The following is a 72,089-nucleotide window of genomic DNA, read 5'->3' on the forward strand; positions in this document are numbered from 1 at the left end:
CGGTGTTCCTTTGACGGGGTGAAAGCGGCACTTCGGCAAAAGGGAATCAAATACATGATGTTCTTGTAACGCCCTGAACGTCTCAGGATCGTTTAACAGACACGACAATGAGGACGCAACCACTTGTGAATGGTTAGTTCTTTTAATGAAGGCAAATAAAATACAAAGAACAAACAAAAGTTATAGTCACTGGAATCCTCCAGGCTAAGTACGTTACCAGCCCACAGCACGGATGGTCCTAACCGTCCTCTGCATATACGCCGATCCCGGCGTATGCCAACAGAGGGCAGAAATGAAATGGCCGACAATGCCAATCGGTAGGCTGTGAGGGGCACGAAGAGTGTTGGGGAGAATCGAGGAGTCAGGGAAACACCCAGCCGGGGTCTCTACCTGAAGGGAGCAGCCGCTCAACCTCTTCCTCAGACTGCACCGGGACGCGGAGTCACCTCCTGGTGATGCGTCACCGATACCCCAATAACAAGCAAGAAGACTGAACCGAGAGCAGCCGCTCGATCGATCCTGTGGACTTCCGAGTCTGTAACGCGGCAAACACCTCCTGGTGTGCGTTACAGCTGGCAGTCCCTGTGTCTCTGGTCGGGCTGGGAGTTACGACTCCAACCAGCAAAAGCGCCACTGCGCTTGGACTCAGCCGAGTCAAAAAGCGAAGCTCAATGGTTGACCGGTAGAGCTTCCGGGTCCTTCACAGGTGACGATGGGGCAAGACACGGCCCAGGGAGTAACGACTCGACCTACCTCCGTTCTTGCCTTACTGGAGCACCACTCCGGAACACTGCTCTTCACGAAGCAGGTACGTCGGTGTAAACACAATATCCGACAGCCTTGTACCTCCCGGTTCCTCCCTTTATAGGGCGTGTTTTCCTTGCGTTATGTAACAGCTCTCCTGTTTACATAAGGGCGTGTTTCCCTTGAGTTATGTAACAGCTCTCCTGTTTACATAAGGGCGTGTTTCCCTTGAGTTATGTAACAGCTCTCCTGTTTACATAAGGGCGTGTTTCCCTTGAGTTATGTAACAGCTCTCCTGTTTACATAAGGGCGTGTTTCCCTTGTATGACAGGAATTCTTGACAGTACATCCTCCCTCTCAGCGGCTCCCCACGGGTCCAGCGCTGGCAGGAAAACGCCGATGGAACAAGGAGACCAAGCGCGGAGCATGAACCCCTTCAGCCGGTTCCCATGAATGCTCCTCCGGGCCATAGCCTTTCCACGCAACCAGGTACCACAGCTTCCCCCTGCGCCATTTGGACGCCCGTATGCCCGACACTTCATACTCCACCTCCGACTCCACGCATACCGGCCTAGGTGTCCCAGACGGCTTGGAGGGTGCTGGTTTGAGCAATGATACATGAAAGACAGGGTGTATCCGCAATGACTGGGGCAAGCACACCTTCACGTTCACGGGACCCATACACTTGGTAATTCGATAGGGGCCCATGTACTTGGGATGGAACACACTGTTCTTTCGAAACCTCATGTTTCTTGTGGATATCCAGACGTAGTCTCCAGTGCGGTACAGTGGCCCGGGCCTTCTCTTCCTATCTGCCGCAGCCTTGTATCTTCTCTTGGCCTCTATTAGGACAGCCCTTGAGCGCATCAACGTGTCTTTTATGTGTGCCACCCTGTCCGCTGTGGCGGGAATCCTGTCCTCTCTGAACGGATGTAGAAATGGCAAGAACCTGGGATGTTGGCCATAGTTGCTATAGAACGGAGATGACTGTGTGGAGCTGTGAGTGGCGTTGTTATAGGCTATCTCTGCAACCCATAGCAAGTCGACCCATTCTTCCCTGCCCTGGTCCACAAAACATCGCAGATACTGTTTGAGCGTTTGGTTCAGGCGCTCGGTTTGGCCGTCCGTTTGAGGGTGGTAGCTGGTGGACAGGGCGGTCTTAACATGCAGCGCAGTGCACCAAGTCTTCCAGAATTGCGCAGTAAACTGCGACCCCCGGTCCAACACGATCACCCCAGGTAATCCATGCAGTCGTACCACATTCTTTAGGAGTAGTGACGCCAATTCCCCGGCCGTAGGGACTCTCTTGCAGGGGATGAAGTGCCCCATTTTCGTCAAGTAATCCACCACCACCAGTATTGCCGTCATCCCCTGGTCTACCGGTAGGCCCACCACGAAGTCCAGTGATATGCTATCCCATGGTCTATCCGGGGTCGGAAGTGGATGTAAGAGCCCTTGGGTTCGGCCATGGTCGGCCTTCATGGTAGCACACGTAGGACACTCCTGTCCCCACCTCCTGACATCCACTCTCATGGTTGGCCACCAGAAATGCCGTCCCATGCTAGCCACCGTTTTTTCAAAGCCCAAATGACCTGCGCATGGAGAGTCATGGCACCAGATGAATGCTTGTTTCCTTAGCCTAGGCGTGGGTATCAATAGGCACCTGCCCTTCAGGGGTATCCCGTCCTTCAGGTGCCATTCTCTGTGACTGAGGAGCCACCTCCGCCATGCGAATGACCTGATCCCTCTCTTTATTCCCCTCAGGAAAGTATCCGGTTGGATAACCCCCAATACCATCCTCGGGGAAATGATGGAACGCTCGGTTGCAGGCAATGGTTCCTTAACTGCAGATTGACGGGACAGGGCGTCCGCCTTCCGGTTTTCCGTCCCCGGCCGATATGTGATGCGGAAGTTGAACCCCGCAAAGAAGATCATCCACCGCAGCTGCCTGGGAGAAAGGTGTCTAGTGGCCGTCATGAACTGTAGGTTCCGATGGTCCGTGTACACCGATACCACATGTCTTGCCCCCATCAACCAATGCCTCCATTCGGTGAAGGCGTCCTTGATTGCGAGAAGCTCCTTCTCCGCAATATGGTAGTTGCGTTCGGCGTCGTTGAGTTTGCGGGACATGTACGCAACGGGATGAAGCACCCCTGTGTCGTGGTTGCGTTGGGACAAGATAGCCCCCAGCGCCACATCCGACGCGTCCGCTTCCACCACGTAGGGTAGATCCGGATCGGGGTGAGCCAACACCGGCGCCTTACCAAAGGCGCTTTTCAGGGCCTCAAAGGCTTTGTTCGCTTCAGAGGACCAGACAAACTCCTTGGACTTCCTCAGTAGCTGTGTGATTGGGGCCACCACTCCTGAAAATCCATCTATAAACCGCCTGTAAAAGTTGGCGAAGCCAATGAAACTTTGGACGTCCTTCACGCTTTGGGGCACCGGCCATTCTTTCACCGCCTTGATCTTTCGTTCTGCCATCTCCTGTCCCTCTGGACTCAGCATCACTCCGAGGAATTCCACGGATGTGACGTGGAAGTCACACTTGCTGAGTTTACAAAACAGCATGTTTTCCCTCAGCTTTTGGAGCACAGCTTTGACGTGGTGTACGTGCTCCTCCACACTGGACGAATAGATGAGGATGTCGTCGATATATACGACCACGTAGATATCCAACTCCTCTCTGAATACCTCATTCAAAAAGTACTGAAAGGCTGCCGGGGCGTTGCACAGACCGAACGGCATGACGAGGTACTCAAAAAGGCCGAACCTGGTCTTAAAGGCGGTCTTCCACTCGTCTCCGTCCCTCATGCGCACCAGATGGTATGCCCCTTTCAAATCCAACTTGGTGTAGATACGAGCTTTCTTGACCTGTTCCAGAAGTACACTGATGAGAGGCAAGGGGTACCGATTTTTTATGGTTATCGCATTCAATGCCCTAAAGTCCACACAGGCTCTCAGCTCCCCATTAGCCTTCGGGATGAAGAAGATTGGCGAGGCGGCCGGAGACTTGGACGGGCGGATGAATCCTAGCTTGAGGAGTTTATCCAGGTACCCCCGGAGATGCACGTTTTCAGGCTCCGTCAGGGCATACAGCCTACCGCTGGGAACGCTGGCCCCTGGCACCAGGTCGATCTGGCAGTCAAACTGTCTATGTGGTGGTAGCACTTCCGCCTTCACCTCATCAAATACATCCTCAAAACTGTGATAAGCCTGGGGGAGAGCCACATCTTTTTCTGCCGCTGTAGCCACCGTCTGACTCCCGCTCTCATCTGCGTCAAGGGATTCCGTTCTTATTCCACAATGCAGGATGCAATACGGTGACGTCATTTCGATGCGATGTGTTGGCCAATCCACAAAGGGGTTGTGTTTCTGTAGCCACGGCAATCCCAATATGACGCCATATTGGGGCGCTCGGATGATGTTAAAATCGATTTGTTCCAAATGGTTCCTCCCATATCTCATCGGAAGGACCCCCGTGTGCTGTCCGATGGGCCCCGTCACCAATCGCCTTCCGTCTACCGCATAGACGTCTTCGGGTACTGCTTTGGGAAGAAGCACTAGCCCTAGCCTGCATGCCTCGTTGTGGTCCATAAACATGCCAGTGGCCCCTGAATCCACCATGGCCACAACGGGTATCCACTGGTCATGCACTCCCACGTGCACCGTGATAAACAGGTGTCGTTGTCCCTTAGTGACCGAGTTGGAAAGTGAAGGGATGGATGAGTGACTCCGAGATGCCCCTTCTCTGGTCTTGGAGTCCTCTAGTTTTCCGCCGGTATGTCCACCACGGCTGTTACCGACCGGTTGGCCCGATAACGTGACGTCTTCGGTTTGGCAGGGCATTCACGTACGTAGTGGCCTTTTTTGCCACAATATAGGCACAATCCTTGTTTACGGCGTGACTCTTTCTCCGTGGCTGTGAGGCTCGCTCGTATTGCGCTGATGTCCATGGGTTCTCCCTTGGATGCGGTGGAAGTTTCAGGACTTCCCACCGTCACATAGGATGGAAGGGATTTTCCTTTTCTCCCATGATCCCCCTTTCTTTCACTTAGCCTATGTTCCAGCCGTAATACCAGGTTGATAAGGCCCTCACATGTCTTGGGTTGAGGGTCAATATGAGCCCCGGCGTCCTTGAGCTCATCGCACAGCCCTTGATGGAAGAGCGCCGTCTGTTTAGCAACAGGCCACTTGGTTTCCGCAACCAGCCTTCGGAACGCGTTGAGATACTGCACCAGGTCGTTGGATCCCTGTCTCAACTCAAGCATTTCACGGTCCGCCGTGTACGAGTCAGCCCTTCTGTCGAATACCTTCAGGAATTCCTCGCGAAAAGCACCCCAATCACATAAGAGGGGGTCGTCCCTGCTCACCAGAGGTACGGCCCATTGTGCCGCGTTTCCAGCCAAATAGGATATAAGGAAAGCTACACGAGCCTGACTCGTGGGGAACGCCTTTGGTTTGCACGATAAATGTAGCGCCACTTGTGTGAGGAATACCTGCACTGTGTTAGGATCCCCACTGTACCTCTCTGGTGTTGCCAAGGGGATGGCTACCGGCATTTCCACTACTACCGCAGGGGTCTGGTTCGTGAGGGAGGTGCTGGGCGTGAGCGGGTCCAATTGGATAGCATCCAGTCTGGCTTTTACATCGGCTGTTTCTTGCCTAGAGGCAGCCACTTCAACTTGCATGGCCGCTAAAGCAGCCAGCACATCATCAAGTGTTGCCATGTCTGTTATCGACCGGGAGACAGTTAGTGTTATTAAGGTCGGATATTTTGTAACGCCCTGAACGTCTCAGGATCGTTTAACAGACACGACAATGAGGACGCAACCACTTGTGAAGGGTTAGTTCTTTTAATGAAGGCAAATAAAATACAAAGAACAAACAAAAGTTATAGTCACTGGAATCCTCCAGGCTAAGTACGTTACCAGCCCACAGCACGGATGGTCCTAACCGTCCTCTGCATATACGCCGATCCCGGCGTATGCCAACAGAGGGCAGAAATGAAATGGCCGACAATGCCAATCGGTAGGCTGTGAGGGGCACGAAGAGTGTTGGGGAGAATCGAGGAGTCAGGGAAACACCCAGCCGGGGTCTCTACCTGAAGGGAGCAGCCGCTCAACCTCTTCCTCAGACTGCACCGGGACGCGGAGTCACCTCCTGGTGATGCGTCACCGATACCCCAATCACAAGCAAGAAGACTGAACCGAGAGCAGCCGCTCGATCGATCCTGTGGACTTCCGAGTCTGTAACGCGGCAAACACCTCCTGGTGTGCGTTACAGCTGGCAGTCCCTGTGTCTCTGGTCGGGCTGGGAGTTACGACTCCAACCAGCAAAAGCGCCACTGCGCTTGGACTCAGCCGAGTCAAAAAGCGAAGCTCAATGGTTGACCGGTAGAGCTTCCGGGTCCTTCACAGGTGACGATGGGGCAAGACACGGCCCAGGGAGTAACGACTCGACCTACCTCCGTTCTTGCCTTACTGGAGCACCACTCCGGAACACTGCTCTTCACGAAGCAGGTACGTCGGTGTAAACACAATATCCGACAGCCTTGTACCTCCCGGTTCCTCCCTTTATAGGGCGTGTTTTCCTTGCGTTATGTAACAGCTCTCCTGTTTACATAAGGGCGTGTTTCCCTTGAGTTATGTAACAGCTCTCCTGTTTACATAAGGGCGTGTTTCCCTTGAGTTATGTAACAGCTCTCCTGTTTACATAAGGGCGTGTTTCCCTTGAGTTATGTAACAGCTCTCCTGTTTACATAAGGGCGTGTTTCCCTTGTATGACAGGAATTCTTGACAGTTCTTTCCCGCGAAGCTTAAAATTATGGCAGACGGAAAATCCCTCTTTTTCACTACGCCGTCGAAGGCACAAGACTGGCTAGACAGAGGCACTGCACAGAAATCGGTGACTGCGACAGGTGATGAATGGAGAGACACGCGAGCCAAGTCACTGAGTTCATCAGATGGAAGATCAGACAGCGACAGGCGGAGTCAGCGCTCCTGGCGATCGAGGTCAAGCAGTCCCGGCACAAGGGACTTTAGAGGGCCCATACTGACTGAGGAGAATACATTTGCAGACCTCTACAACTTGTAACATATAAACACTCCTTATGATACCGGGGGCCTGGGGTCCTTGGGGCAGCGCCAACCAGGCGGAAGGTGTGCTCGACACACCTGGACCTGACCAGAATGAGATAATAAGGGCCAGAGCCACTTCCGGACTTCCACAGCCCGAGCTGAACTGGCGGACTGGCCCTGCCGTCCTTAGGGCGTCAGCTACACTACTGAGCAGTGGGCGGGGTGAGGTGAATGGTGCAGAAATGATTTAATCACTAAGCGGGTGCATAAGCCTGACAAGATACTTAATGCATGGGGATGGGCTTCTAGCGGCTGGAGTTGGTACCAGTGCATTTCCCCACCTAACAGTTAACCGGGGGGAGGGGGTTCCTCTCTCTCTCTTGTTTGGGGCGAAAGGCGCTCTGCTAGTTGGGGATGTGGGTCGTTCTAAACCTGCGTGGCAGGGTAGCAGGATGGGTGGAAGGCGGGGGGTCGACAGCTTCAATTTTCTTTACAAAAGGTTTGTAATGCCTGGGGGGAGGGGGGCGGGGGCTTGAGTTGGTCATACAGGAAATGTAATTGTACGCTGGTACGGTGTTGCAAGCTTTGTGGATCGCGTGAAAGAATTGCTTCCAGCGATGGCTACGAGGTGGGATAAAAGTTTAAAGATTCTTAGCTGGAACGTCAACGGGCTAGGGGACAAGCTCAAGCGGGGTATAGTTCTCCAATTTGTTAAACGACACCTCCCAGATGTTGTCTTATTGCAAGAAACGCACCTTATCGGTAATAACTGTCATGCACTTAATAGATGGGGCTACACAATTGCGACACACGCTGGCTTCACTTCGAGGTCCCAAGGGGTGGGCATTCTGTTGCGCCGTAATTTTCCATTTGTCATTGAACATACAGAGACAGACCCATTAGGACGCTTTGCAGTGCTCTCGGGGAGATGGGAGGGACGCACACTCAACTTAGTGACGGTTTATATCCCACCAGGTCTCCAAACCCAATCTTACTTCGATTTGGGCAAACTTCTCCTTTCCCCTTCCTGAGAGGCAGCTTCTCCTGAGCGGGGACTTCAACGCAGTAATATCGGGGGGACTGGATAGGCACCCAACCAGAGACATCGTCACAGGGCACATGTGGCTCTCCAACATCCTGGAGGCATTTGGCCTAGTAGACCTTTGGCGCATGCGCCACCCACACCTCCAACAGTACACATTCTTTTCAGGTCCACACCGCACTCTCTCTAGGATAGATTATATCCTTATGCATCTGCAGCACGACACTAGTATCCAAGAGATCAAGCACCTGGCACGGGGTATATCAGACCATTCCCCCATATGGGCTCACCTCACTATTGGGGAACAGAAGGTAGGCTGTATTGCACCCATAAATCCCTGGTTCTTCCATAGCCCAGAGACCAAAAAGAAGATAACCCGTTTGATTGGCCAGTACTTCCAAGAAAATGAAGGGAGGCATTCAAAACTGTAATAAGGGGTGAAGCCCTCTCCACAATTGCGGGGCAACGCAAGGAAAAGGAGAAGCAAATGCTTATACTTGAGCGCGACCTTCTTGTTCTGGAGGGGGCAGCTCAAGCTGATGGAGATCTGGGGACTCTGCATCAGATGCAGCTTAAGGCTGCCGAGTACAAGACACTGGCCACAGAGCCTAGCGAGAGACAGGGATGGCCGTCTATATGACCAGGGTGACAAAGCGGGCAAATTAATAGCCTGGTTGGACAAGAAACAGAAAGTGCAGAGGGTAGTGGCCGAGCTCAGGGGCGGTTCGGGCGCCCTCCTAACTGAACCTCAGGAGATAATTCGAGAGTTCGCAGCACACTTCAAAAAGGTGTACCGAAGGGGATCAGAACTCCCGGAAGAGGACTCCTCCGCGCTCTTGGCCGACATTAGGCTACCTACCCTCTCCGACGCAGACCGAGAGGCCCTGGAGGGTGCGCTCACTGCAGAAGAGCTGGCCAAGGCGATCACCGAACTCCAGCCTGGGAAAGCCCTAGGACCTAACGGTCTTCCGATTGAACTGTACAAGCTCAGACCCAACAGCCTGGGCCCACACCTTAAGCGTATGTTTGAGGATAGTAAAGTGCTGGAGAAACTGCAGAGAGACCAGCGCATTGCCACATTAGTGGCCATCCCGAAAGAGGGGAAACCCAAAGAGGTGTGCGCCTCTTACTACTTAACGCCGAACCCAAAATCCTCGTAAAACTGCTCGCAAATAGGATCAAGCCGATAATCCCCAAATGTATTCATCCGGATCAATCGGGGTTTATGCCGCATCACAACACCGCACTTAACTTAAGACGACTCCATGGGGTACTGGGGCGCTGTCACACGATCCAGGAGGATGCGGTTGTGGTCTCGTTGGATGCCGCAATGGCATTCGACACACTCGAATGGCCATACATGATGGCGGTCCTCAAAAAGCTGGGCTTCGGCCCTAACTTCATTGGGTGGATATGGCTCCTCTATGCTGAGCCGTTGGCTCAGGTGGTGGTCAATAATAAGATCTCCGAGGTGTTCACCTTGGAGAAGGGGATGCGACAGGGCTGCCCCCTCTCGCCCCTGCTTTTCGTCCTCTCCTTAGAGCTGCTCGCGGCTTGTATACATCAAAACCTCTCACTACGGGGGCTCAGGTGGACTGAGAGGTGTGAGGACTGGATTTCGCTCTCCTCCCCTTCCAAATAAGTTAGAATTGCCTTAGACGTCTTCACTAGCTTCGGTAGAAATTCCGGATATAGTATCAACTGGGGGAAATCGTTGCTCTGCGTTCTGCATGGCGCCCCCCCCCTCAATGCCGCGAGGCTGCCTGATCAAGACAGTCACAGAGGGGTTCACATACCTCGGTATCTTCATCACCGCTGATTTGACGGCCCGGTACAAGAGGAACCTTTTACCACCTCTACAGAGGTTCAAAAGGGACACCGCCACTTGGAAGAAGCTCCCGCTGTCCCTACTGGGACGGGCAACTCTTTTCAAGATGATGGCGCTGCCACGTTTCCTATATGCTCTCCAAAACTACCCCGATCTAGTCCCGCAAAAGTACTTTAAAGAAATTGAAGCTACCCAGAGGGACTTATTATGGGCTGGAACGCCACGTATCTCACTCCATAAACTCACACTTGGGTGGTACGATGGGGGAATAGCACTTCCAGACATTTGGAAATGCTACTGGGCAGCTCACCTCTCGGCTATTAACCAAGGCACGTACTGTGGTGGGGACGATCCCGGCTACGGGATGGATAGGTGGCTCCTCCCGGGTGGGAACTTCGAGGCGGTGCTCTACTCTAAACCTAGCAAATACCCCCTTACAGGGCCCACAAGACATTCAGTCCAACTTTGGCACATTGTGAGCCGAACCCTGGGATGGGCTGATAGACTTACGTTGGCTACCCCACTCTGGGTTTCTGAAAGGCTGGGTACACTGGGTCGCACTAAAGGGTTCAGTATCTGGGACTTGATAGGGATCTCCCGTATAAAAGATCTATGGGGACCCAATGGCATCTTGTTGTTTGCCTCACTGCGGCAGACATATGAACTAGCACAAACAGAATACTTTAGATATGTGCAGGTCAGACACTCACTCCTGGCAAATATTCCACCCGGAACACCCCTCACGGAATCCTCCCCCCTAGAGGACAGACTGCTGGACGGTCACTTGCCGGAAAAGGCCATCTCCCTCACATCCAAAAAACTCATACACCACACCCCTGACCCCCTACTCGAACTCAGAAGAAAATGGGAGAATGACGGTCTTGAGATTGACGATGAAGATGAAAATACTACACCGAATCTACATCTCCGGTAACCGACTTGTATTGATGGGCAGTAGTGAGGAAGGGCTCTGTAGGAGACAGTGCGGGGCGGTGGGGACGTTCATGCATATAATATGGGATTGCCCCCTGATACAAACCTATTGGAAACAGGTGCATAACTGTATGCAAAATGTCTGGGGGGTGGAATTACGGCTTGAAATTAAAAGGTGCCTCTTAAACATCTGGCAGCAAAAGGCAGAATTTGGGCGACGCTCGGTCTGGCTATAGCAAAACGCAACATAGCGCGCCAGTGGGGGGCAGTAACACCTCCAACGCTTGGTGCATGGGAAAAGGACAGTCTATGTGGCCCGGGGCTGCCCCCGGAAATGGATAGCAATCTGGTCAAAGTGGAATGAATACCGTGGCAACCTGTGTGAGCCCCCCCCGATCCCATCCCTTGACGAACCGCTAACTCCTTAATGTGATATATAATATTACCATCCTGTACTCTATTACATTGAAATTTGTGATCTTTGTATGCGCTCCTGACTATATAACACTGTAAAAGTAATGTATTCCTGTGTGTAATGACCATCAAGGTTAATTGTACCAATAAACAGAGTTATAAAAAAAAATAACATGACAGCCCGATCCACATGAAGACTATGTGTCCCCCTCCCTCTTGTGATCAAGGTCCTGTGGGTGAGGCGGCTGGAGTCTGTTGTGCATTGCTCCCACTGAACTCACGTTGTGTTGTCTGCTATACTGCTGCCTGTATCATGTCGGTACCTACCACTACGCCTATTAATGTGAAATGAAAAATTTGACAATGTCAACGCCTTACTTCAAGATTGTGCATGGCGGCACTCCCCTTATGCCTCGCCCCAAAAACTCCACCCCCTCCTTCCGACCTTCCCTCCTTCCTATTTCTCCCCACCCCCCTTTTCCAGATACAGGCATTGTTTTGTATTGTTTATAATTCAATTGCCGAAAAGAGATAAAAAAACTAAACAACTGACACTTTTTGGCAGGGATCTGCAAAGAAGTGTCCTGGAGTTCCAGACTTGCTAGAAACTCCCCTGGCTGAATCAATGGGATAATTCTATGCAGGGAGTTTATTTTGAAATGAAGACTTCACACCAGTGTTGATATACCTCCTGCTGCCTTTTCAACAAGAAAGAGGATGGAATAAATTCTTGAATCTCCTCTAAAGGTAGAGGAATCATAACATTCCTCTGCAGTAATGATGAAATTCTTTCCCTCAATGCTGCCACCTTGATCCTGTAACTGGGGACAAAAGTAACGATCAGTCCCAAATCCAGAGGTATGATGACCAAGTCGATAGCGTAACTTTATGTCACTACTTGCAATACCCACTGGTCTGGAACACAGGAATAGCAGATTGAAGCATAGTCTTGTATACAATTTCTTACGGGTCTTCGGAATCTCAACAGCTCCCATGAAGTTAGGAGTGCTGCTCCTGTTCTACAGGGGGGGCTTTTTGAGCCAGCTTCCTTCTAGATTTCTGCTACTGAAGCTATTTTTTTCAGAATATCATGAGGACTGATGATACTTCTTCCCACAGCTGCAGATATGAAATAAACAAAAAAAGCGATAGATGAAATGCTTGAATTGATCATAAAAACCTACAGCATCAACATTGTCTTCTACGAGCATGACACTGAGCTCATCTCTCCCTCACCGACACGAACACCACCAAGACCAACTTTACTTCCTGCATGTCCAACATGGCAACTGGTTGAGAGAGAACTGCCTCAAACTCAACATGGACAAAACAGAGATCCTGATCTTTGCAACTAAGACCTCCCCCTTGATCTCCTTCCGGTGGACACCCGGACTGGGTCTTACGCTGACCCCCACACACCCACGCCAGAAACCTTTGCATCGTCCTGGATGACAAATTCACGATGAACAAACAGATCAACGCCATGACCGCACCTTGCTACCACATCCTTGGAATGCTTAGCAGGATCTTCAAATGGCTATCCACATACATAAGACGCACCAAAAGAAGCACCACTACCCAGGCCCTCAGAACCAGTAGATTCAACTGCAGCAAGGCACGCTACATTGGCATCTCCAATTGGCTTACACAAAGACTCCACCATCCAAAACACCACGCCAGACTCATCCTAGATATACCCAGAAACGCCTGCATCACTCCCTACATGAATGGACTCCACTGGTTACGGATCCAGAAACACTGCAAGTCCAAGCTTCTCATCCACGCCTACAACACCGTCCACACCACAGGACTTCCTTACCTCAACAACCGAATCCATCTCTATCATCCTACCAGACAACACGCTCCCCTCTCTCTCCCTCGCACGCATCCTACACATCCGTAGAAGGAAGACGGAAGGGCGCACCTTTTCCTCTATCGCCGGCAAAATCTGGGACAAACTTCCTTTACACATTAGAGTTGCTACTCCTCTCCTCAACTTCCACAAGAAGCTGAAGACCTGGCTGTTCAATTAAGACCGCTGCAGGGCCCTTGCACCTGCTTCAGCACCGGGATAGCCTCACGGGTGCAATAGAAATCTACCTAAGATGACAACAGCCATTGGAAATTATTCAGCCTACATCCCAGTCCATCATTATTTTCACCATGCCACCTCAATTTTGACCCAACCATATTCAAAATAGCCTTTAACTTGCTTCAAAAGGAATAATGCAGCTGAAACTGCCAGGCCAGGCCATCCATGAACCAGAACACACGCAACCCAAGACCGGCTTCGCACTTATTAGGTTTCATCTGTTGGGTATAGCTTGGTTCCAGTTTACATGGAACCACAGTCCTGACAGTTGGGTCTGAACTGTTTCCATTGGAGCGGGGTCAAGACTGATTTGTTTATGGCTAGGTCCAAACTAAGGTGACATGGTGGGTGAAAAACAATGGATTGGAATCCAGGCCCAAGCCAGTGGCTGAGATCAATTCAAACATTCCATCCATCATGTATTTTTTGATGCCCTAAGTGTGATGGGTATGCCCAGACGTGGTGCCCGTGCTCACTTTGCCCCTGGAATCAAGTTATACCTGGCTGATGAGCCCATAATAAGGGTGAAATCGGTCATGGGTTGCTTGTGTCCGGTTCAGGGACAATCTGGCCTGGCAGTTTGAGCTGGACTGTTCCCTTTGGAGCAGGGTCAAGACTGATTTGCATATGGCTGGGTCCAAACTGAGGTGGCGTGGTTGGTGACTGGGATGTGGCTGAGTGGAATCACTGACAGAATATCGACTACAAGAATATCGACGTCAAAAATATCGGAGGCGAAATATCGAGATCCAGAATATCGACATCCTATCTACATTATGGTAAGTACAAAAATATCGGGGAAAAAAATATCGAAAAAAATATATCGTTGTTAAAAATATCGTTTGTTATATAAGTTAAAAAAAATAATGTAAAATAAAGTAAATAATACATATATATTTAAAATAAACATAGTTACAATTTTTTTAAATGTTTAAAAATTATAAATAATATATATATATAGGGGCCGATTCCGATCCTGTTTTGTTTTTTTCCCGTACGATTCGTATCCGTATTTTTTCCGTACGAATCGTACAAGTCACGTCCGACCCGTGAAGTACGATTCGTACGGGAAAAAGTACATACGGATCAGCCCTATCCGTACGAATTAGATTGGGAAAAGTTGTACGAGACGTACCCGGACACTTTTCCGTACGAATGGTACAAATGCAGTCCGACCGTTCTAGTACGATCCGGACCTGCTCTCCGATATACGATGTGTACGGAAAACATCCGTCCCGTACACGGGGAATGACTTACATATGCAATGTCTGTGTACGCACCATACAGTAGCAATGTCCGTGTATGCACCGTACATAAGCGATGGCGGTGTACGCACCGTACATAGCGATGGGGTTGTACGCACAGTACATAGCGATGGGGGTGTTCGCACCGTACATAAGCGATGGCGGTGTACGCACCGTACATAGCAATGGCGGTGTACGCACCGTACATAAGCGATGGCGGTGTAGCACCGTTCATATCAATGGGGGTGTACGCACCGTACATAAGCGATGGCGGTGTATGCACCGTGCATAAGCGATGGTGGTGTACGCACCGTACATAGCGATGGCGGTGTACACACCGTACATATCAATGGGGTGTATGCACCGTACATAAGCGATGGCGGTGTACGCACCGTACATAAGCGATGGCGGTGTACGCACCGTACATAGCGATGGCGGTGTACGCACCGTACATAGCAATGGGGGTGTTCGCACCGTACATAGCAATGGCGGTGTACCCAGCGTACATAGCAATGGCGGTGTACGCACCGTCCATACACAATGCATGGGGGTGTGTGTCTGTACAACTCATACCCCTTTACCGTACTGAACCACGGACACTGTAAAACAGCACAAGGAGGGTCTATTTGACTCGCACAACACCACAAAACACATCTACACTGCACAAAAAATGGAAAGGACTGACCTGGACACATCCAAACAGGCAAACAGAGGGGCAAACTCACAACCATCCCTTATGACACACCCACCAAAAATTCTAACTGAGCCACACCCACAAATGGACCAATAAAAAGGGCCCACACACACAAACCATGAGCCTTTGCAACAGACTCACTGCAGCTAGAGAGCACACACCAACAACTGCACCCATCCACCTTAACATATACACCTTCACACAACCTCCTTCACACATACCCCCTCTACACATTCACACCCACACATCCACAACCATCCACACCCTCACCCTACACCATGCCCACAGACAAGAATCCAAAGTTCACAAGGGAGGAGCTGGAGATCCTTGTCAATGAAGTCATCAGAGTCGAGCCACAGCTGTTGATCAGACAGACCAGCATAGCTGAAAAATCACGCCTGTGGCAGAGGGTTGTCGATAGGGTGAATGCTGTTGCACCCATCAGAAGGACCAGGAATGAATGCCAAGCCAGGTGGTACGATCTGCGGAGGGCGGCCAAGCGCAAAATGAATGAGGACTACGCCCAGAGCAACATCACTGGAGGTGGTGCGCCCCGCAGACCAGTACATTACCATCCCTGGGAGGAGAAGGTGATGGCCATGCTTCCACCGGTGGGAGTACATGGACTCCAAGGAGTTGCAGAGCCTGGTGAGTACACAAACAACTTACGTAACATGGGGGTAATGGCATCTACACACCAACTACACCAAATGCACGCAACTACCCCCAAGCCATCACCGGCCATAACCACAGTCAAAAACTACGCTAATGCCAATAACATGTGTATGCCCCATTGAGAAAGCAAGACCATTCTATGTCCCATGCTACATGAAGCACCAACCCAAGAATGGATGTCCGGTATGCTGGGAGGGTGGGTGGCACAAAACACATTTTGAATCATAAATCAGACACAATTGCCCTCATCCCATATGGGCCAGCTACATACCCATGCACCATGCGCAATGCACAGGGATTGGGAAAGTACTGACAAGATAGCTCACACTTGGCCCTGGTGTAGGCAGCACAAGGCCCTCCTGTGACCAGTGCAAACACAAACACCAAGACAACAAGCTAAGATATCTAGGACAGGAACTCACACTCACTGTCATGGCAGCATGCTCCATGGGGGGACAGCTACATCACCTGGAAGACACAGGGCCAAATCACACTACACCCACCAGCAGGCCCTGTCACACACACCCCTTACACAAGCAGACACCACCAGGACAGGCAATGGATTTACCCACTGTCACAATGGACATGCAACACAACAAGACCAATACATAGCCGAAGAAGCATCCAAGCAACAAATCGACATGTCAAAGACTCAGGAGAACATATCAATCTGTCCCCCGCAACATACCCATCCACAAGTGAACATTGAGGAGAATGCTAGGCACATACAACTACCGGGAGGAACAGTGTCAACTTGAATGTGTATGAAACATGCATGTTGCATGAAACAGCATTAACATTTTCTGTCTCCCACACACAGGGCAACGTGATGAATATCCCCCCAACAATGGGGGGGTTGAGAATCACAGTCACAGGCTCGGGAGGAACCTGATCCCACCGGCAGCGACGCCTCTCAACACTCCGCGGATGACCCCGACCGACCTGGACCCTCTGGTGTCCAAGCCCCTGCAGAACCTGGTTCAGGAACATCTGTGCCAACCACCACCCCCATTCCTGCCACATCCCAGGAGACACCGATGAGCCCTGCCCGCAGTGAACAACTGAGCCAGTCTGACCAGGGGGGACAAGGTGCGGCGGGCACCCAGGAGGAGGCAGACAACACCGCCACTGCCATCCCTCAGGGGTCCCGTAGACCCGATGTGCCCACAACGGCAGGCCAGGCTCGTGTGGGCAGGGGTGGTGGGAGTGGAGGACGGCGGAGGCGAGAACCTAACCAGCCAGCTGAAGGGACCGGTATGTCACACATCCGCAACATCATGGAGGCATACCAGCGTTATACCAGGGAGTTCAGCCAGGTAGTGGTGACCCTCACAGAGATCAAGAACCAGCAGGCCGAGCAACACGCCAGTCAACAAGAACACCAAGGACGGATGGAGGCAAGACTGGCTGAGCTCCTGGCGGTGCAAAGGGACATAAGCCATTCACTCCGTCGGATCAACATGGCCAACCCTCCCTGTGCCACCAGGCGAAGACCACCACCAGCCACAGGGAGGGAGGAGGAGGAGGATTCGTCCAACGGAGCGTCCCAAGCATCGTCAAGGCCTGCATCTGAGGGTCCCCTAAGGAAGGTGGGTCGTCCACGGAAAAGACCATGAGAGGCAGCGGCCCATCCACATCTCCCAGGTCACCTGGCCTGGCACCTGGCCTTCATGTGCGACAGCAGCACCTCATTGACTGACATCATCTGCCACATGGACTTGCTGGTCACAGTCTGACCAATGATGCCAAACACTGTGGTCTGGACTCTGATGACTTCAAATGCAAAGGATCCCATCTCCCCCTGTGAACTTTGGATTCTATGGTCCCTGCATAGCACCTTTTTCTGTGCACAAATCACGCCCCAGAGCTATAAAAAAAAAATTAAGACATGAAATTTCATGTTGCAGTCGTTTAGCATGAGTCCACAACATACGTGTGGGGATATGTCGAAGTATGCCTGAGTGTGGAACAAACTCCAGCCATCCATACACTTGGATCTGAGTCCAGTCGAGGACACACATGGGTCACAATGTATCACAAAATACAGACATGGAGCCCAATACTCACCCGTGATGGTCTCAAGCTGCTGAGGGGGTGCTTGCAATACTGCTCAGACAGACCAATGTGGAAGAGTATCATGAAGGTGTAGAGGTCATGGGTCATGTTGATGTGCCCGGGGAGGGAGTCCCAGGTCTGTTTGGCGAGGTGGGAGAACTATCTCCTGCATGCAGTTTTTATGTGGATGTGATGAATGGTGGCCAGAGCAAGGTGGGCTGCATGGAGTTGGGACAGACATCCAAGGTCGGTGTTGGGTCTGGGGTTGTGGACTGCCTCCTGAGTGTGATTGAGGAGTCTGAAGGTGATCCTGCAGCACACAGTGAGCCATTGTACCTATCTCAGGTGGACGGTGATGTGGCTGGGGCGGGGGATGTTGCAGATGAGGTGTGCGGATGCACGCTGGATGTGGACAACTTCTCCTGCAGTTTTGCTGATGTTCTCCGTGGAGGCCGGTGCTGTAGGTGAGCCGGCTGGTGTCGTGGACCAGGGGGACGGTCTGTCTTGCCTTGGAGTGGATCCATCTGTGGGTCATTTGCAGCATGTGGAGGGTGGTGCAGCATGAGGTACAGATGGTGGTGAGTTGCATGGGAATTGTGAGCGATGGGTCCATGATGAACACCAGCTTGCGTGCGTGGCCACTGGGTGCTGGTGCAGTGCACAGGCCAGTGGGACACATGGAGTTGAACCAGCAGTAAGGGGACAATCCTCAGGTGATGACCTCTGTCCTGTTCAAGTCCAGCCTCAGGTGGCTGATGTTCAGCCATTCCTCAACGGATCTCATGCTTTCTTGAAGTTTGGATCTGGCAATGGCTGGCTCTTTGGTGAGTTTGAGGAGCAGCTGGGTGTCAATGGCATCCGAGATGATGATGAGGTCGTGTGCGCATGTGATGGTGGAGAGGGGGGTCATGGAGACATTGAAGATCGTCGCGCTGAGAGAAGAGCCCTGTGTCATGGGCCAGATGACCCAAGTGTACTACATGTTGCAGGGTGGAGGCAGACTCCCTGGGCCTTGCTGGTGAGCAACTTTCTGATTTAACCCTGGGGCCCTCCTCTGGATACCAGTGTTGGAGATGTGTGAGCTGACAGTGTGGTAGCACATGGTGTAGAATGCCATTGAGAGGTCAAGGGTGGTGGCCTCACCATTGTTGAGCATGGCAAAGTTGTCGTTCGTGGTGGCAATGCTGACGGTTGCAGTGGTATGATTACTGTGGAAGATCGTTTGGTGTCGTGGTACACCTCGGGTCTTCTCCTCGGGATGACGCTGATGCAATAGAGGGGTCCCCCTCCCATCCGTCCCCAACCCTGATTCGTATAACAGACCCTCAGGCTCGGGAGACAGGTGGGCGAGGGAAGGAAGGGAGGAGACAGCGGGGAGAGATACCTGAAATGAGAGAACGAGAAGGATTAGGGACGATACTTTCCTCCCTGTGGCCAGAGTACTTTATGCAGTGCTTGCCTAATTCACCTGTCTCTCTCTCTTTCCTAGACGGGGGAATAGGTTTCTGTTTCTTCTTCGCCTGGAAAAGGCTCTGATACCAGACCTCCTCTCGCAGGGGAGTCTCGGAGCGGCTTCTGATGTGGCTTATACCACCGGCTTCAAGCGAGTTTAGCCCAATGCGTTTTTGTAGCTGCGCCTTAGCCAGTGAGGGATTATGCTCCAGGCCCAGGAATCCGTGGGGCCAGAGAGCGTCAAGATGGGAGGAGGTTGGCGAGATCGGAAAAGAGATCAGGGTGTTCCTTGTAACCGCCCACTGCGCTTCTACTCAAAGCCCAGGTATCCGTGGGGCTGAGGAGCGCTGATGAAACGGTTCTCACACGGATGTGGAAGGTGACTCAAGAGAAGAAGGGAAACCCTCCAGAAACCGTTGACCGCGCTTCCACTCGAAGCCCAGGTATCTGTGGGGCTGAGGAGCGCCGCTGTAACGGTTCCGGAGCGGGAGCAGTGAGGAATCAAACCGTTGGTTAGGGAGTTACTTCTCGTAACCCTAGACGGAGCTGAAGACTCTCCGCAACTGCGAGGGATACTATGCTACGCAGCCGGGGAATGCGGGCGGACCCTCCGGAGACCTGAACCCGGCACACCGCGGGCATCTCTGGAAGGGAGGGGGGGCCTGTGGATTCACTCACCCTGTTCGCCGCTTTCAGTGTTTGCCGCGGAGGTGACCTTCTTCGGATTCGGAGCGTTGCTTGCAGGATTCCCGGGCAGTGAGCACGGGCAGATATCACGGGGTGAAGGTCTCTGTGGAGTTCTCAGCGGAGGCACTCGCGGAACGGACGAGGGCCGTTGACTGGAAAACCTGGTAGTTTGCGTAATCATTGGCACCGCCCCTTTGCATATGATCGTCTTTTATGTTGGCAGCTCTTTGCACCTGGTGGGAACAAGGGCGCGGTGCCTTCTGGGCAATGGAGTTCTTTGAACTCGGTTCGCGGCCGGATCGGGTGCGGCTCTTCCCCGCCCATCTGGGTGATCATGACAGCACATCCCCCTTCACCCCGCGTCCCGCGGTGAGAGAAGGACTGGGCTTGTCCGGGCAGTGGCGGTGGAAGGCCGCCACCAGGCGATCCGCATGAACCGCCGACGCTGGTTCCCAGGAGTTCTCCTCCGGGCCATAACCCTTCCATGCAAGAAGGTACCACAGTTTGCCTCGAGACCACTTGGAGTCCAGCACACATCGTACCACGTACTCCTGTTCGTGTTGGACCCAGACTGGGGCCGTCACCTTACGGACCGGACAGAAGGAGGGCTTCAGCAGGGAGACGTGGAACACAGGGTGTATCTTCATAGACTTGGGCAGTTGCAGCTGCACTGCCACCAGGTTCACATGTCGTACCACAGGATACGGTCCGATGAACTTTGGGTTGAACACGCTAGGTCTACGAAACCGGATGTGTTTCGTTGATAACCACACCTTGTCTCCTTTGTGGTACTCTGGCGGGGCTCGTCATCGTTTATCGGCTTGAGCTTTGTAGCGTGTTTTAGCCAGGTTCAGATTGTCTCGGGCCTTTTTGATCGCATCGCGAATATTCTTTATCCTGTTTTGGACTTCGGGAAGCTTACTGTGTGTGTGTGGTAGGAGAAACGGGAGGAATCGGGGGTGATGACCGGTAACAAGAAAGAAGGGTGAGAAGTGCTTGGAGGAGTGGATGGAGTTGTTGTAGGCGATCTCGGCTACCCAGAGCCAGTCCACCCAAGCGTTTGCTGCCTGATCAACATAACAACGGAGGTACTGTTTTAGTGTCTGGTTCAGTCTTTCGGTTTGACCGTCCGTTTGGGGATGGAAGCTGGTGGAGAGGGAGGATTGGATGCCAAGTTCTTCACACCAAACCTTCCAAAAACGGGCTGTGAATTGTGACCCCCTGTCCGATACGATTCCTAGGGGAAGGCCATGGAGCCGCACTATGTGTACCAATAGGAGTTTTGCCAGGGCCCCTGCTGTGGGCACTTGTTTGCATGCGATGAAATGTCCCATTTTTGTTAGGTAATCGATGACAACTATAATCGCAGAGCAGCCCTGGTCCAGAGGCAGACCGACGATGAAATCGACAGAGATTTATTCCCACGGTTGCGTTGGGGTTGGCATCGGCATGAGGAGGCCTTGTTCTTTTTGTCGATCAGCTTTCACTTGGGCGCATACGGGACAGCTTTTCACCCATTGCAGTACATCGGGACGAACCGAAGGCCACCAGCATTGTCTCAACACCAGTTCTAGCGTCTTTGTCCCTCCCATATGCCCTGCGCTTGGTGCATTGTGACACCAGGTGAAGACGAGTTTGCGGAGTCGAAGAGTAGGGAGCAATACTCGAGAACCGCACATGCGAATGCCGCTGTGTATTCGCCATTCTTTGTGTCGCTTCAGCCAAGTCAACCAGGCAAATGTCCGTATCCCTTTTTTCACCTCCTGTAAGAATGACGTGGTCTGTAAGCCACCCACCACTTGACTTGGTGACAGGATGGGCTGGTCGATGGACTCTGATGGGGAGCAATGAAGGTCCTGACGGGATAAGGCATCGGCCTTCTTGTTTTGGGCTCCTGGCCGGTAGGTAACTAGAAAATGGTACTCCGCAAAAAAGAGCATCCATCTCTTTTGACGGGGCGAGAGGTGTCTTGCTGATCGGAGGAACTGGAGATTACGGTGATCGGTGAACACCGTCACCTGGTGTTGCGCGCCCATCAACCAATGCCGCCACTCCAGGAATGCTTCTCTTATGGCGAGCAGCTCTTTTTCTGAGATGGTGTAATTTAGTTCGGCCGGGCACAGCTTCCGGGACATAAAGGCAACAGGATGGAGTTGTCCGGTCTCTGGTTGTTTTTGTGACAAAACGGCCCCGACTGCCACATCGGAGGCGTCTGCTTCCACAATGAAGGGAAGGTCGGGTTTGGCGTGGCGTAGGATGGGCGCGGAGGTAAACGCTTTCTTAAGTTGGTCGAAAGCCGTTTGGGCCTCAGGAGACCAGATGAACGGAACCCCTTTTCTTGTTAGCCTGGTGAGAGGGGTTACCAGTTGGGAGAAGTGGTGGATGAACCTCCTATAAAAGTTCGAAAATCCCAGGAAGCTCTGGACCTCTTTCACGGTTCTGGGTTGAGGCCACTCAACCACGGCTTGTATCTTCCTGTTGGCCATGATTTGCCCGGTGGGTGTTAACAGGACACCAAGGAATTCCACGGTTGTGACATGGAACTCACACTTTGTGAGTTTACAAAACAACTGATGGTCTTGCAGGGCTTGCAGCACGGTTTTTACGTGGTGTATATGGTCGTGTAATGTAGATGAAAAGATTAAAATGTCATCTATATACACCACGACGTACTTGTCTAGGAAGTCCCTCAACACCTCGTTGAGGAAGAACTGAAAAGAGGCCGGGGCGTTACATAGCCCGAAGGGCATGACCAGATACTCGAACAGGCCAAACCTAGTTTTGAAGGCGGTTTTCCATTCGTCCCCTCTTCTTATGCGAACCAAGTGGTATGCCCCTCGGAGATCCAACCTGGTGTAGATGTTGGCTTCCCGTACTTGTTCCAGGAGCACCGGGATCAGTGGAAGCGGGTATTGATTCTTAATGGTCAGTGCATTCAGCGCACGGTAGTCGATGCAGCAACGGAGTTCGCCGTTGGCCTTCGGGTTGAAGAAGAGGGGGGAAGCCGCAGGAGACCTGGAAGGACGAATGAAGCCCAATTTCAGAAATTCATCCAAGTACTCACGAAGATGCTGGGTTTCTGGACCCGTGAGGGCGTATATTCTGCTAGACGGAACTATGGCTCCCGGAATCAAGTCTATACGGCAATCGTACTGCCGGTGCGGTGGTAATTCTTCTGCTCTTCGTTTATCGAAGACTTCTGTGTAAGTGGAGTACCAGTGCGGGAGTGTGACATCCTTCTCGGCTGCAGTGGCCACGTGCTGGTGGAGGATGTCGTCAGGGCCTATTCGCCGTGGTGGTTTATGGCACTGCAGGTGACAGAAGACGGAGTCGAACTTTATCGTGTTATCCGCCCACGTTATGTGCGGTTCGTGCACTCTCAACCAGGGTAACCCCAGTATGAGGTTGCAACGCGGAGCCTGGATGACGTTAAACGTGAGCCACTCGCCATGGTCCTCCCCGATGGTAACCCATAGAGAAGGGGTTTGATAAGTAATGGGACCGGAGTCCAGCTCTTTACCGTCCACCGCATAGACGAGTTCAGGCCGTTCCTTGAGCCTTAGGGGGATTCCAAGCCTTTCGGCCTCATTTTTGTCGATGAAACACCCAGTGGCTCCGGAGTCGATCATGGCGCGAACGGGTCGGGGACACCGGTTTACTACCACAGATACGGAAATAAAGAAGTGTTTGGGTTCCGTGGTGAGGTCGGCTTCGGTCGAAGGGATGGAGTGGTAGCTTGAAGATGTCCCTTCCTGAACCCTCAAGCTCTTGGGTTTCCCGCCGGTTCGTCTTGGATAACCACTGCGGCTTGTCCGCCGTGGTTGCGGCCTGTCTTGGGACGCACAGGACATTCTCGTAGGAAGTGGCCCTTCTTGCCGCAGTACAAGCAGAGACCCTGCTTCCGTCGATGGTCTCGTTCGCTGAGGGTTAGAGACGCTCTGACGGTCCCTATTTCCATAGGGTTGGAGCGGGTTTGCCTGGGCTCCACAGCGCGGGGGAGGTCGTAAGTCCCCGAAGTCTTCTCTTTGCGTTTATGATCTCCTTTGCGTTCCCTCAGACGATACTCTAGACGGGACGCCAATTTGATCATCGCCTCACAGGTGTGGGGTTGGGGGTCTATTTGGGCGATAACGTCTTTGAGTTCTTCCGTTAGCCCTCGATAGAAAATCGCCGCCTGCTTGGATTCTGGCCAGTCCGTTTCGGCCACCAACCGTCGGAAGCTGTTGATGTAGCCGATGAAGTCGTTGGGGTTTTGACGAAGGTCAAGGAGGTCACTGTCGGCTGAGAAGGTGTTCGCACGGCGATCAAAGGTTTTTTCAAACTCCATCCGAAAGGAGTCCCAATCATACAGGAGGGCGTCATCTCTCCTGACGATGGGAACAGCCCATTGCGCGGCTTCTCCAGCCAGGTAGGAGATGAGGAACGCTACCCTGGCTTGGTTGGTAACGAACAGTTTCGGTTTGCAATGGAAGTGCAACAATATTTGCGTCATAAATACCTGCACTTTTTGTATCTCCCCATGATATCTTTCTGGAGGAGCTAAAGGTACGTGGGACGGCATCTCCACTACCACTTGGGGAGAGGTTGTTGGAAATACATTCCCGGCATCAAAGGGGTTTCTCTGGAGGCGGTCCAAGCGGGTATGCAACGCCGCTGTTTCTGCTCTAGACGTGGCCAGCTCTACCTGAACCTGTGCCAGTGCGGCTAACACGTCCTCTAACATGGCCATCCCTATATCAGTGTGATCAGGAGGAGGGTAATTCGTGGGCCAATGATTCTGTCGTGGTACACCTCGGGTCTTCTCCTCGGGATGACGCTGATGCAATAGAGGGGTCCCCCTCCCATCCGTCCCCAACCCAGATTCGTATAACAGACCCTCGGGCTCGGGAGACAGGTGGGCGAGGGAAGGAAGGGAGGAGACAGCGGGGAGAGATACCTGAAATGAGAGAACGAGAAGGATTAGGGACGATACTTCCCTCCCTGTGGCCAGAGTACTTTATGCGGTGCTTGCCTAATTCACCTGTCTCTCTCTCTTCCCTAGACGGGGGAATAGGTTTCTGTTTCTTCTTCGCCTGGAAAAGGCTCTGATACCAGACCTCATCTCGCAGGGGAGTCTTGGAGCGGCTTCTGATGTGGCTTATACCACCGGCTTCAAGCGAGTTTAGCCCAATGCGTTTTTGTAGCTGCGCCTTAGCCAGTGAGGGATTATGCTCCAGGCCCAGGAATCCGTGGGGCCAGGGAGCGTCAAGATGGGAGGAGGTTGGCGAGATCGGAAAAGAGATCAGGGTGTTCCTTGTAACCGCCCACTGCGCTTCTACTCAAAGCCCAGGTATCCGTGGGGCTGAGGAGCGCTGATGAAACGGTTCTCACACGGATGTGGAAGGTGACTCAAGAGAAGAAGGGAAACCCTCCAGAAACCGTTGACCGCGCTTCCACTCGAAGCCCAGGTATCCGTGGGGCTGAGGAGCGCCGCTGTAACGGTTCCGGAGCTGGAGCAGTGAGGAATCAAACCGTTGGTTAGGGAGTTACTTCTCGTAACCCTAGACGGAGCTGAAGACTCTCCGCAACTGCGAGGGATACTATGCTACGCAGCCGGGGAATACGGGCGGACCCTCCGGAGACCTGAACCCGGCACACCGCGGGCGTCTCTGGAAGGGAGGGGGGGCCTGCGGATTCACTCACCCTGTTCGCCGCTTTCAGTGTTTGCTTCGGAGGTGACCTTCTTCGGATGCGTAGCGTTGCTTGCAGGATTCCCGGGCAGTGAGCACGGGCAGATATCACGGGGTGATGGTCTCTGTGGAGTTCTCAGCGGAGGCACTCGCGGAACAGACGAGGGCCGTTGACTGGAAAACCTGGTAGTTTGCGTAATCATTGGCACCACCCTTTTGCATATGATCGTCTTTTATGTTGGCAGCTCTTTGCACCTGGTGGGAACAAGGGCGCGGTGCCTTCTGGGCAATGGAGTTCTTTGAACTCGGTTCGCGGCCGGATCGGGTGCGGCTCTTCCCCGCCCGTCTGGGCGATCATGACATTTGGTGCTGGTTTCCTGGAGATGGTTGCATGGAGGAAAATTGTCATTTGCTTGTTGAGTGTCTTCCTGGTGATATTTGCTGGGTAGGGAAGCAGGGTGATGTACCAGGAGATCCTGCGGTACTGCCGTCCGTTGTTTAAGAAGGGCCTGGGTCTCTGCATGCCTCCTGCACCCATGGAATGTGGCATCCCTTGCAAGGGTGGGGTGTCTTGGATGGAGATCTGCTGTCAGTTCACTCACAATGCTGATGAGCTCCTTGATGTCGTGTTTGGGCTCTTTTTCTGTATTATGGGGTGAAGCTGTTGAAATGTAAAAGGGTATTGTGGGCTGCGGGTTTTATGTACAAATCAACCTCAAGTTGACCGGCTGTATGCCTGATGACTATGTCAAGGAATTCTACTTGGACGTTACTAGAAGTTGATGTAAAGTGCATGTTTAGATCACATAAGTTAAAAATTCTGGTAAAATTTCAGTGAGACCAGTCCATATGAAAAAAATGTCATCAATATAGCGTGACCATCTAGTGACTGATTCTGAAAAGGAAGCCCCTTCTTTATAGGTGAATGAGTGCTCGAATTTAGCAATGGAGATGTTGGCTATGGTTGGTGCACATGATGCTCCCATGCTTGCACCTTGTAGTTGCTTGTATATGTGAGAAGGTGGCCTGATATATGCTGTCCACTAGTTCTAGTGGGCACCTTGTATCAGTCCAAACAACCCCTTATGGTGATAGGTTAAAGACAACCTTTATTGAAAGCTATCCTAGTGGTAGCTTTAGAGAGCAGCTTTCAGGCTAAGTCTTGAAGGAATGTAAAGCAGCTTGTTTTACCAGTCTATAATCTCTTGAAGGATCAAATGAAAAGACAACCACACCAGGTATATATTCAAAATATACGTATTTAAGATAAAACACACCTCTCTAGTCTCTTTATGAGACTGGAGTTAGAAGTACTTAAGTTACAAGATAGCAATCATCAGTAATAGCACAAATACACGTTTGGGCCCTAGGGGCGTACCAAACCATATACCAAAAAAGTGGTATAAAAACCACGACTGGAATAGGCACTAGGCCTATTGCCTCTAGAATCACTGGGACCCCAAGGTACCACCCAGGGTAGTGAAACAGGGGACCCACGGGGACTGTATGCAGTGTGAAAACACTACCGCGGGTTCCTAATATCTTCTATGGGCAATGTCGCGTTTGGAATATTATAGATTAGGGATACTTAGAATCGAGTCAGGACCAAACCCTTTTGAACTTAAGAAGTTCTAGGGCTAGCACCCACGAGAGTACCGGAGTACTCGAGTTACCTCACCCAGGGAAGCCGGGTGCATAGGTATCTTTTGGTGTCGGTCGCGTCGTCGATTTCAATGGAAGCCTGCAAAGAACTGCTGCTGCCGTGAAGAGGAGAAGTGTTCGGAGAGATCCAAGCCTGGATCTGTGATGTAAGGAACCTGAAAGCAGAGGGGACAGAGTCTGGGTCACTTGCCAGTGTCCTAGAGCAGGATGGACCAATGCCCACAGATGTCGGGTGCTTCAGGTGACTGGATGGGTGTCTTGACTCTTCAGCCTCGAGGTCCAGGAGGTGTCGATTAAGTCCACGAGCCGGATTCGAGCTGTCCCACAAAGTCTGTTGAGTGCTGCAGTGTCGGCGACCAGAATGGACCCAACAAGCCTTGGCAACGACAAGTCACTGGAATTCAGAGAAAGGACTGCAGTGCAGACCAGCAAGGTCTGAGGGACTCACCCAGCAAGGGTAAGTGAGGGCACGTCTGGAGCAATCTGGTAAGCCCAAGCAGAAAAGGAATCGCCTTCATGGGGACCTACTAGCCAACGGGTTAGTGATCGCAAAGGAGCCTCAAGCGGTCGCACTTGAAGCTGGCTCACGGGTCACTAATTGTTGGGTGGGTAGGCCAACAATCTTCGGTGCAGGAGGTGCACAAGGCTGCGGCTACTAGGAGCCCAAAGCACAACTTCGAGGAGGACCAGGAAGATAGTGTTGCTGCAAAAGTTCATGGTGTCCAGGGGTCACAGTTCCACGCCACCCACTAAAGCCACAGCTTTGCTGTGGACTCAGGGTATCCTCTGGGAAGTCTGGAAATCCCCTTCTGGGGATGCAGAGATTTCGGCGTCCGGCGGGAGCTTCAGAATTGCAGACCAGTCAGTTGCTTCTTTGGTGCCTGCCAAGCAGGGGAGTCATTCCTTGACCCCAAGGGAGATCTCTTAAGTCTTCTAGTCAGGATAGAATGTCGAAGGTCCAGGATGTACGTTGCAGAGTTTCGTCCAGGGTAATCTAAAGTCCTAGGGACTGTATTCCTATACTTATAGTAAGTTTAGGGGATGGACTAACTCTAAGGCCCCACCTATGGGTGGGCCAGGAAAGAGGGGTGGTTACACCCATTTCCTTTGTCCAGTTTCGCGCCAGAGCAGGGGAAGGTAGCCCCTGCAACTAGTTTGAACTGGAGTATGCACAGGGACACCAAGTGTGCCCTCAGTGAGGACTTTAAAGCTCCCGCCCAGCCCCAATACACAGCAGCCTGTCTGTGGAGGTGGTTACACCTCCCCGCGACAGAAAACCTATTGTGCAGGCCTCCCCTGCCGGAGTTTCGGTCAGCAGCAGGAGGCCAGACCCGTGTCTGTGGCAGAGGCATCCATTTTGCGATACCAGGGCTCAGGAAAGTCCTACCGGGTTTAGTCAGTGTGAACATGTCTCTCCCTCTAGAAGGGTGGAATGCTACCCGCGCGCCAGAATTGGCGGGGGGGGGGGTAGTATTCCAAAGCGTTTGACACCAAACACGACATGTTTTGATGCAGCCATCCCAAAGTTAGCATTTACCGCGAGGTTATAATGCACTTAAGAGTATATGGTATGGCTGTATCACAGAACAGCCATAAGGAAGTATTTCCAAAAGCTGCAGAGGGGCTCAGCTCATGCTTGGGCACCCTCTCACATAAAACCAAGCACTCTGCCTTCAGGATTGTCAAGGCCTGCCATAGGAGTGGCTTATAGGTTTATATGTGTCTGTATAGGGTAGTGATATAGGTAGCCTATTCCGCAGTAAGAGGTTAAAGCACACCCTTACCCAGGCTGCAGTAGCAGACCTGTGGTGTCATTTTGGAGTGCTTCCCAGGGGTGGCATAATATATGCTGCAGCCCCTGGTAGACCTCTGAGGTACCTATTCCCTAGGTACATAGTATACCATATACTAAGGGCTTATAAGGCACTTCAGAATCCAATTAGATATGTACCTAATGTACATGCAAACCATTTTAGAGAGGAAGCAGCTAGGCTGTGGTCCTGATTAGCAGGGCCTCAGCCAGACTAAGGTCGAAAAACAGTGAAACACCAGCAAAACGGGGGGTACCCATGTGAAGCAGATCCTACTCTCCTACACAACCTCCCCCCCCCCCAAACGCAGGGACATTAAACTAACCTTGACCAGTTGAGTCTTCATGTTCTAAGTGGAAATACCTAGAGAGTCCATCTGCATTGACATGGTTACTCCCAGGTCTATGTTCCACTGTAAAGTCCATCACCTGTAGGGAAATGGACCACCTAAGCAGTTTGGGGGTTTCACCCTTCATTTGTTTTAGCCATAAGAGGGGCTTATGGTCTGTCTGAACAAGGAAGTGAGTACCAAACGAGTATGGCATCAACTTCTTCAGAGCCCAAACCACAGCAAAAGTCTCCCTCTCAATGGCTGACCAACATTTCTCTCTAGGGGTCAGCCTTCTGCTTATGAAAGCTACTGGCTGATCCTGACCTTCTTCATTCAATTGTGACAGTACAGCCCCAACCCCCAATTCAGATGCATCAGTTTGAACAATGAACGTCTTGGAGTAGTCTGGACTCTGCAGAATGGGAGCAGTACACATGGCCTGCTTCAGGTCATCAAATGCCTTTTGACAGCTAGCTGTCCACTAAACCTTTTTGGGCATTTTCTTAGAAGTTAAGTCATTCAAGGGTGTCACTATTGATCCGTACCCTTTGACAAATCTCCTATAGTACCCAGTCAGGCCTAAGAAGGCTCTCACCTGAGTCTGGGTAGTTGGAGCAACCCAGTCCATTATGGTCTGGATTTTGCTCTGCAATGGTTGAACCTGGCCTCCATCTACAAGGTGGCCCAGGTACACAACCTGACTCTGCCCTATCTGGCACTTAGTAGCCTTGATAGTTAGGCCTACTTTTTGCAGGGCCTCCAAAACATTCCTTAGGTGGACCAGGTGATCCTCCCAGGTGGAGCTAATGACAGCAATATCATCTAGATATGCTGCACTAAAGGTTTCCAGGCATGTGAGAACTGTATTCACCAACCTTTGGAAAGTGGCAGGTGCATTCTTCAAACCAAAGGGCATTACCACAAATTGATAGTGCCCACTAGGGGTAGAAAATGCTGTCTTTGGCATAATCAGCTAACCTGATCTGCCAGTAGCCAGCTGTTAAGTCAAATGTGCTAAGGTGTTTGGCTGAGGCCAAAGTATCTATACGCTCATCTGCCCTTGGTATTGGATGAGCATCAGTCCTGGTGACTGCATTGAGACCCCTGTAGTTCACACAAAACCTCATTTCTCTTTTTCCACCACTGGTGTGAGGTTTTGGCACAAGGACCACTGGACTAGCCTAAGGGCTATCTGAGGGTTCAATCACACCCAAATCCAACATTTTCTGGACTTCTGTCCTGATACAGTCCCTGACATGGTCAGGTTGCCTTTAAATCTTGTTTTTAATAGGCAGCCTGTCCTCAGTGTCCACTTCATGAGTGCACCAGGTAGTCTGACTTGGAGTCAGTGAGAACATGTGTCTGAACTGATTGAGAACCTGTCTGCAATCAGTTTGCTGCTGGGCAGTGAGGCTGCCTGCCAAGGCTACACCATCAACTGACCCATCATTAGGGTTCTGTGAGAGGAGGTCAGGAAGTTGGTCACTCTCTTCCTCCTGTCCCTCATCAGTTGCCATGAGCAAGCCCATGTCAGCCCTGTCCACATATGGCTTTAGCCTGTTGACATGAAGTACCCTATGGGGACTCCTAGGGGTCCAAGGTCTACCAAGTAGGTAACCTGCCCTTTCTGTTCAACAATAGTGTGGGGTCCACTCCACTTGTCCTGGAGAGCTGCTGGGGCCACAGGCTCCAACACCCACACTTTCTGTCCTGGCTGGTAAACAGTCAGTACAGCCTTTTAGTCATGCCAGGCTTTTTGCAATTCCTGGCTAGCCTCAAGGTTTTTGTTTGCCTTTTTCATGTACTCAGCCATCCTGGAGCGGAGACCAAGTACAAAGTTCACTATGTCTTGCTTTGGGGGCTTGAGAGGTAACTCCCATCCTTCCTTCACCAAACACAATGGACCCCTGACAGGATGACCACACAGAAGTTCAAAAGGGCTGTAGCCAACCCCCTTCTGAGGCACCTCCCTGTATGCAAATAAAAGTCAGGACAAGAGAAGGTCCCACTTTCGCCTAAGCTTCTCTGGGAGTCCTTTGATCATGCCCTTTAAGGTTTTGTTGAATCTCTCAACTAAACCATTGCATTGTGGGTGATAGGGTGTGGTGAACTTGTTGTTCACTCCACACTCCTTCCACATAGCAGTTAAGTAAATTGATATGAAGTTTGCTTCCCTGTCAGATACTACCTCCTTTGGAAAACCTACTCTTGAGAACACACTCAAGAGGGCTCTTGCCACTACAGGTGCTGTAGTGGTCCTTAAGGGAATTGCTTCTGGATACCTGGTGGCATGATCCACTGCCACCAGTATAAATCTGTGTCCAGATGCTGTTTGGGGATCCATGGGACCAACAATGTCCCTACCCTTTCAAAGGGCACCCCACCACAGGTAGTGGTATCAGGGGGGCCTTTGTAGTGCCACCTGCTTTGCCACTGGCTTGGCAGGTTACACAGGAGCGACAAAACTCCTTTGTGTCTTCAGACATGTGTGGCCAGTGAAAGTGAGGAACAATTCTGTCCCAAGTCTTGTTCTGGCCTAGGTGTCCTGCTAGGAGAATATCATGGGCTAGTGTCAATAGGAAACCCCTAAACGTCAGAGGTATAACCAACCTCCTGGATGCACCAGGCTTGGGGTCTCTACTCTCTGAGTAAAGGAGTCCATCATCCCAATAAACTTTATGGATGCCACTAGCATTCCCAGCAGCCTCAGAGGGTTCTGAGGGTTTCAAGAGAGTGGCAGGTTTTCTGCTCCTGGCTCAGATCAGACCTGGAAGGGCCCCCTGTCCCCAAGAACTCAACCTGGTCAGGTTCAAGCTCCTCTGGGACAGTTCCTTCTGCAGGCTCAAGATCATCTCCCTGAGGATACTGATCAGTATCCTGAGACAGGTGGGAAGGCTCTGCCTTAACCCCACTGCTCCTCTTCTCATGAGGCACCTGGTCCATTATTCCAGAATCCAGGGCCTGTCCAGCTTTTGACATTTTTGCCTGTGACCTGGTCACAGCAAAGACATGTGCAGGGATCCCTAACATTTCTGCATGTGTCCTAAGCTCCACTTCAGCCCAAGCTGAAGTTTCCAGATCATTGCCAAGCAAGCACTGTACTGGTAGGTCCGCACTTACCACAACCTTCTTAAGGCCAGTTACCCCCCCCCCCCCACCCAGGAGAAGTTAACAACTGCCAGAAAATGGTCTGTTCTTACATTGCTAGCATTGGTCACTTGGTACATTTCACCAAGTATAATCTGCCCAGGATCCACAATATCTTTTGTCACCATGGTGACACTTGCTCCTGTGTCCCTGAATGCCCAAGCTTCTACTCTATTAATTAAAGGGTGTTGTCTGTATTTGCCCAGGTTACTGGGGCTCACAAAGGGGGACATATCCATGCCCCCATCACTGATAAGCACAGCCTGAGTTGGTACTCTGACTAGGCCAGAGTCCATCTCAGAACCCAGGGTAAACCCTACTACACCCTTATTCTGTGTATTCCCACCACCAATTGTAACTGCACTAGGGAGAGCAGGTGCCTTAGGGGCATTGGTGGGGGCTGGAGTATTTTCTTTGGCCTTGGTGCAGTCACCAGTCCAGTGAGTTTTCTGCTTACAGATTTTGAACCAGGGCTTCTTTTGGCCTTTACCCTTTCCTGACTGCGTATCCCCACCTAAAGAAGATTTTTGGGGCCCTTGAGAAGACTTCTGGTCTTTACCCTTGTCCCCACCGTTATCAGAGTTTTTGGAATCTTGCTTCTTTGGGTCACCACCTTGGTTCTGTACCTTCTGCCTCACCCTGGTTCTGACCCATTTGTCTGCCTTCTTTCCCAATTCCTGGGGAGAGGTCAGATCAGAGTCTACCAGGTACTGGTGCAACAGCTGATTTTGACAGTTATTAAGAATCTGCTCCCTCATTATCAGATTGTACAATCCTTTGAAGTCACACACTTTACTGCCCAATAACCAACCTTCCAGAGCCTTAGCAGCACAGTCAACAAAGTCAACCCAGTCCTGATTTTGTTCTTTTTGTGTGTCTCTGAACTTTTCAGTGGTTAGGCCAAACCCATCTATTAGAGCACTTTTCAAGACTTTGTAGTCATCAGCACCCTCTTCTCTTACAGTGATGAGCTTGTCTCTACCTTTGTTTGCAAAGGAGAGCCATAAGATTGCTGCCCACTGATCTCGAGGGACCTTCTGTACTTTACAGGCCCTCCCCAAGGCAGTTATCCATTTGTGGATGTCATGCCCACTCTGGTAGGGAGGGACAATCTTACTTAGGTTTCTATGGTCATAAGACCTCTCCCTATCTCTAGGGAAATTGCTGCCACCAAGGGACTCTAGTCCCTCCTTTTTACTAGCTCTGTAGAGCTCCAGGGCTTCCATATCTAAGGCCATCTGCTGCTTTCTGAGGTTGAACTTGTCTTGCTCATACTTCAGCAGTCTCTCTCTCCTGTCCTGGGAGGTTTCCCTCCCTCTGTGAGAAGAAACAGAGGTTCCTATAGATAAGTTATACTGGATAGATCCCCTTGACAGAGATCTATCCCTTCTAGCCCTGTTGTCAGGCCTACCAGGAGGAATAAAGGAAGTGGCATTATTGTCAACATCCTCATCCTCATCCTGGTGGTCTGTGCTCACCAGAGTCTGGTCATTGTCACCAGTCTGGTGAGCATTAGAGTTAGGGTCAGGGGAGTTTCCACCTCTGGACCCACCCTCAGGTGCTGCCCCACCCACACTGTCTAAATCCTCAGACCCACTAGGCCCTGTGATATCATCCAATTTCAGTATCTTTATGAGATGCTGGGTGGATGGACTTTTGCCTGTCTTCAGCTTCCTAATGGAACATAAGGCCCTAAGCTAAGGAAAGGAGAGATCCTCATATTTATAGGGAAGGAGCTCACTGGTTCCTGGTAGGGACCCACTGGTTCCTGGCTGGTTAGACATTACTAATGTGGTGTGGTGTATTGCACTGCCTACACTAGTGTGGCCTACTAAACTCTCTTGAGTTGTAGAAAGGGTGTGCTATACCTTAACACACAACTCTAAGTTCGGCAGAACTTACTGTAGCTAAACTTGATATTATATGTACCTCAGGTACCTTTAGTGGGTTTCAGTTGATCAATTCAATTGAGATTATCTGGTAAAACAATAGCACGCTGGAATCCCACACACTGCACACCAATGTGAGAAGGTGGCCTGATATATGCTGTCCATTAGTTCTAGTGGGCACCTTGTATCAGTCCAAACAACCCCTTATGGTGATAGGTTAAAGACAACCTTTATTGAAAGCTATCCTAGTGGTAGCTATGGAGAGTAGCCTTCAGGCTATGTCTTGAAGGAATGTAAAGCAGCTTGTTTTACCAGTCTATAATCTCTTGAATGATCAAATGAAAAGACAACCACACCAGGTATATATTTAAAATATATGTATTTAGGGTAACACACACCCCTCTAGTCTCTTTATGAGACTGGAGTTCAAAGTACTTAAGTTACAAGATAGCAATCATCAGTAATAGCACAAATACACGTTTGGGCCCTAGGGGTGTACCAAACCATATACCAAAAAAGTGGTATAAGAACCACGACTGGAATAGGCACTAGGCCTATTGCCTCTAGAATCGCTGGGACCCCAAGGAACCACCCAAGTTAGTGACACAGGGGACCCACGGGGACTGTATGCAGTGTGAAAACACATCCGCGGGTTCCTTTTATCTTCTATGGGCAATGTCGCGGTTGGAATTTTATAGATTAGGGACACTTAGAATCGAGTCAGGACCAAACCCTTTCGGACTTAAGAAGTTCTAGGGCTAGCACCCACGAGAGCACTGGAGTACTCGAGTTACCTCACCCAGGGAAGCCGGGTGCATAGGTGTCTTTTGGTGTTGGGTCGCGTCGTCGATTTCAATAGAAACCTGCAAAGAACTGCTGCTGCTGTGAAGAGGAGAAGTGTCCGGAGAGATCCAAGTCTGGATCTGTGATGTAAGGAACCTGAAAGCAATGGGGACAGAGTCTGGGTCACTTGCCAGTGGCTTAGGGCAGGATGGACCAATGCCCACAGATGTCGGGTGCTTCAGGTGAGTGGATGGGTGTCTTCACTCTTCAGCCACGAGGTCCAGGAGGTGTCGATGAAGTCCACGAGTCGGATTTGAGGTGTCCCACAAAGTCTGTTGAGTGCTGCGGTGTCGGCGACCAGAATGGACCCAACAAGCCTTGGCAACGGCAAGTCACTGGAATTCAGAGAAAGGACTGCGGTGCAGACCAGCATGGCCTGAGGGACTCACCCAGTGAGGGTAAGTGAGGACACGTCTGGAGCAACCAGGTAAGCCCAAGCAGAAAAGGAGTCGCCTTCGTGGGCACCGGCTAGCCAACGGGCTAGTGATCGCAAAGGAGCCTCAAGTGGTCGCACTTGAAGCTGGCCCACGGGTCACTCATGGAGTGGCGGCCAGCAATCTTCAGTGCAGGATGTGCTCAAGGCTGGACCTACTCGGAGCCCAAAGCACAACTTCAAGGAGGACCAGGAAGATAGTGTAACTGCAAAAGTTCCTGGTGTCCAGGGGTCACGGTTCCACGCCACCCACGATAGCCACGGGCCTCAGCTTTGCCTTGGACCCAGGGTAGCCTTGGAGAAATCTGGAAATCTACCTCTGGGGATGCAGAGACTTCCGACTCCGGCGGGAGCTTCAGAATTGCAGACCAGTCAGTTGCTTCTTTGGTGCCTGCCAAGCAGGGGAGTCACTCCTTGAGCCCAAGGGAGATCTCTTCAGTCTTCTAGTCAGGATAGAACGTCGAAGGTCCAGGATGTACATTGCAGAGTTTCGTCCAGGGTAATCTAAAGTCCTAGGGACTGTATTCCTATACTTATAGTACGTTAAGGGGATGGACTAACTCTAAGGCCCCACCTATGGGTGGGCCAGGAAAGAGGGGTGGTTACACCCATTTCCTTTGTCCAGTTTCGCGCCAGAGCAGGGGCAGGTAGCCCCTGCAACCGGTTTGAACTGGAGTATGCACAGGGACACCAAGTGTGCCCCCAGTGCAGGACTTCAAAGCACCAGAGAGTGCTCCCGCCCAGCCCCAATACACAGCAGCCTGTCTGGGGAGGTGGTTGCACCTCCCCTCAACAGGAAACCTATTGTCCAGGCCTCTCCTGCCAGAGTTTCGGTCAGCAGCAGGAGGCCAGACCCGTGTCTGTGGCAGAGGCAAACATTTTGTGATGCCAGGGCTCAGGAAAGTCCTACCGGGTTTAGCCACTGTGAACATGTCTCTCCCTCTAGAAGGGTGGAATGCTACCCCCGCCGCCAGAATTGGCGGAGGGGTAGTATTCCAAAGCGTTTGACACCAAACACGACATGTTTTGATGCAGCCATCCCAAAGTTGGCATTTACCGCGAGGTTATAATGCACTTAAGAGTATATGGTATGGCTGTATCACAGAACAGCCATAAGGAAGTATTTCCGAAAGCTGCAGAGGGGCTCAGCTCATGCTTGGGCACCCTCTCACATAAAACCAAACACTCTGCCTTTAGTATTGTCAAGGCCTGCCATAGGAGTGGCTTATAGGTTTATATGTGTCTGTATAGGGTAGTGATATAGGTAGCCTATACCACAGTAAGAGGTGCAAGCACACCCTTACCCAGGCTGCAGTAGCAGACCTGTGGGGTCATTTTGGAGTGCTTCCCAGGGGTGGCATAATATATGCTGCAGCCCCTGGTAGGCCTCTGAGGTACCTATGCCCTAGGTACATAGTATACCATATACTAGGGGCTTATAAGGCACTTCAGAATCCAATTAGATATGTACCTAATGTACATGCAAACCATTTTAGAGAGGAAGCAGCTAGGCTGTGGTCCTGATTAGCAGGGCCACAGCCAGACTAAGGTCGAAAAACAGTGAAACACCAGCAAAAAGTGGGGGCACCCATGTGAAGCAAATCCTACTCTCCTACAGTATAGGTTGCCGTTGAATTCAAAAGTATTTTCTTCCAAAGCAGTAGACTACAGATTTTATCCCATGCTTCCTAGTGCTTTACTTTAAATATGTCTTCAATATTTTTGGGTATTATCTCAGATCAGACCCTCTACCTTTGGAAGGCTCTTCTGTGGTATCTACTCTAAAGGTGAGAAATCAGAATAACTAGTTACCTACCTTCAGTAATGCTCTTTCTGGTGGATAATTTATCTATTCAGCAATTCCCCAATGCCTTCCCACCTTCTCATTCTGTGGAGTGTATTCCAGACCATCATAATAAGGATCCAATTTAGATTTTGGCATCTACAATTTGTTTAAGTGCTCTGCGCACAAGGGTATAGGAGGAGAAAGATCTGGAGTGTTCTGCACTATAGGTCACTCTGGAACAGTGACCATTCAGTGTTGTCACTTAGTAGCCAACTCGCCATGGCACCGCCTGGATCCCTCATCTGCTGTACACTTACTCGTAGTTCGCAATCTTTAGCTACTGTTCTCTTTGATGCTGTTGTGTGGGTAATGCGCCATGCACCATTGCATCCCCACTACGCATAAACAATGAGATCCTAAATCATAAAACTAATTGCACGTGCAAATTCAATGTACGTATGCAAATAGTTCAATATAGGAGCGCATTTGTAAATCAATTTACCCCTCTGCACCAATACACACCAATTGTTTAATATTGCACTCAAATCCACTGCAGCATCTAGGAGAAGGCGCTCCAGAGCGTGGAACTCCTCGAAAATGAGAAAACATCCAAAGGTTCAAACTCCAGTGTTGTGGGGATTCACACATTTTTCTGTACCCGTTACCGTACTGGAAATAATTGGAGGTTTACTCCTGACAAGGGTAGGAGAAAATAACTTTCCAGGTGGTAAAGAGAAGAGAACATCTTCAAAACTGATGAAGTATAGGAGAACATATAGCTCCAATAGGAAATATAATTACCACCTGCAGAAACAAAAGCAAATAAAAAGCACTGGCAAAGCCAATAGGTCTTACTTTAATGAGCTAATGCATGCACACACAGGCATGCACAAATGTTACATGTTTGAACTGCATGCACAAATTCTGTTTCACGCTTTAAGGCCTCCCGTATTGGCTTTACCAATGCTATTGAAGGAGCAAACAATTATTGCTATGTATATAGAACGTAAATGGTATTTAAGGAACTGGAAATGACAAACAGTGGGATGATTGTGTGATTTTCAGATATGAACAGTCCTTCGTGTATTCCAATGAAAACACTTCCCAGAACGTCGAATGATCACTGCCATAATCATGATGTGAGAGTAATACTACTGGGTGGAGTAAAAGCCCATTCTATATATTTGGCGACAACAGGTAAACAAGGGCCAGATGTATGAACACATTTTCCCCTAGACACAGAATGGACAAAACTGTTTGATGCATCTGGCCCTAATTGGTAACAATAGATCTTGCAAACACCTGTTGTGTCAAGCCAGACCTAAAATGACATTTCTCCATACACATTTGTGCGTTCAGTTGCATAAATGAACATGCGAATTAGGTTGTAATCACTTTTTTTCAATTCTAAGACTGGCAGATTTGACAGGTGTCCTCGGATCGGCATTTGCCTCCCTTGATTTAAGATTGATCTAAACTGACCGTATTTAGCCACAATCTCAAGAACGGAAGCGGAAGCCATTGGAGCTGACAAAGGTGCCTGCTGGTTTGTTGACGAGCGTATGTCCCTTTAAAAGCCGGAGTGCAAAAGCCGCAGAGGTTTAGCACTAGAATCAGCACTAGGGAAAAAGAATGGATGGAGCTTTGTGGTGAAAGATCCTGCAAGCGTGTGGAGATGTCTGGATGTCTCTGCATCGTAGAAAGAGAGTTGGTCCATCTCATAGTCTAGGTAGACACCCACCGTGCTGCAGGCCACGTGCCCGAAGGTCCAGTAGCCATTCTCAGGGGTGATGATGATCCAGCCATCTCTGCTGGCCGACTCCTCTGCCACGCCCAGTTCCCAGTCTGCTCGGTCTCCTACATCCACCTCCCAGTAGTGGCGTCCTGAGGAGAAGCTCTCAGAGGCAAGCACGCTGGGGCAGAAATCAAAGTGCTCCAGGCTGTCGGGAGAAGGCTGTGAGGCATACGAGTATCTGGCACTGATCCGATCTTCTGAGATGACCCGGTAGGAGTTAGCAGACTGGGGGTCAAGGGACAGCGATTCAGGAACTGTTCGCAAAAACACAATGACTGTTTAATGTATAACAAATGATTTTGCTTTTATCTAGTTTGTCCCACCCTTTTGCTGTCTACCTAAATGAGATCGCTTCCCTTCTGCTGTATGGTCTCTATATCTTGTTCGTTTTGTTTTCTTGGCTGCCTAGTGAGGTTTGTTTGCCACTTCATTCTGCTGTGCATGGGCAAGGGCTGTGCACCGTGGGATCAAGGACATGAATATGTTTAGCAGGATGTGGTTGTTAGCCACGCCCACCATCCAATGTCACTGCACACAGCAGAAGGTTGTTTACAGGGGCGCAGGGGAACAACAACTAAGTAACAAAGGCCACAACTCCAGCTGAGCGCAGTCAAAGGGCATGCTCAGTGGGGTCAGGCCATGGCATCTGGGAAAAGAAGACACAGTTGAGTCTCGAGCACAAGAGATGGCGAGAACATTAACCTGCTCCAAACATGTTAGTTGATTCTGTAGCGCAGTGGGGCGGATTGCGGAGCAAACTTGCAGCCTCTATGGTTCTGGAGCGGTCAAGCAGAAAAGCATGGCGTACACAGCGGTGCCTCTCACCACCTCTAGTTTTCATTACAATTACTTTCGCCCACTTTGGTGAATTTGCACCCTCGAGTAAACAAGCAGGATGAATAGTTAAAAAATGAACTAAAGCAGGTACGACTAAAATGGGATTTCATGACCATGTGAATTACATCTAGGAGTAGAGTTCTTTTTGGACATCACTACCATCGGCATTTTGTTTAGAAAGATAGAGGATTTCGAGTAGACGTCAGCATATTGATTGACAATGGACAAAATTATTCATGACGAATTTTGAATGCATTTAATATTTGTGTAATGAACCCCAGGCTGTTTTATACATTGATGATGTCATTATTTTTCATTACCAGTGAGCCGGGGCCTGTGGAAGCAGTTGGAGGTGGATTGTGGGAAACGTAGTGCTGTGGATTGATAGTGGCACGGACACGTGATGTTTAATGGGTGTAATCCGTTTTTGAATGCAAGGTGAGACGAGCATGAGATAAATCACATGTGAGGTAGGGGGAGGGGTGTTCAACTATGGAGCAGGTTTAAAACAGCGCGTAGAGTTCGTTCGGTATCAGCTAATGAGCAGGAAATGGAAGAACACGCCACTCGCTCCAGTTGTGTGAAAGTACGATCACAGACGGAACTTGGGTCTGTAATGCGATAAATAGCTCTCATGTTACGGTAAGCCATTGCGGTCTATTGAATAAGGGCAAAGAAAAATGATACATGGGTAGTCGGGAGGACGATAAGATGTTGTGGGATGTTTTCATGTGAAGTACTGTGAGCCAGGCGCGCAACACCCATTGGGCTCACGGGGCTTCAGCCCCCCCCACCCAATGTGTGTCAGCCCGGCTGAGACAGCCTCGCGGGCTGGCGTCCGTCTAATTGCAGCCGCACCCGAGTACTTCACAGGTCTTTAAAAGAGCATTTACTCGTTAATAAGGCTTTTGTTGTGTTTTCGCACCTTCTTACAGCCACTCTGCCTATGGCTGGAAGACTTAGCCTCCCCCCAAAAATCTTTTTCAGCCCCCCTCGAAATTTGGCTCTAGTTGCCCGCCTGCCGTGAGCTCACTAAGGATTCGGGTGCGTAACTGGAAACCCTGGGGAACGAGGCAATGACAAACCCAGTGGTCTGGCATGCAGGGGGTACTCCCTGATGAGGTTGTCATATCGGGAGTTAAGTAAAAGTATTTAGGTTGATAATCTTGTATTGTAGATACCCCTGACGAAGGGAAGACGGCTTCCCGAAATGCATTGGGTTTACAAAAAAAACAAAGACGCAACAAGTGGAACTATTTGGTGTCCTTTTCGTTATGAGGAACATGGCATGGTTCTGGAACGAATAAAATGAATTGAAGAAAACATGAAATAAAAGAAATATGGAGAAAAAGAATAAGCAGTAAACATGGAGTAAAAATGCAGATAAAATGGATAATTTAACTGATTTGATTCATTCAGTTTCTAAAAAAAAGGCTGTGCAGTTTCATTGGAACCTCGACGGGCTCCAAACATGTTCGTTGACTCTGTAGCACAGTGGGGCAGATTGCGGAGCAAACTTGCACGCCTCTGTGGTTCTGGAACGGTCAAGCAGAAAAGCATGGAGTACACAGGTGTGCCTCTCACCACCTCTAGTTTTCATAGAATCTTGTTCTGCCAGCGTCCAGTGACTGCTGCAGATGACCAACAGCTGGACATAGAGGTTTTTAGGCATTAAACATGGGAGCAGAGCATGACCACGGGTCACAGCCTATATTTAGGATTGACTGCACAGCCAAAGGTCATACGCTATGCATGCCTGAGTTGGGAGTTGTGTTGCGTATTTATCTTACATTTTTTGACGTTTTGTGTCAAGCATGTTGCATTTCAACAGCTACGTTTTTGGTTACTCATGCCATTATGTATACAAAGCAACCTTAGCTAAAGTTAACCCAAAGAACATCTCTATAAATGGTATATACATAATATGTATATACACAAACATGCAAGCACATGTATGAAAGTACGTTTTTCTCCTAATCAGTAGGTTCATTTTGAGATAAAACATAAGGTTAAAAAGTACCTAGAGTGGAGTAAAAGCAGAACGGTCAACTGTACTAGATTGCTCATTACTAGTGAGTGAATTATCTGCTTGACATGAATAGTTGTCTTAAAGAAATGTTTGTGCTGATTGACACTCCATTTTGCCTAATAGAGGAGATGGTCTGGCCCAACCTACCGCGGGTTGCCAACACCCCCTTCATGCACGACGACTGGGGGGGTGCAGGTAAGGGCTGGGGTCAGGCGCTGCAGCCAACCCCTAACGGGCGGCCAATCCCCTGCCGTGTATGGACAAAGTCGGCCCAACCCACCCACAGGTGGCCAATCTCACACGGTGGCACAACTCCCCACAAACACCCACCCACCATTTGGAAAAAATGGCGTTTTATTTGCTCATGCGGGGCCACAGGATTGGGAATCGCTGAGTCCCATGGGAATCCTGTAGGGTTTAGCAGGAAGCCTTGAAGGGTCCCGCTGGAGTACTGTGGGACCGGCAGTCTAAACAATGCATACTTTGGCTGCGGATTGGGGGTCCTTGGGAGCCTGTCTTTACAAGGGCCAAAGATCAGGTACCCCTACCCATCCTCCTTGTACCAATTATCTGATATTGATAATTTTCTAACCTTAATTTCTCAAACTGTTGAATGTATTTACACCAAATCCGAAAGAAGAATGGTTTCTAAGTAAAGATCTAGCTTTTTGCAAAATTTGGTGTAATACCATTCAGCTGTGTTCTTCTGTACTGCTGTCTAAAGTTTCCTATGTGAACCCCCTGCCTGACAGGTCACCTGAAACTTACCAGGAAGGAGCTGAGGTGGATGAACTTTTCTTTTTTGTCAAAGGCACAAAAGTTATTAGCAAAGCAAAAAACGCTCTTCCTATGGAAAGTCTGACTTAACTACGACTGTACAGTGGAGTTACATATTCACTGAAAAAAAACAAAGGTTACAAGGACATTATAGTTGGCAAATAGATTTTTTTTTTAAACTTAGAAATCCACTAAAAAAAACAAAGGTTACAGGGATGTTATAGTTGGGGTCAGATTTTTCTCCTACAAAACCAGAGAAATTCAGCCGTTATAGTTACATGAGTTAACTATAACTCGCGCCCCCCGCAATGCACTGCTTAGGACCACACATATTATATCACTCGTGACATGGTCAGTGACATCATTGATGACATCTGAAATGCAAAATGCACTCCTCCTGCCATCCCATAGCAAACTGCAATGTCCCGGCGGTGAGCAACCCTTGTCATTGCTGGAGCTGGCCCTGGGGGGTGGCTGTCACGAGGGCCATCTAAGGCTCCTGTAGGGGGGCCACACTGCCCCCCTCCAAACTTTGAAATAGCCCATGGGAAGTGGTGGTCCCTAGGGCTGAGTGTCGGGGCATGAGCCCCCCATGCATCTTATTTGCATATAGCCTCGAGGAGGTAGCAATCCCCGGGGCTGTGGGGGACCGAGTGGCCCCCAGCTTGTCAGTGATTCAGCCCCTGGTAGGTGGTTGTCCCCAGGGCTGCAGGGGCCTGCGCGGGAACCTCCATCATTATCATTTGTTGCCCCTGGGACCTTGCCCACCCGGGGGCTTAATGAAATAAAGCACGGCAACCCACGTTTTGGTTTAAAAAAAAAAAACAACAACAACAACAACAACAAAAAAACCTTTTTAGCCGGGTTCGCGGATCTACTGCGACTCCCACTGAAAATTTAAATCTGATCTCAAGCACAATATTGGGAGGGTTCGTTGATCCACCGCGGCCATAGTGGTATATCTGAGTTATCTTTACATTTCTTAGGAACTACTGAATGGATTTAAACCACTTAACAAAAAGAGTGCTTTCTGAACCAAGAGCTACCTTTTTGCCAAATTTGGTGTAATTCAGTTCAGCAGTTCAGGCTGTAGCCATGTCTAACGTTTCCTATGGAAATTAATATTTAACTTTTTTTCAGCCACCGCTTGAACGGATCACCCCGAGTTTCAAGACAGGAGCTGAGGTAAGTGTACAATACGCTCAGAAAATTTTGTGAATATTCGTCAAACGACAATGATGATATTGCAAATCAAAAACAGCTTTTTAATAGAAATCAGCGCCTTTATTATTTATTTATGTATTTGCAAGGTTTTATATAGCGCTGGCTAGACCCGGAGGTATCGGAGCGCTTTACATGAGGATCAGCGAGTTACAGGTTTACGAAAATTATATCAGTTACAGTTGCAAGTATAGGCTTAGGAGAAAAAACATGAGATTACATAATAATATAAGAATAAGCGTGTAGCATAACCAAGAACACGCGTCTTATGGGTAATGGACGGTGGGGGTGAAGGTAAACAGGGGAGGGTAAAGCCGTTAGTCAGGCAGACCGGAAGGGGGAAAGTCCTTCATGGGGAACAAGGCATTTAAAGCAGTCAGAGTGAAAAACAGATAAAACCGAGAAGAACCGTGGAAAAACAATGTCCTATGTCTGGCTGGGTAGGTGGCGGCCGAGGGGTGAACCAGAGCCAGACGCCTCAATAGCTGCATAGGACAGCTCCACCGGGCAATGGCTAAGGGAATTCGGGCTCCAATGTTAGTACAAACAGTTTCGATTTCCGCCCATGGGGCATTGTCAAAGTTCCACCGATGGCAACAGTCTCGGTGTTACCAGGAAGCACCGTCCACCTCATCCTCCAGCTTGCCCCATGAGAGGAGAGGTGGTAGAGACGGCTCCGAAGTATGCAGATCTGCCCCAATCCCAGAAGCAGTATTGAATGTTGGGCTATTGTCCAGGAACACAATAGTATGGGGGCCTTGGGCACCTCAGGGTGGAAAAGTGATGCTAGGGGAGTGGTAGGACGCTGAGTAGAGCCTTCTAGCCTCGACCAGGCAATCGGGGTCTCCGAGCTCCCAAGGGTCATAGGGAGAGATCGCTAGCATCGGTAAAGGAAAAAGGTTCCCTGGCAGTGGAAGTTAATGAATCAGCTCACTCACAGGGTATTGCGTGTAGAGTGACGGTGCGCAGCCAATGACTCCAAACCTGCAGGCTCCGACCCCGATAGAGGTCCGATCTCTGGGGACGCTGCAGGTCCGGCTCGAGTGCCCCTTCTCCACCAGCCGCAATCATACCTCAGAAGCAGTGCGGGTAAACGAAATTGCACAATGAGGCGTAATCTCCCCAGGAGGTTCAGCAGGCAATTTGAGATGACGGGTGGGGGCGTTGTTTTCTGGAAAGACCAGTGGTCGGCGGCATCACTGTGCACTTCATTCAGCACTGGGCGTATTCTCACAGCTCCCCACATCACGTCTGATATCTCAGCGATGCTTGATCGGAGTAGGGCAAAATTGATCTCCAGGTGGTCTTCAGGATTCTGGTTGCGGAATCGTTGTTTTAGGAGGGAAAACAGTCCCGCGAAACGCAGATCAGGAAGCTGGATAGAGGGTTCACCACGGAGCATCAGTTCAAGTGGCCATGATGGGGGGGGGCTGGCTCCTCCTGCTTTTCCTAACTATAACTACCTACTAGTGACAGCCAGTAGATTTTTTTTTTATATATATATCATATTCACCGAAGGATGGCTTGCAACCATCTGATTACGTCCACCAAAATGGGGCCGGTGCAAGTTATGAGTGTAAGAACCTGTCCAAAATTGAAGAAGGCTGTGTCCCTAGATCCTGACACAAAGCACTCGCAATCCAGGATTGTGCTGTGCATGGCATGGGTTGGCACCCTTTGGGTGGGTTGGCCCTGTGGTCCACTACCACCTGCGCACAGCCAAAGGCCGTGTGCACCATAGGCTTAGCTGCCTGCGAGGGGTTGGCCACTGGGACTGCGTTCATAGTTGCAGTATGGCGTTGGCTGCCTGTGGGGTTTGGAAGCAGGGCCTGGCCATACCTGACAGGGGAATGGCTTTGTTTGGGAACTTTAGGTTAAAAAACCTGGAAATTGACTGAAAAAACAAAGGTTTAAAAAACAATATAGTTAGGGGTCATGAATATAGTGCTGTCATGAATGATGTCATCAATGATGTCATAGAACATGTCGAGTGATGTAATATGTGAGGTCACAAGCAGTGCATGGCGGGGATGCAAGTTATAGTTTGCTCTGCTATAACTATAACTGGTGAATTTTTTTTTTTTTTTTTTTTTTTTTTTTAGTTCAAAACATCAATGTTGTAACTGACATATTGTCTACACGCGTCTCAGGGAAAGACGTCCTCACGTTAGCACTCCAATGCGGAAGATCCGTTGTTTGAAAATAGTACAAACAATGTAACTTGATTCTTTACTTGTTTTAATTCATATTTACTTCATATGACTGTTCCAATAGTATGATGCTGCTCATACTGACAAAAGTGGGTTCAGACCACGTAACGGTTCACTGAATTTATATCCATTGTTTTAACAAGCCATTTTTCAAATGTCCCCGATGCATTTCGGGACTTGCCCTTCGTCAGGGGGAATTCTACAAAAGAAATAAAGGAGGACATAAGGCTGAGGTCCAGGATGTATACAAACATAAGTAGGTAATAGTAGACGCTTCAATTGCCGTAGTGTCTATGCTGTATATAGATAGTGAGCCAATTATCAACATGCTAAGCAGAGAACACGAACTGTACTACGGTAGTGAGCTAGTGACAACAGAAAAATAACGCTGAATCCGTGCCGATTAAAGAACTGGTGCTGGTTGCGTACAAAACGTATAAGTGAAGGGAACTTAGTGTTGGCACTCGCGAGGTGAATAAAGTTTAAAAAAACTAAAGACAATACATTCCAAATTCCCAATAGCGGAAACTTTAAGACCAGTGGTATTAAAAATAGCGTGATACTCGGAGTGTAGTAAAAGATTTCCAGTATAAAAGAATGACGGAAATAACCGATTTAAAATACCTGAATGGCGCCGTGGATGTAGGTATGCTAGAACCTCGTCCGAATGGGTGAAAACATGCAACATCAACCCCGGAACTAAATATCGTGTACCCGGAAGTAGTGAACCAAGTAAAGTTCGTGAACGAGTCATGTGGCTAAATGAAGCTGGAAGAAAGACTGGCGTGCCTTTGTGAATAACCAAAAGTATGAACTAAAAAACATGGAGTAACAAGAATACGATAAAACAATGAAAAGGGATAAACATGGAAAGTAAAAAGAGAGAAAAGAAAAACAATTTAAACGAATAGATAAATAAAGTTGGAAACGTGAAGTAGGAAAAATGAATATCATAGGGGAATAGAACTACGTGTTTAAACAAAAGATGCAGACAAATATACATAAGGGGATAATTACAGAAAACAGCTAAATTCAAGGCGTTCATTAAGACCATGCGGGCAAACAGAATTCAGTCTATTTATCCAAAAGAGTTCACGCTGTAACAGGAAGGCTCCGTTATCTTTCCCTCTTTGGATCTTGACTTGTTCTAGGATCAAAAATTTCAATTGACTGCAATTGTGGTTATTTTCCATGAAATGTCTTGCAACAGTAAATTTCATGTTCTTTGTTCGAATATTACTTTTGTGCTCTGAGTCTGGTTTTCATTTTTCTTTCCGTTTTACCCACGTACGGGAGTCCGCATGGGCATTTAAGCAGATACACAATATTGCTGCTGTCACAAGTGGTCGTAACCCTGAGTTTGATAGGTGTTCCTTTAGAGGGATGCACGAGTGTCGTACCCTTAATGATGTTGTTGCAGCCACCACAATTCAGGCAAGGGATGGTTCCTTTGTATGTTTTCTCGGAGTCCGGAGGGCTCTTGTTCAGTAGTTGCTGTAAATTTTGTGTTCTTTGGTAAGCAAAAATTGGCAATTCATCAAAAATACCTTTTGAAATCAGGTTCCGATTGTAGTAGCGGCCAGAATTTTCGGATAGTTGTTTTAATTTTTTTGGCTTTGTTTTGAAAATTTAGACACAAACTGATCGTGAATCATTCGTAGTTTTGGGAATTTGTGTTTGTAATAGATCTGTACGATTTTTTGTTTCCACTCTATTGACAGCTTCTTGCAAAATGGGATCAGGGTAAGCTCTCTTCTTAAATTTGTCGATCAGTAGACGACTCTGTTCCTGAAAGATCTCTTCCGTTGATGAAATCCGTTTAATCCTCAAAAGTTGAGAATATGGAAGATGTTATGTAACTGACATATTCACATATTCAGCTAAATAGAACATTACTTTAACCTTTTGGTTTCTTCAGTACATTTTTCCCCATGCCACTTCCCATAGAGATTTTAGACACAAGTGCAGCTCGAACAGCTGAATGAAATTACACCAAATTTGTTAGAAAGCCTGATCTTGGTCCAGAAAGGGTGCTTTTTGTAATTTATATATATCTATATTACTTACTGGCCGTCGCCAGTAGGTAGTTATAGTTAGGACTTAGTTTCCATAGGAGAAGCGTTTTTGTTTTCCCAATAACTTTGGCGTCGATTGACGAATCTTCGCGAAACTCCGGTCAGCTCCTGTCTTGAGAGTTTCGGGGTGATTCATCAAGCGGGAGCCGAGAAAAAAGGGGGGGGTTCCAAAACGCATTTTCCCCATGTAATTTTCCAAAGGAAACTTAAGACAAAGCTACAGCCCGAACTGCTGAACGTAATTACGCCAGATTTGGCAAAAAGGTAGCCCTTGGTTTAGAAAGAGCCCTTTTTGTTACATAGTGTAAATCCGTTCAGTAGTTCCTGAGAAATTTAGAAAAAGAAAAAATATCTATCTAGGGCAGCGGTGGGTACACAAACCCTACCGAGCACGAGCTACATTCTAATTGGCTGTCAACACTCCAAATCAGGAAGTGTTGGCAGCCATCTTGTGACTCTGTAGAACCGAGTCACAAGAAAACAGTACAATAAAGTTTGAAAAACAAGAAAAGGGGGCAGGGTAGAAACACCCTGACCCCCTAGGTCTGCTCAGGGGATCCCACAAGGACACCCAGGGCCAAAAAATGCATTTTTTAAAAACACATCTGCTGAATTCGCGCTGGGGTAGCAAATCCGGCTGAGGGGGGGGGGGGGAAACCCAAGCGCCGGCTCCCGCGCTTCGTTGTATCTAAGCCCCCGGGGCTTCATTAATGAGTTGTGGGTGGCACGAGCCCCCCTCACGCCCCGGGGACCACTACCTCCCCGGGGCACTGTATATTTAAATATGGGGGTCCATTACGGACCCCCAAGCCCTGGGGACCACCATCTCCCCAGGGCTTTGAAAATTAAGGGAGGGGGGCCGTGCAGCCCCCCTCTAGGAGCCCTTGATGGCCCTGGGGACCGCCACCCCCCAGTGCTAGCTCCTGCAGTGTCCCGGGGCGCCCACCCCGGGACACTGCTGTTTGTTATGGCAAGGCGGGAGCCGTACAGCTCCCACCCTGTCATAGAAAACTCTGGTTTGGATTTTGTAAGCGAGAGCAGGTTTCCTGCTCTCGCTTACAAAATCCAAACCACATTGTTTTTCCACAAGGTGAGCTATATGTTAGCAACTCCCCATGTGGAAAAGCAATGCCGGCTCCCGTGGGAGGCGGGGAGCTGACGGGACCGTGGGGGCATTCGGGCTTCCCCCACGGTCCCCAACTGAAAGGGCCAGCCCCGGGGGATGGGGTCCCTGGGGCCAGAAGTGGACCAGGAGGGGGGCCACCCGGCCCCCCTCCCTCAAGAATTAAAAAAAAAAAAAAAATGAAGCACAGCCCCAGGGTCCCCGGGGCCACTAGAGGCCTAAGGAGGGGGGCCACAAAGCCCCCCTCCTTTAGAAATCATAAAATGAAAAATGTGGCCATGCCCCGGGGGATGGGTTTCCCAGGGCCCCAATTAATGTAAAAGAAGGGAGGCCACACAGCCCCCTTTGTAAAATAAAAAAAAGAAAGCCGGCATTGCTGCAGAGGCCCCGCCCCCTAACTGCAGCGCTCAGCAAATGCACCCCCTGGCACGTTGTAAGTTGGGGAATTAATTTCCCTTGAATACTGAGGGTGCCTGGGGGCCAACTAGCCCACCAGGTACCTCCTGTATGCGCCAGGGAGCTGCGTTGCAGAGTGGTGTTCAGAGGCCATGCCCCTTTTTACACCTCATTGCAATGCAGCTCTGTGGCACTTACTGGAGGTGCCTGGTGGGCTAGTTAGCCCTCAGGGACCGTCCGGACTCAAAGGGAATTAGTCCCTCAATTTACAACACAGCAGGGGGCGCGTTTGCACAGTGGTGCAAAGAGGGGGCGGGCCTGACATAGCAAGTGTGCAAACGCACCCCCTGGCACATTGTAAATTGGGTAATTAAGTCCCCTTCAATCCTGAGGGTCCCTGGGGGTGAACTAGCCCACCAGCTACCTCCAGTAAGTACCACAGAGCTGCGTTGCAGAGAGGTGGTCTGAGGCCACGCCTCTTTAACACCTCTCTGCAATACAGCTCTGTGGCGCTTACTGGAGGTGCCTGGTGGGCTAGTTGGACCCCAGGGACCCTCAGGATTCAAGGGGACTTAATCCCCCAACTTAAAATGTGCCACGGGCGCGTTTGCACACTTGTCATATCAGGCCCTGCCCTCTCCCTGCACCACTGTGCAAATGCGCCCCGTGGCGCGTTTGAAGTTGGAGGAATAATTCCCCTTCAATTCTGAGGGTCCCGGGGAGGGCCAACTAGCCCACCAGTAAGCGCCACAGGGCTGAGTTGCAGACAGGTGGTCCGAGGTCATGTCCCTTTTTACACCAATCTGCAGTGCAACCTAAAGAATTATAGCCTAGGCTTCATGTGTTTCCTCAAGAATTATAGGCTTCATGTGTTTCCTTAGGTCGAGTGTTGTGGCTTATAGGCTTCATGTGTTTCCTTAGGTCGAGTGTTGTGGCTTATAGGCTTCATGTGTTTCCTTAGGTCGAGTGTTGTGGCATTAATTTTTTTTTTTTAAGTTTAAACACTTTTATTGGTGCTGTTATTCAATTACATCCACATACATTCACAGTATCCACATCTCTACATATCAATCCTCCCCAGTCTCTGTTTGTGTCATTCATTTTTTTTTTTTTTTTTTTTTTTCTTTTTTTCAAAAATGTTTATTGAGACAATAGATCAGTTACAAGCATGGGCCTACAACCACCAGGGCCGGCCGCTAGATTCAGAAAGGATCGTGCATTAGTTAAGGCAGTAGGCGACACCTGGGGCCCAGCCCCGTAGATGGCTCAGGATAGCTCGAAAGAAGCAGGAGACATACATTTAACATAAATAACAACAAAAAACAAAAGGCGAGGCATAAGGGCAAAAAGCGTGAGTCAGGCTACATCCGGGGGACTTACTCCAAACCTTCAATTAGCTATCAACAGGAGGGAGTACTGAAAGATCGGGGGGGGGTAACGGGAAAGGAACATCTATATTCGATTATTACAATCAGTTGCAAGGAACCATCAAGGGTCAGGGGGACAAGGCAATATCGGTGTCCACTAGGGGGGGCGTACAGATACCCCCACGATACACGTTCCATTGCCCCCAAATTCTACCCCATGCCCCGGGTTTACCGCGGGCCACATATACAGTCTTCTCCCTGAACATACACCAGTCCATGTTCTCCTTCCATACTGACACGGTGGGTGGCCGCTGGGAGCCCCAAAGCTGCGCTATATCCCTCTTGGCAATCATGTAGCCCAGGGCCGCCCACCGAGTCTGCGCCGCGTTATAATCATTGGGCTCCCACACATTCAAGACACAGCGACGCACCTCCGGCAGCAGCGCCACCCCGGTGACTTGTCCCATGACCCCATGAACCCGACGCCAGTATTCCGCCACCTCCCGGCACTCCCAAAGGATGTGGAGAAAGGTGGCACTGAGCCCACACCCCCGCTTGCAGAGCCCATCTTCCGAGAATCCCATCGAGACCAGACGGGGGCCCGTCACATACACCCGGTGGAGAATCTTTAGCTGGACCAGGCGGAGACGGGCTGGAATGGCAACTTCCTTGGGGGACGATAGTGCGGACTGCCAGTCCTCGTCGTCTAATTCCACCCCGTCCCCCGTCCACACCTCCCGAAGGCGCACCAATAGGTCAGCCCGATTATTAATGAGTTTTTTATAGATTAAGGAGATAGTACTGTCGGGGACATGACCATCAAGTATGCGGTCCTCGAGGGGCGAAGAGGCAGGGATCTTGGTCCCCTCCCCAAAGACAGAGCAGGGCGTGCCGAACCTGGGCGTATCGGAAGAACTCCTTTTCCGTGAGTTCGTATTCGCTCTGGAGCGCCGCGAAGGTCTTAACCGCGCCCTTCATCCATAAGTCTCCCACTCTACTGATGCCAATCGTGTCCCAACGGTCAAACCCCTTCGTTGTCCAGAGGCTTCCCAGTCGGTCGGAGGCAAATAAAGGAGTAGCGCATGTTAGTCGCTCACTCCAGCCCATGGCTACATTGGCCGCCTTCCAAATCCGTACCGCGATCTTAGTGGGGCCCGTCAGGGTCCGTCCAGCCGAGCGGGAGTAAAGCGCCCTGTTATAGTTACCGCCGGGAAGCAGGAATTTATCCATCTCATACGCCGGGTTCAAGCCAGGCGCATACGTGGCATGGTTAATGGCTGATAGCTGTGAGGCCCAATAGTACCTGCGAATGTCGGGAAGCGCGATGCCCCCGTCGTACCAGGGGAGAGTGAGTTTGGCCAGGGCGATACGTGCCCGTCCGTCCCACACCAGTCTCCTCTGCAGGCTCTCTACTTCCCGAAAGTAGGCCACTGGAATGATGTCGAAGGAGTTCTGAAGTGCATAGAGGAACCTGGGAAGGGACATCATTTTGAACAATGCGGCCCGACCCAGTGGGGACAGGGGCAGCCTACACCACCGAGCCGTGTCTTCCCTCAAACGCCGAAGCGGAAGCAGGAGATTGTGCTCATAGCGAGCCACCGGGTCCAACGAGATGTGTATCCCCAGGTATTTAAAGCCGGACAGAGATATTTGGATCGGAAGCCGAGGCGGCAGGAGAGGGGGGCCACCGGAGATAGGATAGACACAGGATTTAGACCAGTTAATCGTGAGACCCGAATTTCTCCCGTAGGAAGTCAGAACATCGAAGAGAACGTTAAGCGACTGCCGCGGCGAGGTAAGATACAGGAGGATATCGTCAGCATATAACGAGACCCGATCCTCAAAGCCCGGGGCCCACCGGATCCCCCTGATCGAGGGCTCCCAGCGGAGCCAAGCGGCGAGTGGCTCCAGGGCGAGAGCAAAGAGCAGAGGGGACAACGGGCACCCCTGCCTCGTACCCCTACCGAGAGCGAAGGGCCGAGAGACCCGCCCATTAACCACCACCTGAGCCATGGGTCCCGTGTAGAGAAGCTTCACCCAGCCAAGAAATCCCTCCCCAAAGCCGAATTTGGTCAAGACAGCCCAGAGGAATGGCCACTCGATGGTGTCAAAGGCCATCGTGGCATCTAAAGAAACCAGCACGGCCGGTTCGGAGAGGTACTCTGCCCTGGCGAGGGCGCCATGGAGACGCCGCAAGTTGAGGGCGGTGTTGCGATGTGGGATGAAGCCGCATTGATCAGGATGAATCAGATCGCAGATGACGCTCAACAAACGATTGGCAAGGACTTTAGCCAGGATTTTAGGCTCTGCATTTAGCAGTGAGATAGGCCTGTAAGAGGCACAGCGGTCCCGTGGCTTACCTTCCTTGGGGATCACGACTATCGTGGCCAGTCGCTGGTCGACCGGAAGGGAACCGGCCTCAAGGGACTCCTGAAACATACGACGGAGGAAGGGCGCTAGTTTATCCGGGCGCAACTTATATAATTCGATAGGTAGACCGTTGGGACCCATGGCCTTGCCCGAGCGAAGGGACCGAATCGCAGTCGCGATTTCATCTACCGACAAGGGAGCGTCCAGCTGCTCACGGTCCTCGGCAGAAAGGCCAGGCAAAGCAATGTCCCTCAGTAGAAGGCGAGAATCTTCCTCATCCCTATCAGTCACCGGGGAGTACACGGTCCGGAGGTGGTCGGCAAAACATTCCACAATCTCACCAGGCTCAGTCACATACACTCCATCCGAGACACGCAACTCCGGGACCACACGATTCACTCTCTCCTTCTTGTCCAGCCACGCAATCAGCTTTCCCGCCTTGTCCCCGGCATCATACAACCGACCCTGCTGCTCCCTATACATAGTTTTGGCAGCGTCAGTGACAAGAGATCTGTATTCAAACTGTTTCAGGCTGAGGGCATGGAGCCCGTCCGGAGTGACACCCGCCTCCAAGGCCGACTCCAGCCCCGAGATGTCAGTCTCCAGCTTCACCACCGCCTCACTCCTGAGCTTCTTAGCCACCACTATCTGGGAGAGGGCGTGTCCGCGGATTACGGTTTTAAAGGCTTCCCACAGGGACATTGCAGACTACACCGACCCCTCGTTTTCAAGAAAGTATTGGTCCATAGCCTTAACCAGACTCTCGCGAGTCGTAGGGTCTCGCAGGTACCACGGGTTAATGGGAGCGATCCGCCCTGCAGACCGCGACTCGGTGTCAAAGAGAAGCCACAGCGGGGAATGATCGGAGATACCCCTCGCCAGGTGCCTGACCTCTCGAATTCGACCCGTCTGCGCCGCGGGCATAAGGAAATAATCTAACCTAGAAAGACTCCCATGTGCCCCAGAGTGAAAGGTGTATTGACATTGGGTCGGATGCATTAATCGCCAACTATCCACCAGGCCGAAGGTCTCCAACAGACCACCTAGCCAAGCCTGGGCAGCGGGGAGGGCCCTGGGTGGGTGACGATCCAGGTCACCCGAAACCACCGAATTAAAATCCCCGCCCATAAGCAAAAGGCCATCCGGAAGTTCAAGCAGCATTCGACCCAAGTCCGCAAAGGTGGAGTTCTGGAGGCCCGGGGGGACGTAAATTGAGACCAGGGCAAGGGGATGCCCCTCCCACCTCCCAGTCAGACAAACATAACGCCCTCTGTCATCTGAGACTACCCTCGTGATCTCCAACGGAAGTGAGGATCGCAGGAGAATGCCCACCCCCCTGGAGCCAGTTGTGAAACCAGAGTGAGCCACGAGGCGGTATCCCCCCCTGTTCATTGCATGGCAGACATTACCAACCAGATGCGTCTCCTGGATAAACACCACATCAGGAGTCAGACGACGCAAATACTGCAGAACTACACCCCGTTTGATACGGTCCCCCAACCCATTGACGTTCCATGACATCAGCTTCAACCCGTCCCCCCCCCCATCCCCTCCAATAGATCAAAGGTCCCCCCGCAAGTAGCACAAGTCCCAAAGGTGGAAGAAAATCAATACCTCGCCCTGCAAACAAAAACCACACTACAAAACAACCCCTCCTTCCCCCCCCACCCCCCCCCAACACCCAACTCCCCCCACCCTGCACCCCTGCGGGCCAAAAAACCCCCCCAAATTGCAGTGTGCCTGCCGCCCAACTAACCCCAGTCTACAAAAAGACCCCGGAGGAGGAAAGGGACCCGTCCCCGCCCGCCCCCCATACAGGTCCTAGCAAAACACACTGAACCAAAGAAGTACAACCCAGCTGAGCAGTGCAAATTGGCAAAATCAAGGACCAAGAGTCACTCCAAAGGGGACCCGTCTCCGTTGGCACCTGCAGAGGGCCCGGGACGGCCACCTCTGTCCGGCAGCGAGTCCAACCAGTCACTCACGGCCACAGGAGAGTCAAAGAAGGCAGTCCGATCCTCATGTTCCACTCGGAGTTTGGCAGGGTAGAGCATAGAGTACTTTAGGCCCAGCTCACGAAGACGACGTTTCACCCCCTGGAATCCCATCCGCTGTTTCTGGACAAGTTGAGTAAAGTCCGGATAAAAGTTAATGGATGAGTTCTCATGTCGAACCGGGCCATGGACCCGTGAGGCCTGCAGAATCGCATCCCGGTCTCTGTAGTAAAACAGTTTGGCCACGATAGGCCTCGGGGGGGCCCCCGGCCGTGGCCGCCCGCCCGGAACTCGATGAGCCCGTTCAACGGCAAAAAATTTACTCAAGCCCGCAGGGGTCAGCTGTTGGAGGATGAGTTCCTCGACCAGGAGGTCAACCGTGCGGTCGTCGGAGGACTCCGGTACGCCGATGACACGGATGTTGTTGCGTCGGGCCCGTCCCTCGAAGTCCTCCAGCCGCCGGGCCATCTGATCATTGACCACCTTGATGTCGCCAAGCGCGGCCTGCAGGTCCGACACATCCGCACCCAGGGTGGAGGTCCGCGCATCGAGAGTTTGAACCCTCTCGTTTGTTTTGGAGAGGTCCGCCCGTATTAAGGTGACATCAATCGCCACCGTATCGATCTTGCGGGCCAGGGCCTCGTATTGCGTGGCGATGGTCTCCCTGATGCCATCAATGGCGCCCATGATGTCCTGTAGGGAAAGTTCCGAAGAGACAGATGTGCCACCACCGGCGGCGTCTGAGGGGGGACCGGCAGTTCCAGGAGAGCCTCTGCCCTGAGTGTAGCGGTCCATGTTGTTGGTCTGGACCGATCCTCCACGGAGGGAGGCCTTAGTCTTACGCCCCTCGGGGCCCCCCTTGCCCCCCATGCGGCCACGGACTCCGAGGGGGACCGCCGATCAAAAGTAGCTGGGATACCGGCCCTGGAAACCAGCGCCTCACCCGAGGCCACAATATGGCGGTGCGGGGGGACCCAAGGCGATAGGCACTCTAGTGGCAGGTGGAGACAAAGCTTTGTGCAGAGGTCAAGGAAACACCCCGCCACCTCAATCGCTCCACCGGCCAGCCCCCTGAGGTCTGAAAGTGAAACCGAAAGTGGCCGAGCGGCCCCTGGCACCGCGCCGCAGCCGTTGTTGTTCAACTGCGACACGGCCCCACGGCTCACCTTCGCCCCGGGCACCTCCGTCGGGTGGGTCCCAAAAGTTCAAACAACGATAACTCAGGATTCCCGGGTCCGATTAAATTTCTGAAAAGAGATACGTGCTCAGCCGGTCGTCATCTCCCAGATTCCATAAACCAAATCAGGATATTGTCAGGATAAATTCCGAGGAGCAGCGAGGGTCCGGGGAGCCCTGTGCTCACGCGACCATCTTGGATGCGCGCTAGGCTCCTCCCTGTGTTGTGGCATTAATTAATCTGTTTTTCTAACTTGAATGTATTGTATTGAGTTTAGTACGTACTTCTTTCCTATACTTTTGTACAGATGAATTCTCATATTTTTACAAATGAATTCTCATATTGAATGCTCCTGAACTTTGAAGAGAATTTGATGAATTCCTTGATTTTGAGTTGGAAATTTGTTGTGCTGTGCCTATCCCCAAGATGAATTTAACAGGATCCGTTATGTGGCAACGGTGTTGCATCCCATGAGGCTTTGTGGGTTTGATTGCAATTGTGATTGCCCATTTAGGGCGTGATTAGAGCATTATATCTTGGTTTTTGTCATTTGACTATAAGCTGTATGAGCATACATTAGCCCATTCAGGGCATGATTAGTGAATGGGGGATAATACTGGCAAACTCTGTATTGACAGATTTACGGTCGATGTAACGGTGTCCGTATATACTATGACTTTGTGTGAGAAACTTCTCACTATGAATCATTGTGAAAACTGTTGCTTATCCTCTTAAAGTTATTGTTCATTTGCCTTTTTATTTTGACACAGTGAAGTGATTTGTTTTATACAGCCCGTGGTATGCATTCTAGAATGGCCCTGATATTAGCGGTGGATGAAGATACACTTGATAATGGATTAGTCCTTTTTTAGGTCTCGTGAGCCAAAGGCTCTAAGAGACATTTTATATCTGGGCTTTTCAAAGTGCTGCCGTGGCCTAAAGCTACAGTGCACGTGAACGTGCACGCGCGCAGCGCCATGTGTCTTTCCTCCGTAGGGATCGTAATCACGATCACTTTCACTTTCGCGGGCTCCTCTGTTGCTGGCATTCCCCCCTCCATTCTCGCCCAGCCCTTCTTGTTTCTTCTTCTCATTTTCACGGACGCATGGGAAGGCTCTCCTTACAGCACAGCTGCTCTCCCTGCTTTTCCATGTTGAGTGTGAGTGGAAACAGGGCTGTAAATTTTGCCACAGTGCCCACTGTCATGATTTATTAATTGCGCTTATTATTTTTGTACGTTCAATGTTTTTTGGGCTGTTATCAAAGACGGAACGAAACAACAACTAATCGCGGCCAGCTAGACCTCGATAGCGTTTATCGGCGATGTTTCTCTGGGCAGGCGCCGGGCTGTGAGGGCAGCTGTCCACGGCCCCGCGCCTTTTAACATGCAAAAGGGGTCTCGTAGCAATGTCTTTTAAGCAGTGCCTTTTAAAGGACTCGGTTACGATGCTGGTGCGGTGCTGTGAGGCCCAGTCGCTGCATTTGCAGGGGCATTGCTTCAGGGGGTGTTACACGTCCCTAATAAATGCATTTTCTAGCAAATAGTTGGGTACAGTTGCTTTCTGTCGGATATGTTGAGGGGTCCGTCAGATTTCACCTAGGATTTTTACATGCACACACAGATACAATACAAAAACACACACTCTCTCAATCGCTCCTCTGTTTTTAAGTTGTAAAGACTGTTTATTTACAACATATTGTCTTTGAAATAATCCTAACAATCCACACTGCTATCCCTTTCCACTGCCCCTTAGTCCCCTCATTTATTTTTTATTTATTTATTTATAAAGTTTTTTATAGCGCTAGCTAGACCCGTTGGTATCCGAGCGCTTTACATATACAAAGGAAAAGAAAAAAACCATGCCGTGCTCTGCTTCCTAAACAATGTATTTTACCATGATATGCCCAGAGTGATTGTTGGGAATTTTGTGAGACACATCCTCTAATCTTACTGACCAAGCTACGCCCCTGTGCATTTGCACGAAAACAGCGATTAGATGGGTATTTCAAGTGCTCTTAGGTGTGAAGTGAGCCCTGCCCATTCATGAATGAAAAGCAGGGTATCCTGCAGGGCTCACAATAAAAGACAGAACACGTTGCATCACAATGAACATATTTTATCTTACGATTGGCAGCTTTCCACAAGAGAAATATCAGCCATTTGTTGTTTTTTAAGAGTTTGCAAAGGCCCAGATGTTATTCTAAATAGGACTTTAAAAAAATAGTATGTATTCATTTGTACCATGACTTTTCTGCCTTTCTTTACTTTAACATTAGTCTGGCATCGTAATGCATATCTAGAACACATTTAAAAGTTATTTCTGTTTATGCCTGCGGTTTAAAGTATATACGTGTAAGGGTTAAAAATTGTGCGTATTGCTGTCCAGTATGTTAAAATACTGGTGGTGCTGGTAGAGAGCTGGCCAAGTGGCAACCCTATTCACCTAGGGTGAAGGAAAGGGTGAAGCACAGAGACTGGAGGTGCGGTGCATATAAAGGGGGTACGACAAAGGAAAACAAGCATTTGCAATGCAAATTGGTCTCTCATTTGTAAAAGTTAGAGCTACTGGCGTTGTAAAATCAATAAAAGTATGTGCATTGAGGTACACAGGCTGTTTAAATACCTCAAGACTAATGTTATGGGATGCAACAAGAAGGCAGCTGGGTGAAAGGTCTCTTTTGGAAATGTGCACTTCATAATTTGAAGGAACATATAGAATCTGTGGTGCCTTTGTTTTTTAACGTTTTAGTAAAGTTAAACGCATCGATTGTGGTTTTATTTCTGTAAGAGGGATACTTTGGCTGATGAGGCAAATCTTGGTTTAGTCTGTGGTAAATGTTAAATCTCACCAGGTTTGCCTCTGTCGTTAATGCTTCTGAAGATGATACAAGTGCAATCGAGATGGGGAAATGCAGCTTAACAGCTCTAAAACGGCAAAATCGGTTGCAGTGAGATGTTAGGGTCATTGCCTATACAAAAACAATACTTCACACAGAAAACACGTTTGGGAGACACAGTTTACACACCTGACAATGACAGGGGTTAGGTTGGAAGGTTCTACCCTCTCCCTTTACAAAAGACCTCTGTGAAGGAAATACATTGTGGACAATCTTGGGTTACAACTGTAGGATGATATCTGCACAAATAGCCAAAAGGCTAAGGAATTAGTGTATACTATACTACAGATACATTGTACATAACGTGGCTAGAAGCTGTACAGTGGCGAATAGCCAGACTATTTCAATAAGAATTTGTGACTTTAAGAAGAAGTGACCAGTTAAACATATTTACGATATGAAAGGGACAATTCTATGGGGAGAATAATAATGCACCCAAGAAGAGAGAAGGTCGCGCCGTACCAACAGTTCTTGTCTTGAATGCCTGCTCAGTGTAGAGATGCCAAACCCTTTGTTTTAGCCAAACCTACATATACTGTGTATTCCATCAAAGGTGGTACAATATCAGCATTTGCGAAGGGCCTGCCTTTGTCAGAACATCAGCAGATCACACTGCCTTCTTTATTGTATGGAGTAATTTGTACAGGAACTGGTGAGAAGTCAGGCAGCAGTTTTGAGGCAGCTAAACTCCTTTAAGTTAGTAGCTGTTTGGAGAAGGAAGGAGTCCTACAGTTATGTGGCGATGCTGACAGAGTGATGAGGCAGAGGATCGAAAAGGGCCAATAGTGAACGATAAACCAGTTCAGCTATTGAAATAACATGCCATTTCCTTCCACAGAAAGTAGTTTTAACTTTTGATACCAAATTGGATCATGTTTACAAGCGTTTCTCTTTGTACAAAAGAATACAGTGGTTCTCATCGGTTTCACACATTTCTGATAATTGGTGAAATCACTATACGTAATTAATGCTTATGATTATTCATGTGACGCTTACTCATCTTAATTGTTTGTGGGTCATTTTTATAACATTAGACAATTACTATTTTCACATTCGCTCATATTAATTCAGAGGCAATGTTTGGAGGCCATAACATTTGTCAGTTTCTCCGTTCATCCCCGCGTGACACCCGATCCAGCGCGCTCTGGTTTCTCTCTGATCTCGAGTCAGAGCTTCTTAAAAGCTTTTTTGTGAACACACCTGAGCTCTTGGTAAACTGCATTAAACAAACAAACATTGGCAATGCATTAGGTCTCGCATTTACGCGAGTTTGAGCTATTGACATTGTAAATAACAATGCCTATTGGCATTGTCATTTACAATGCCAATAGCTTTAACTTGTGTAACTGCAAGACCTATTGCATTGCAAATGCTTGTTAGTGCTGCCACACGGAAATATGAAGTTTAAAAATGGTGGTAGTAGGTGTTTCGCGGCAAACATCGATAAAGGCTGTTGCCGAAACAGGTCTGTGCCTGAGGTTCCGAAATAAAGCTTTTGAACCTGCCCCCGTGAGTGCTGTTGTGCTTGGGAGAGACTTTCCCGGAGGAGGGTGTAGCAGAAAATATATATTATCTACTGGCGGTCACCAGTAGATAGTTATAGTTGGGGCCTATTTTCCATAGGAAATTCGCAACATTCCATTTCCAATAAATTTGGCGCCGGTTGACGAATTTTCGCGAAATTTTCAAAACTCGTGGGGCCCTTCGATCCGCTCCTATCTTGAAAGGTTCGGGGTGATTCGGCAAGCGGGGGCTGAGAAAAAAGGGGGTCCCAAAAAGTCTTCCCCATGCAGTTTCCCATAGGAAACTTTAGCCGGGGCTATAGCCCGAACTGCTGAACGGAATTACACCAAATTTGGCAAAAAGGCAGTTCTTGGTTCAGAAAGAACCCTTTTTTTAAATGGTGTAAATCCGTTCAGTAGTTGCTGAGAAATTCAAAAGTAAAAACACATATATATCTAGGGCCGCGGATGCTCCCGAGCATGAGCTTTATGCTAATTAGCTGTCAACACTCCAAACCAGGAAGTGTTGGCAGCCATCTTGTGCTTTGGTAGAACCGAGGCACAAGAAAAGAGGAAAAAAAATGCGAAAAACAAGAAAAGGGGGCAGGGTAGAAACACCCTGACCCCCTAGGCCTGCTCAGGGGGTTCCACAAGGACCCCCCCAGGGCCCAAAAAAGCATTTAGAAACTTATTCTTTAGCCCCCGGCTGGGCCTGGTCCCGGGGGCAGTGAAAGTGTGGGGGAGCCCCAATCCCCCCCCCCCCCCCACACTGCCCCGGGGACCAACACCTCCCCGGGGCACTAAATATTTAAATTAGGGGGTCCGTGATGGACCACCACCCCCAGGGCTTTGTAGATGTTGGGAGGGAGGCTGCATGGCCCTTCCTCCTGGAGCCTTTGATGGCCCTGAGGACCGCCCCCCCCCCCCCCCCAAGGGCCGGCTCCTGCGGGGCCCGGGGTGCCCACCCCCGGGACACTGCTGTTTGCTATAGCAGAGCGCGAGCCTCACGGGACTTTATCCCCCAAATTGTGTTTGCACACGTCAGCTTAGCCCCCCTCCCTTCACCAGTGTGCAATCGCACCCTGTGGCGCATTTTAAGAGGTAGTTTTAATCCCCCTGCCCTATTCTGTACAAGGGGCTTACAGAAGAGGTCACTCTTATCACAGGGGTACCCCAACGCATAGTCTTCCCTAGTGTATGTAGATATTTTAACTGTATTCTAAATGTTTAGCATCGCACTGGCTCTAGGACTCACTCCCCTTGAACTCCTCTAGTGACCCATTCAGCACCATGTACTAATCCATTCACTGCGCTAAAACCCAACCACTTATAAATTCACCCAGACACTCTCCTTGTTGTACTCTAATCATTCAGTCAGTACCCAAGTACTCATGCAGTGAGCCAGGCCTTAGCACATGGACTGCTTCAAACCCCTATCCACTATGCATGCAGTCCCCTAACTAACCCACACACTTATACATTCACCATACACTACTAATGCATTCTTTCAGTCAATTAAGCTATACACATACATTCAAACAAACGTTCACACATTAACATACTAATATAGTTCTTTCTTTAACCAGAGAAGTTAGTTCTGAGACTTTTTTTGTTTTCTTTTTTTTTTATTTTTTGTATTTTTATGAACGATTTTTGTGGCGTTTTTTCAAAAGAAAAAAGAACGGTAAAAACAGGGAACTTCAGGAATTAACAGCCATTCCCAACAAAAAAAAAGCAAACTAGTGTAACGCCGATGATTTTGTTGCGCCGCACACACTGCTCCAACAGACTGCTCTCCATAGGATATTAGTTTGTTGCACATTACGTAGTGCTGCTTCAGTAGAGCAAATTCAGGACGTATGTCTGGTGGTGATGTAGAACTGCCAGAGGTACCAGGCACTGCAGGTGGAGGGTTCTGTTGTGCTCTCCTGCACTCCTCCCGAGCCGGATTCACTGGATTCAAAGTCTTCAGGTGCTTGTACATCGAGGCAGTACCGCAAGAGTATTTTTTCTCAGCACTACCTCGGGACAAGACACACTCACAGATCTTGCAGGTTAGTTTGGTGGTGTTTACTTTCTTCTGTCCCTCTGGAAAGGTGAGAAACTTCCACACCACCGATACTGGCCTTTGGGGGCGTTAAAAATTCTTCCTCTGACGAATGTTCCTCCTGGTCCTGTGGCTGTTGTCCTGAAGCCATGATGTTGGTTTTATTCTCAAACACCCCAAAAAAAGTAATGGGAATAGGTTCTTCCAAGCTCAGAGATCACTCCTCAAAGAAGCTCAAAGAAGAATGATGGAAATGGGTGGGGTCTTTCAATAGTTAGAAGGGGAAATTTTATGAACCGATCAAATCTTTATATTTTTTTCCAGGTCACATGGGGTCCGCGCTGCCTGCGCATAGGCAGCACACACCCAACGCGACTTCGCAAAATTGCATTTAAAAGTAATATAAGTTTATTACAAGTAAGAAATATTATTTTTATGAATAGCTTAGATAATGTCTTGCCCTAATATGTATATTAAAGACATATATAATTTTAGACATAAAAAAAATTGCGGGAGTTGCGCACCCACCACGCCGAACAAGTATGACATCACGCTGAAGTGCACGAGCGTCGCGTACAGTAATGCGCATGTGTCGCGAATGCACGGGAGCTGGAGTCGCATAGTGATCGCGCACATCTCAGAAAATACGCACCCGTCGCACACCCTACTCGGATCCTTCACAACATTTCTAAAATGGCGGCTAGGTTCCGTGTAGTTATCGAGAAAGGTACGCTTTGGGTGCACGACTCTAAAAAATTTGAAGAAAAAAAAAAACCAAAGAAAATAATATAAATATATAAAAAAAATCAATATTTCAGTTTCAATATTTTAAAAAACATTATTTCCATTTATATTAAAAATATATTATGTAATTTAAAAAATAAAATATGTAAAAATAAAGTTAAACTGTAGAAAATCAGTATCAATAAAATGCATATTAATATTATTACATTTAAAAATTATAATTTAAAAAACCTTAGAAATACACTGAAACCATAGGTTTCAGGGCAGTTCTAGTTAGCAGGACATTTCACTCATACAAAACCATTGAAATTCCTCCGTTATAGTTAGTTGTACTCACTATAACTCACGTGCACCATTACACTGCTATGTCCTGTCCAGCACTACTACAAAAGCTACATCTCAGAGGCCCAAATATATCCATATGCACCACAATATCCAACACATGTCCCACAGATGTAACATTTACTTCATCTGAATCACCCCAAAGGTAGCCACCATTTACAGGGTTGAATGTGTCCAGGTAACCAGCACTACAACTCCCAACAGGCCCCCTGTCCCACACCTGAGCAGGATGTAGCACCCACCCACCCTGAAGCATGTGCCACCATTGTATGGTACTCACTCACCTAACCGATAGGTAGCCATCTTCCCTGGGAGGGCTGTTAGGGGGTGGGAGGCCTGCACAACAACTCCCACTATGCCCCCTGTCACACACCTGAACCAGATGGAGCACTCCCCCACCCCCCCAAAGCAGTTGGAAGCCATTGTATCACTACAAACTAACCGGTAGGTAGCCATCCTCGCAGGTTGGGGTGTTTGGGGGTGGTAGGCCTGCACAACAACTCACACCAGGCCCCCTGTCACACACCTGAGCAGGATGGAGTACTCAATCCCACCCCCCCCCCCCGAGGCATGTGGCAGAGATTGCATTACTCACATCAAACTAACAGGTAGGCAGCCATTTACCAAGGTTGATCTGTTTGGGGGTGGGAGGCCTGCACTACTATTCCCACCATGCACCCCTGACCAGGATGGAGCACTCCACACCCACCCAGAAGCATGTGCCAGAAAGTCCACCACAATGTGACAACAGGACTGGTAAGAAGCCAGTGCATGCACCCCAGCATTCCTCAAGAAAAACATGGAGACCTATGACAACACAAGGCATCACAGCACACGAAAAATTGACACCGATACAATCTTAATTTACAGTGTGCAGACTGAAGTGTGACTCACCAAATCCAAGGTTGAAGCAAATTAGGGCACAAACATGCACAGCAATGAATGCTCCCTGTAACTACCATGGGGACTGATCATGAAGGACCATAGGAAAAGTAAACAAGCATGGTCTGTTGAACAAAGAAATCAAAGCACAGGACAAAGGTATGCATGAGATGACAATGGCTAGTTCATGCGCAGGTGTGATGGCTGCCAGGCAGAGTAATCAGCAAATATGCTTCACATCAGGTTATATAGCCGCCAGTTGGCAGATGACAACCTTTCATCGTAATCCTAGATTATTCACGAGGGGCCTTGTACCCACGAGGGGCCTTGTATCCATTAACATGTCACAACATGGAAAAATTATGTATGCACCCCCACATGTCATGATATACATCACTGTGCAGACAATGTGTGAAATAGTTAAATGTGTGTTGCATAACCTGTAAATAAGTTACATTGAACATCAAGCTTGAGGTGTGCAGGTCAATGACCATCTCCCCTCTGTCCCACAGGTGACCAACAACTGACTGCAGAGGACGACAACATCAACCTGCAGAGCCAGTCTCCTCCCCCGGAACATGGACTCTGATACAGACTCCCTGGATTCTGAGGATTTGGAGCTCGAAGCGGGCCCATCTGGTATGCCAGGGCGCAACGTTATGTAAAGAACTACAGCCTACATGCGTCTTTGAGAGGCTATTCACGTCTTAAGCATCAGCCAATGGGAACCAGGAGGCTGTCAACCAATCTGACCATACGCTCGCCTCAGCAGCAACCAATGGAAACAGGCATGTTGCCAGCAAATCCGAGTCTGTGCTGAGCTCTAAAGGAAGAGCAACGAAACTTAGTTTAACTTTTTCATTTCTGAATCATGGCGGCAGCAGTTCATCTGGGGAACCTCAAGGAAGAGGCCACTTGTTCCATCTGTTTGGACTATTTTATTGATCCAGTGACTATTGATTGTGGACACAACTTCAGCCGCTCCTGCATCACTCAGAGCTGGGAGGGAAGAGATGGAAACTTCCCCTGTCCACAGTGCAGGGATATATCTTCTGTGAGTAACCTCCGACCCAACAGGCAGCTGGGGAACATGGTGGACATTGCAAAACAGTTGCACCTGCCCCCAGTGAGGCCCCAGGGGGAGAATCTTTAAAAAAACCATGAAGAGAAACTAAGGCTGTTCTGTGCAGAGGATCAAATGATATGTTTGGTCTGCTAGGAGTCCAAGTAACATAAAACACACTCAGCAAGTCCTGTAGAGGAGGCTGCAGAGGAGTACAAGGTACATCTCGGCATTCAGGGATTGCAAAGTCAAACTATGAGGAAGCTAGGGGGAGCTGTTATTTTTTTTATTCCCACAAGTGAAGAGCACAAGGTGTGTTTGTGAAAATTCAAATGTCACTGTTGGACTTGGCCCTTCTGGCGGGTTCACCCCCAAAACATTTTGCAATTATCTTAGCTTTTTCCCTATGAGTGTTAGTGGTTTTAGACCCCCTAGGCACTTTAGCACGGTGTCCCCGTGTAAAGTGCGTGCGCTCTGTGTTACATTGAGTGAGACTGACCTGCCCTCCCATAGGAATGCATGGGGAGTGTGTGTGTCCATGGTAGTTCCTGATGCGTGGGGAGTGCAGGGTCGAGTTTGGTACGTGCGAACTCGTGCGAGTGAAAGCTGTGCGATGATGTGTGCAGCGTTACTATGTCTAGTGTAGAAGTGTCACTTCTAGAAGCTGGCATGTCTGTGTAATAAATGTGAAGTGACTGTCTGGCTTGTGATTGGCTGGTGTGCCTTGCTCCAGGAGTCAGGATGGGTCTGCCCCAGTGGTGAATAGGGAGATTTACATCCAGATGGGTGGGAGTAGTGCACCTGGGACCTGAATAGGGCTGGGCCTTCCCCACACGATGCTGGCTCCGCCCCCTGTGGTGCGACTGATGTCCTTAGCCTGTCCAGTGAATGGGGAGAGGGGCTGAGCACAACAGAGTGCTCCAAAACCAGCTGGTGAGTAGGGCCTCGTTGGGAGTCCGGAGGAAGGGGGTGTGCGAAGGCGCCTTGCCGGTGCCTTCCCCCCCCCCCCCCCCCCCCTGCAGTAGCAACGTGTCCGGGGCTCCCGTGGTTTGAGGAGAGCCCCGGGTGGCAGGGTGAGACTGCCCAGTTACCGAGCGGCCTGCAGGAGAGCGGGCCTCCAACGTTGGGAGACAGTTATTTTTTTTGCTTAAGAGTGTCCCAAGTGGGACTCACACGCACCGGGTCGGTGCACGCCTTGGGGCACGTGGTCAGTGGTCACAGCTGCCCCGCCTGACAGTGGGCAGCTGCAACGAGGGGGCCATTTTATATTTCGCAGTCCCTGAGTGGGACTTGGGGAATGCCCCCGAGAGGGGCTCAGGAGGCACGCTAGTGCCCAGGCTCATTTTCCCAGCTGCCCAGCACTTGGTGGGCAGCTGCAACGTTTAGGTTGTGCCCCTGTGCGCTTTTGCTTATGCTGCCTGCGCAGCCCAGCCCTGACATTTTAGACAAAGGGCGATTGAGCCCCCTGAGAGGCCAAGTTGGCCTGTGGACAGTTTTTCTGTGTTGTGCCCTCACCTAGGCTACATGGTTAGTTCTACATGTGGACTTTTGCGTAATGTGCATTGCCTTTATGCTTATTTCTATTTCTAAATGTGTATATGCTTAGGAGATTGTTTTCCTGGTATAGGTTATGCTAGTGAGTTCATGGTTCCCTACGTGATATATGCCTAAGGTGTGTAGGATTGCGTGGGGTGTACTTACCTTTTACCAGTGGTTACTGGTTGTGTAGTACACTAATTATTTGGTGCTACAATTATTCTATTTCTACAAAGTGCTAGATCTACCAAGTGCTTATTTCTGACAGTGGTCCAGGTGGCCCTGTCCTGTTTAATAGTCCCCTGTAAATTCTGCCCAGTGCCAGTTGGCACAGTGTAAGTCGTGTGAATATTATCTAATGTGTTTTGGTATAATACAAAGGCTATTTTTTATATATAACCTTGTGTGGAGTTTCTTTTGTGGTGGGCCTTGGGTGTTGTTGCTGGGTGCGCGCGCAAACGCTTTACACATTGCCTCTGGGATAAGCCTGACTGCTCGTGCCAAACTACCAAGGGGGTGAGCAGGGGTTATCTTTGGCGTGTAACTCCCCAGCCCTGACTTAGAGTGGTGGTTTCTGCCTGGCTTTGGCGCAAGCCTTAGCCAACCAGAAATCCCATTTCTAACAGTCACTAAGTCACTTTGTGTGCCAGAGGATGTAGTCTGATGGCTTAATTGCAACTTTGGAGCTCGGAAACCAAGGATCAAGCCTCGGGTCGTGACTACATCTTGTGATTCTGGGCAAATCACTTAATCTCCCTGTGTCTAACAAAAAATAAATGTGTCCTTGTGTAACGTAAGCGGTGCTCATGTAAAGCGCTCCAATAACTTCGGGTCGAGTTCGCGCTATATAGATCGGCAAAAAAAAAGGAAGTTTCCGGAGAGCACAAGCAGATGCCCATAGAAGAGGCTACAGAAGAGCACAAGGAACGGTTGTGCATTTTGATGGGTCCCAAGGCAACTTTTAGGTTCATAGAGAAGGCTGGTGAAGGACATTATGTAGGTGTGTTGATGTTTACAGGTCATGATGAACACTGTGGTCCAGAAGAGAAACCTGCAAAAGATGTGTGTTCCACAGAGAAAGAAGCTGCACAGGAGCACAAGGTACCCAAAGCGACAACGGCTTACCTCCTATGCCGCACCTCGTTCTAGTTCCTATATGTGGAAACGCTGTGCACAAAACCCCTACGCCAGCTGTTGAATGGCGTTGCTGTGCTCCAGATCAAAGAATCATGTAACACATGGGGGCGCGCAGCTCAAATTCCAATAGGCCAGTGTAGATGGAAAAGTAACTTCTTTATTTGAAAATGTTTCTTATAAAATTCATTAGATTTAGACAATCCAGCCAACACGTTTCATTCCCATATAGGGAACTTCTTCAGGGCAAACTAAGTATCCTGTGTAAAAGTACACTGCGAAAGGTGAATCTGCAATAATTGGTAGCAACACGAATTGGTAGAGCTCGTTTAGAAAACGGTGGCCCTTCACAAAGAATATACTCCTATGTGACCCTGTTTAGGATAGAAAGGAATTCCCAATCGGTATCTCGAGAAAAGAACGGGATCCAACCATAATAATTTGATCCTCCCCCACCCCCCCCCCTCCCTCCCTCCCAGCAGAAGTCAATGACTAGAAGGTAGCTGTCGTGATCACCCAGGACCCTCCAGGGTTGGAAGGCATATTGGGTCGACATGGCAAAGATGAGGGACAGGGACAGCTCAATGATGATTAGATGTAACTAGGAGAGGCACTTTCCACTAGACCTGAGCCTCATCTTAGCCATATCGACCCAATACGCCTTTCAACCCTGGAGGGTCCTGGGTTAACACACCAGCTACCTCCTGGTCATTGACTTCTGCCGGGGGAACAAATTATTATGGTTGGCACCTCCATGCTTACACTGCAACTATCACAGTATATAAGCACCATGGTTTCTGAACTCCATGTGCTGCCTCATACATTGCCTGAGGGTTATGTATCGATGTAGTTCCACTCATGAGGTTCAATAAACTATTTATTTGATATTACAGCTTCCGTGCCAATCTCTATTTTGTCAGTCTAAAGGACTAGTGCGCAAAGAAGGGCGAACCGCTGCACCGGTGAACCTCTGAAAGGCTCAATTCACAAATTGGCGCCCATCACGTGGGGCTCTTCGGCGACTCAGATGCCCGACGGAGTGGTCTCGACTGAGGTTTGGAATCTCGCTGAGGACGTACGCTCCATGAGGAGACCCTTGTCTTTGCAGACCGAAGTGCTTTTCCGATTTTTTTTTTTTTTTTTTTTTTTTTTTTTTTTTTTATTTTATTTTATTTTATTTTATTTTTATTTATTTTATTTTTTTTCCCTCCCCCTCCCAATTTGACCCTCCAGGTGGTGCCAGTCTCTGACGGAGATCCCTTTTGGCGTTCGTCTTCCAGTGACCATTAGGTCGATTCAGAGCTTGGCAGTTGGAGGCTGGAGACTTTTGTTTGTTAAGGTTGTTAGATGCGACACCTCGATTTGTTTGGCCAAGATTTTGGCTTAGTTTGGGTAAATATATAAATTGCAATTTATATAGGCAGGCAATGTGGAGATCTTTGTATAATTTGTGAATGCTTGAACGGTACTGTATTTGTGATAAGTACTATTTTGTTTTAAAATGATATATATATATATATATATATATATATATATATATATATATATATATATATATGTTATATCCTTGTATACTAATATAGAGAATGATATGGGCCTGGAAGCATGTGATTTCTTCTTGAAAGAACGTAACATCAAATACTGTGAACATAACAAGATGCTCCTTGAAATGGTATCAATATGTCTAAACAAAAATATCTTTGTTTTCGGAGATGAGGTGTATTGCCAGAAGAGCGGGACTGCAATGGGATTTTCTTTTAGTCCCAGTTATGCCTGCTTAGCGATGGGATACTGGGAAAAGGAGGTGGCATGGTGCGCAAGCAATGACAGAATGGTGAATAAGGTCGTCAGTTGGAGACGATTCATTGACGACCTTTTCATCATCTGGGATGGCACAGAAATGGAATTCCAAGAATATTTTGAACTGTTAAACAGCAAAACTAACATAAAATTTACCTATGAAATCAGCAAGGAAAAAGTTCTTGGATACGGAAATCTACATTAAAAATGGCCACATACAAACAACCTTACACAGTAAAACGACAGCAACCAATGCCACCTTGGAAGCAACAAGCTTCCATCAAAAAACCCTAATCTCAAGTATCCCCTATGGGGAATTCTTGAGGATTCGGCGAATCTGCAGCGCAGAAGATGAATGGCGAACACATGGAAATAATACGATGGAAAGGTTTAAGAAAAGGAAATGCAGTGCTAACATAGCGAAAAGATGCTGGGAAAAAGCGAACAGCAAAACAAGAGAAGAATGTTTATCCCGAAAACAGAACTGGAGACTATTCGTCTAATAACGGACTACTCCCTGGAAAGTAAACAAATAGTGGGAATCCTGAGAAAGAACTGGAAGATATTACAGCTAGATGACACTGTGAAGGAAATAGTAGGGAAGCATCCAACGGTGATATACAGGAGAGCAAAAAACTTGAAGGATCATCTAATCCACAGTCATTTTAAAGGAAAAGAAACCACATGGCTGAAGACAAAGGGCTTCATAAAATGTCACATGTGTAAAGCCTGCCAAATTGCGCAACAAAGAAATAAAAATAGCAAACAATAAAATCTGGGAGATTCGCCAATTAATAACATGCAAAACTCAATATGTGATTTATGTATTGGAGTGTCCGTGCCCATTGAAATATGTGGGAAGTACCATCTTTGAGCTGAAAAAGAGAATATTGGAACACCTAAGAGCAACAATACATAAAGACAAATCCAATGCAGTGGCCAAACACATGGAACAAGTGCATCAAGGAGATTGGAAACAACTGAAGTTCTATGGAATTGAGACCATTCCGAGAAAAGAACGTGGGGGAGATCGAGGAAAAACAATTGCGACAGAGAGTCACGCTACATCCTGAAATTACGAACATTACAACCGCACGGCCTTAATCAGTCAGAAGAGCTCTACATACATCTGTAACCAACTATAGCTTCCAGCAAAGAAAACAAAGAATGAACATGAAAATAAAAAGGAGAAATCAAAAAAATGACAAACTAAAATGAATGTACGAAAATAATAAAGAACAGTACACTAAATCAAGAATGAA

The sequence above is a fragment of the Triturus cristatus genome, chromosome 1_1 (assembly GCF_964204655.1).
Source record: "Triturus cristatus chromosome 1_1, aTriCri1.1, whole genome shotgun sequence".
Lineage (NCBI taxonomy): Eukaryota > Metazoa > Chordata > Amphibia > Caudata > Salamandridae > Triturus > Triturus cristatus.